This window comes from Lactuca sativa, chromosome 5 (assembly GCF_002870075.4).
Source record: "Lactuca sativa cultivar Salinas chromosome 5, Lsat_Salinas_v11, whole genome shotgun sequence".
NCBI lineage: Eukaryota > Viridiplantae > Streptophyta > Magnoliopsida > Asterales > Asteraceae > Lactuca > Lactuca sativa.
Window position 1 is genome coordinate 340,835,344 of NC_056627.2, and position 62,884 is coordinate 340,898,227.

General features: G+C 34.2%; 7 protein-coding genes and 1 long non-coding RNA gene across 8 annotated transcripts; 4 read left to right on the plus strand and 4 right to left on the minus strand.

The window, feature by feature from the left end:
• Window positions 1-5,771: 5,771 nt before the first annotated feature.
• LOC111907238 (uncharacterized) lies at window positions 5,772-8,446 on the plus strand. The gene is made up of 2 exons (XM_023903020.3): window positions 5,772-6,415; window positions 8,055-8,446. Exons 1-2 carry the CDS (start codon window positions 5,889-5,891, stop codon window positions 8,287-8,289), a joined length of 762 nt encoding a protein of 253 aa, XP_023758788.1. The 5' UTR covers window positions 5,772-5,888; the 3' UTR covers window positions 8,290-8,446.
• A 263-nt stretch (window positions 8,447-8,709) lies between these two features.
• LOC111907239 (uncharacterized) lies at window positions 8,710-10,256 on the minus strand. The gene is made up of 4 exons (XM_023903021.3): window positions 10,103-10,256; window positions 9,236-9,351; window positions 9,047-9,123; window positions 8,710-8,947 (listed from the first exon to the last, which is right to left on the minus strand). Exons 2-4 carry the CDS (start codon window positions 9,334-9,336, stop codon window positions 8,820-8,822), a joined length of 306 nt encoding a protein of 101 aa, XP_023758789.1. The 5' UTR covers window positions 9,337-9,351; window positions 10,103-10,256; the 3' UTR covers window positions 8,710-8,819.
• Window positions 10,257-11,243: 987 nt separating this feature from the next.
• LOC111907240 (uncharacterized) lies at window positions 11,244-14,867 on the minus strand. The gene is made up of 3 exons (XM_023903022.3): window positions 14,521-14,867; window positions 11,770-13,489; window positions 11,244-11,692 (listed from the first exon to the last, which is right to left on the minus strand). The coding sequence occupies exons 2-3, from the start codon at window positions 13,417-13,419 to the stop codon at window positions 11,450-11,452; spliced, it is 1,893 nt and encodes a 630-aa protein (XP_023758790.1). The 5' UTR covers window positions 13,420-13,489; window positions 14,521-14,867; the 3' UTR covers window positions 11,244-11,449.
• Window positions 14,868-33,609: 18,742 nt separating this feature from the next.
• On the plus strand, window positions 33,610-34,579 carry LOC111907241 (17.3 kDa class I heat shock protein). Its single transcript, XM_023903023.3, has one exon. The coding sequence runs from the start codon at window positions 33,959-33,961 to the stop codon at window positions 34,427-34,429; it is 471 nt and encodes a 156-aa protein (XP_023758791.1). The 5' UTR covers window positions 33,610-33,958; the 3' UTR covers window positions 34,430-34,579.
• A 6,622-nt stretch (window positions 34,580-41,201) lies between these two features.
• LOC111907242 (17.3 kDa class I heat shock protein) lies at window positions 41,202-42,104 on the plus strand. Its single transcript, XM_023903024.3, has one exon. It carries the CDS (start codon window positions 41,412-41,414, stop codon window positions 41,880-41,882), a length of 471 nt encoding a protein of 156 aa, XP_023758792.1. The 5' UTR covers window positions 41,202-41,411; the 3' UTR covers window positions 41,883-42,104.
• Window positions 42,105-49,947: 7,843 nt separating this feature from the next.
• Window positions 49,948-51,535, minus strand: LOC111907243 (UDP-glycosyltransferase 76H1). The gene is made up of 2 exons (XM_023903025.3): window positions 50,991-51,535; window positions 49,948-50,879 (listed from the first exon to the last, which is right to left on the minus strand). Exons 1-2 carry the CDS (start codon window positions 51,472-51,474, stop codon window positions 50,014-50,016), a joined length of 1,350 nt encoding a protein of 449 aa, XP_023758793.1. The 5' UTR covers window positions 51,475-51,535; the 3' UTR covers window positions 49,948-50,013.
• Window positions 51,536-57,726: 6,191 nt separating this feature from the next.
• LOC111907244 (UDP-glycosyltransferase 76H1) lies at window positions 57,727-59,288 on the minus strand. The gene is made up of 2 exons (XM_023903026.2): window positions 58,805-59,288; window positions 57,727-58,700 (listed from the first exon to the last, which is right to left on the minus strand). Exons 1-2 carry the CDS (start codon window positions 59,286-59,288, stop codon window positions 57,835-57,837), a joined length of 1,350 nt encoding a protein of 449 aa, XP_023758794.1. The 3' UTR covers window positions 57,727-57,834.
• On the plus strand, window positions 58,504-59,451 carry LOC122194527 (uncharacterized). Its single transcript, XR_006183550.2, has 2 exons — window positions 58,504-58,643; window positions 58,801-59,451. It is a non-coding gene; the product is annotated as an uncharacterized LOC122194527 (long non-coding RNA).
• The last annotated feature ends 3,433 nt before the right edge of the window (window positions 59,452-62,884 follow it).

Below are 62,884 nucleotides of genomic sequence, written 5' to 3' on the forward strand. Positions count from 1 at the left end.
AAAATGACGAATTTCATCTCGACCTAATAATGGGGAAATTTTGTGTTTCCAGTGAAGAAGGATGGTGGTGTAGAGAGTGTTCGATGGATTTGTGAAGAAGGAAGTTTTGTGTTTGCATCCCACATCGCTCATGTTTCCAGTGAAGAAGGAAATTTGGTGTTTGTATCCCACATCGCTGGTGGGAAATAGACGAAGGCACATATATCTTATAAAAGGAGAATTAGTTCCTTCAAAAATTCAAACCCAACTAGTTGGGCTAAGAAAACCCAACCCAACTATATTTTGGGCAAGTTTGCTCCTTTGAGCTGGTGGGTTGAAGTCATTTGGTCCGATTTAGGGCGAATTAGTCCGATTTGGACCGTCTTTGACCGATATTGACCAAGGCCGACTAGCTTACCCGATAACAGCTATTCGTAAGCGGTTGGAGCCCACCAAGCGCCTAGGCGCCGATTAATCAGCCGCCTAGACCGATTTTTACAACCATGATATATATATATATATATATATATATATATATATATGTGTGTGTGTGTGTGTGTGTGTGTGTGTGTGGCATAACGTTATATTGTAACTAGGGGTGCAAACGAGCCAAGATACTCGAGATCGGATCGTTAAAAGCTCGACTCGAAATCGATTTTAAACGAGCCCAAGCCGAGCTCGAGCTTAATATTAAGCTCATTTATTAAACGAGCTCGAGCTCAAGCCTATGTCATTAAGCTTGATTAGGCTCGCGAGCCTAAACGAGCCTTTATATAATATAATTTAATATTATTTATATATATTAAAATAAAAACATATTAGGGGAATTATGGATTTAGGGTATTAGTAAACGAGCTTCTTAACGAGCTCGATCCGAGCTTAAACTTATTTAGACACGTCAAATAAAAAACGAGTCGAGCCCGAGCCCGAGCCGAGCTTGTATAATTCTTTACGAGCTTGAGCCGAGCTTAGTACAAGGAAACTCGAATCGAGCCGAGCTCGAGCTCGAGCCTTATATAAATTAAATGAGCCCGATCCGAGCCTGGCCAGGCTCGGGCTCGGCTCGGCTCGTTTGCACCCCTAATTGTAACTGTTATTGAACTCACTAAGCGTCACCGCTTATCCTTCTCAGTGTTTAATTATTGCAGGTGGTAAGCATCCAATATAGTTATGTACTGTTAGAAGATGTAGAATAGATAATATTATAACTTTTGTATTTAGTGTATAAATTTCGGGGAAGTTATGTAATATTTAAAACATTGTAACAACTTCATTAGTCGGTTTGTATCCAGTCTTTTGTAACAAAACCATATATGTAAAATATGTTTATGAATATGCATGTATCGTGTTTGGAGTAATAATGTTAATTATGAAAGGGGTCTTTCAAGGCGGGACCGGGGGCGGGTGCAACAACTGATTTCGGGAGCGGGGGCGGGGGCAACTATTTTCGCTCTCGTTTGGTCTCATTGACATCCCTAGGTATATTTCTGTTGAGACAGAAACATACCATAGGAAGATAGAATTGTAGAGACGTGCAAGAACTAATTCATAGGTCCAACATCTGTCAAGGAAAACTCATGAATAAGTTGTGAGACTATGTACTGAAGCATAGATGTGGATGAAGTGGGGAGAATAATTTCACCACATAAAGTAATAAGTATGTTGTAGCATCAGTGGTCTGAAGAATAAATAAAGATGCATCTGTGCAACTGTACTGGAATCCAATAATAGTAGCGTACTGAGCAAATCTATGAAACCAAGATCTACGAGCCTATTTGAGACCATAGATAGATCTTCGAAGATGGCACACATGATCTCAAAATATGGATCTTGAAAACTTGGAGGCTGATGTATGTATGTAGTCTCCTGAAGATGGATGTGAATAAATGCATTCTTGACATCTAGTTGATGTATAGGCTAGTCCTGAGATACTACAAGGCTAAGAATAGTATGTATGGTGGCCGGTTTAACAGCCGGAATGAAAGTCTCATCACGATCTATACTTTGTTGTTGATTGTAACTGTTAGCTACAAGGAGTCCTTTGTAGCGCGCGCGCGCGAGAGAGAGAGAGAGAGAGAGAGAGAGAGAGAGAGAGAGAGAGCCATTTGCATGGAATTTGTGGCGAAATAGCCACACAAATCGAAAAATGTCGACCCCAGGTGGTTTTGGTACCAAAATCCAGGTCATATTAAAAATAAGAGCATTATACTCATCATGCATATCTTGATGCCAGTTAGGGTCCTAAATAGCCTGTAAGTATGACGGGGGGATAAGGGAGACAAAAGAGATATGAAGATTTAGGTGTTGTGTGGTTTTGACTATCCCACTGCGAGAAGGAGTATTCATGGAATGTGTAACGTCACACCTTATGATCTGATGAGTCAAACACTTTACACGCTGACCACCAGTGTCAGCGCCAACACCAACACAAAATCTTATCAACGTCAGCATGAAGATAATGATCTTTATGATCTTTATATATTAGGCAGGTATACATATATATAGAATAGATATATGATATGTAATCTTTGTGATTATGATCAGAACTTTACTTAGATAGGTATACATCCCTTAATTAGTGGGATTTCAATTATTGTAACCATATATATTCAACATTAGGGTGAAACCCTAATGTAATGTCTTGGTGACCGTCATTGTAATCTTCGTACTCTTAGTGAAAAGCTTCTTTTTTAGTGAAAGCATCTTTGTGATAACTCGTGTTCTTTGGTTTTCTGTTTAATCTTTTCTTTGTTGGTTTTTTATTTGTTATTCATAGACAAATTTCATTCACTCCCATCCCATGAGGTTCTAGAGTTTTCCTGCTTCAACTTGCAATAAACAACCAACCAGTCCCTGCACTTTTAATCAATTCATTTAATTCCAAAATTATTTCAAATTAATTTCTGGTTAATTCCAAATTAAATATTATTATTTCTTATTAATATATTATTCATATAATATATTAATAAACTATTCATTCCAATTTATTAATCATATAATAAATCAGCAATTCGGCCTCTTCCTCTAAAAGTCATTCTATCCAAATACAAGTTTTGAGGCGAATCTAAAAAGAAATTTGCTTCTAATTCCAAAATATACTAATTTGCTTACTGGCTTAGACACATTAATCCAACAAAATCATCTTCATAAAAATGGTTTTCGCCATTGCTTCAGTCGTCGCAGGCTACGATCGATCATCAGATCTCAAAGCTTTCAAACAAACAAAAAACTCACACACACATAAACAAAAAACCCAACTAAACCCTTCATCTCTATCTATCATTGATCTGTATACAAAGGGATTAATGCCGACACGACCTTTACCGGTAACCGGCGATGAAGGGCTAGATGTTTTTGAGACTATAATTTAAACCCGAACATGAACAAAAACCAATTTTAACTTTTCTTTCCAGCATTGAATTTGAATTGGAAGCTAACCAATAATTTCACCACTCTCGATAAACAACAAAACTAGTAATCCAATCGATTTTTCAAATCAAACATTCAATTTCAACAATATTTATCTCTTATGGCAGTCGACAAACACCAAATCGACATGATCAATCATAAATTTTCAGATAAAAAACATTTATTCATCACCGTTCTTCATCAGAATTTCAATCATATAGTCAATATTCAATAAATCAATCAATTTTCGGTTGTCATTTCAAGAGTTTTGGCGAAAACTCAAATCGAAACACATTAAGATAAAGCAAATGACATTAGAAGGCAACATCAATCGATTAGATGAAACAATAAAACAAGATCTAGGCAAGAAAATCATATAAGATCGAGAAATTAGAAGGCTGGTACACAAAGGTAGACAGAAGTATATGTGTTCGAAGATGCATGATTTGGGTTTTGGGTGGCATTAAACATAGGGATTGGATTTGTCGTCGATTAAAACTTCACATAGTGCAAAGGGATGGAAACAAGATGGGTTGGGAAAGAAAGAAGATGAAGATAAGGGGTTTGACTTTTTCTTTACCGGAGAGAGACTGATGATTAGTCAAGGGTGCTACTATATGTACCCCTTCCCCCCACTCACATAAATCGTCACATCATAGGGGTACACAAAACACTATTACACTCATATGGAGGGTACACGTAGCAATTGGGATACATATAGAATTTCCCTTAGTCAAGGTCTATGTGGCAAATGGATAACCGGGTCACCCATTCATTTTCTCCAAAATGACCAAATCAACCTGCTAAAAACCAATTTGTTCCCTTAAAAAATGCACGAAAAAAAAAACTTTAAGAACTTAATGGGCAAAATCGTAACACATAGAGGGTGTTTGGGATTGTTTTTCAAATGACTTTTTGGCTTTTGGCTTTCCCAAAAAGTTAAAATAACTTTTTGTTAAGAAGAAAATGTTAGTTTTTCAAAAGTCAGGAAATCCTATGTTTTGTGACTTTTAGCCCCTTTAAAGATAAATTACATTCAAAAGTCAAGAAAGTTGACAAACACTTTTTTTTAAAACAACTTTTGACTTTTGTTTTTCAAAAGCTAAAGTCAAAAAGGATTTTTACAAAAGACCTTTGAGGATTAAAAAGTAATCTCAAACATCCCCCATGATATGGTCGTTACGTCATTTTCCCTTTTTCTAATAGTACAATCCTAGTTTTTATTTTTGGATCCGCCATTGCACGCCGAGAGAGAGAGAGAGAGAGAGAGAGAGAGAGAGAGAGAGAGAGAGAGAGAGAGAGAGAGAGAGAGAGAGAGATCATCTTCTCATTCGCTTGTAACGTCTCGTGTCACGCACCACGAGAGAGAGAGAGATTAGGATTATCTTCTTATTCGTGTGTAACATTTTGCGTCACACACCATAAAACGCCACGGCCATGAAGATAAGAATAAGGCCTTCTAGTATACCGACTACGAGAGGCTTCGTTGTTGATGTGACAACGAGAGTGGTTCGTGCACACCACCCCTAAACACCATTATCCTTCGTTTTCGTTATCGGTTGTGGTGGGCAGGACGAAGGAGAACGCCCAATCATTCTCTTCTTCTCTCTCAGACTTCTTCTTCTCTACTCTTCTTTCTTTCTTTTCGTGGTCGTGGAGAGTAGTCAGATTGTTTGGGTGGTTCGTGGTTTCTCATGGTGGCTGACTTGGAAGCTATCCACAACCTTTGATCGTAAAGAGTATTACGGATGACCTAATGTACATCGTCTTGGTGGCAATACCAAGGTTCTAAATAACGTAAGGCGTGACTTGGCGGTAATGTCAAGTTTCAAGCTTTTCCGAGCCTTGGCGAGTCACGACGTTTGTAAGGCGTGACTTAAGGCGGCAATTTACTATATAATTAATATTTTTATATGCATTTTCAACTATTATTCTTTTATATATATATATATATATATATATATATATATATATATATATATATATATATATATATATATATATATATATATATATATATATATATATATGAGTTAAGGCGGCATTTTGGCAAAGCTTAACGGCAGATGCAAGCCTTGAAGTCGTGACGCGCTTTTTAGATAGTTGGGCAATACCATATAGCCACAAACAGGCTTCATGTCTGTAATCTGTATAGTATAACCAAAAACCTGTGAAACATAAATTCAGCTTAATCAAAGCCATTTTTTATTTTATTTTTAATGGAAGGTTTAAATTTGTCCTTTATTGTTATTTTCTGAATTTTTAGGGATCTTATAATGTTATTTATAAATTAAATAAATATATATAGAGTGAGAGATAAAGGAAATGTGTGGCCCACAGGTCTTCTTTATCTGACAGAAGTCTGGAGAAAAGAAAGAAAACTGTAGTAAGAGAGTCCTTTTCTTTGCGTTTCATTTTCAACACTGACACCCACCTCCAGCACCACCTCCTTCACACACACCGATATACCATTTTTACACTCCACAGATTTCCCCACAAATATGTCTTCTATCGATAATTTTGCTGACGTTGAAGTACCAGCTGTTGGAATGGGAGCGCTTCCTGCCCGACGCCGCCGCCGTCGTGGCCGTTCCAGCCGTCGGCGCCGACCTTCTCATGCTTTTAGCAGCGAAGCTGCCACCACTGACGGCGGTAGCAGCTTTGGATTATCTGACTCCGATGCGCAGTCCTCCGCGCGTCTCGATTCATCCGTCGCCGGTGACGAATGTGGGTCTTCTGGAATCTTCTCCTACAATCACAGCCGCATGGAGTCATCATCAGATGAGATTGATTTGGAGAGTGGGGAATTGGAGATGAAGGTGCATTCTTCTATTAAAAACGAGAAACAATGTCGAATTTGCCATCTGAATTTTGAGGTTAGTGACGTTGATCAGGCGGAGGATGAGGATGATGGTGGTGGTGGTTGCGGTGGTGGTGATCCAATTGAGTTGGGGTGTAATTGCAAGGGGGATCTGGGTGCTGCTCACAAACAATGTGCAGAAACTTGGTTCAAAATCAAGGGAAACATGTGAGTTTCACTTATTCTCTCTTACGTACTTCATAAATTCAAGCTTTATACGAAGTTCGTTGTCGATTAAGCATTTTTCTCATCTTTATCTTCATGCATTTCACTTCGAATTTCTTTGTAAATTGCTGTTCCTATGAGATTTGTTGGTTGTCAAAATTTGGGCAAAAAGTGTGTTAATAAGAGTTGTTCAGTTCAACTACCCATTTCTGTTTCCTGGTAAAATCTCAACAAAAATCACACTTCAATTTTGCATTTTGAATTTGAAATTCCCTCTCCTTGTTCCTGAACTTGATGGTAAAAAACGTTGACTTCTTTGGTCAAAATTAATGTTGATGCATTTCATTAGGTTTCAAGATTAATAAATTTGTATTTGGTTTCTCTTTTATGAACATAGGATGCTAAAATCGAATATTTTTACCACAAAAGTCAAAAAGCATCTCTAAATTCGGTATAATGCACAAAATTTATAATCTCTTTTTTGAAATTTTGACTTCAGTTAGAAATTTATAGGGGTGAAATAGCATAGAAATCTTAATTTTCAAAAAGAAATTCACAAAAGTTTTAAGTTTATAAGTTTTGATCATAATGTGCGATCTATATCTAAAGTACAAAGTTCTACCTCAAGATTTCAAGAAATATCGATAAAATTTTGATAAGTAGTTTGGTTTAGCAGGACATCTATGTGTTGGGCATTTAAGTCATTTACATAGACGAGGGGTTGCAATTTTTGTCTCATCCTCCAATGTATGTCATTCACAGTACAAGACTGCAATGTTTTGTTATATCTTGAGAGTGTAACAATTGGGCCTTAAGGTCAAGTTTAATAATGCATAAGAAACCAACATTAAAATAACTAAAACCAACTTTTGGCTTTTAAAACTATTATAATTTGCTCATGCTAATTGCATCGTGTTTGGTAAGATGTGAGATAACCTAACCTCAAACAAACATATTTTTATCAATTTTTCAAGAGTCATATTGACCTACATGTTTTGGTTTTGTTTTCTTTTGTTTTGTTTGTATTTCCAACTTCATATTTCAAGATTCAATAATATAATTTGCATACAAATTTTGTAACTTAGTTGATGGCAAGATATGACTTATCGCTATGTATCGTTTCCTTGCCAATTGGCAACTTTTTGGTGGTATGTAAGTAAGGCTCGGGTCATTTTCATTGTTTCTTTTTTTAATTAAAGGGATTAATAAAGCAAAGACTTAAGTGCTTTTTCCCTTTTCACTTAATAGGCTTAATGGGTTCAGTACTTAAGTACTTAATCTGAACATCAATACATGGATATTTCTTTTTCACTAAAAACATGGATCTAATGTATTAAGACACTAACCCTTTACATATTTGCATTTCTTCTTTTCTCCCCCAACTCCTCTTACGTTAAAATCAATGAGCATTGTAAAAATTGTTTTTCGGGATGCAAGGGCAAAATGGTCATTTAGTCTTAGCTCAAACAGTTTGGTTTATTCAATCTTATGAAAGGAAACAGACCTTATGTATACAACACTTTTCCCATTCATCCACTTTCCATGTACACAACTTATTGGGGACAAGACTTAATTCTTTCAACTTTATGCTTCTAAAAATATTTATGATGAATGTATTATGATGATGATGGTGATGATGCAGGACTTGTGAGATTTGTGGAGCGATTGCACAAAATGTTGGTGGGGATCAGACAAATGAGGCGAGCAATGCAACCGTTGAAACAGAGGTGGTTGAACGATCAGCCACCGGCCCCATGGTGGTGGCTACCGAGCCACGTAACTTCTGGCAGGGTCGCAGAATCATGAATATCTTGTTGGGTTGCATGGTTTTTGCATTTATCATTTCTTGGCTTTTTCACTTTAATGTATTGCCTTAATTCAGATTATTTTATTTAAAAAAAAAAAAAAAAAAAAGTAACAATTGATGTTTCTTAGTGTATGTGTGTATGGAATGAACGTTGGATTACAAAAGTGTACATATACTTGTAAGTTGTAAGCCTGGAATTATATGTTTCATGATCTTTTCGAGTTCAATTATTCTTTATCATATATGTAAAAAATCATTACAAATATCACGTATGCCATAACATTATTGGCTCTGCCGTGGTATTTTTACAAAAAAACAAAATAAATAAATAAATAAACAAGTTGGGCAACACAACAGACAGTTATTTAACTGATTTATATCTCGTATGATGTAATTAATATGTTAGTTAAGGTCTTTCTTGAACAATAATAAAATGCTCCGAGTTTTCTCAAATGCAATAAAGTAAAAGGAAACAGAGAAACATGTATAGTTGTTCAAATTAAGTTCTTAACCCATTAAGATCATTAAATCAAAAATTAACAACCCCTTAAGACTATGATCAATGTTAAATCAAACAGAGGGCAGTAATAAGATCTTCGTTTACTGGCTTTCAGAGCCTTCATTGTTCTTAAAATCAGCAACTGCTTGCTCAAAAGTGCTCCTAACATGCTGACATATCATCATGAGATCTTGGCATGAATCTTTCAATACTTCCTTTGCTGGATCACCTGCAATAGTGGAATAACTATGTAAATAGTGTTCATGATTAAAACTTGGTGAAAGATGCATGTTTTCTGGAAAAGGGTTATAATTGTAATTATATGTACCTGTTGTCTGGACTCTTATGTTTACTTTAGCTTCTGAAGGATGAGGAATACTGTATCCACAGAGTGCAACTCTTGGACTAAAAAACACAAGGCAATAACAACAGTAAATTACACTAAGGCCCTGTTTCTTTTTTTTTTTCCTTTAAGTAATATCTGAATAACTGCAGGTATTTGAGAGCATGTACTTACTCTTGGTTAAGAGTGAATCTAAGAGAGTTTGCTAGTGTATGATCTTCATCATTCAGGGTATGTGTTGAAGCTGATAGATCCTGATATGATCCGTGTTCCATTTTTGGACTAAAAATCTGGAAAGGTTTCAACAAAATTTATGCAAGTGAGAAACAACAATCAGAAATATTTGAAACTTCAGACTTTTTTTCAGGTTTCATACATAGAATGTCATTTTGAACTATAATGGGAAGTTGGAAACGATTGTATTCCATTATTCATATAAAAAATCATGTTCAGTTGTTCAACAATTAGTGAAAACAATCAAGGCAACTTTGGGAACTTTGATTCCATGGGGTTGGAATTGTGTTTGTAACTTCAGTTAAAAGATGGAATTAAAAGAGCCTCAATGAAACACTAAACAACATCAATCCAGGAAATAATCACACAAAATTTGATACGAGTGTATCCAAAGGGAAATGCCCAAATTAGTTGAAACATTATATCGAAGTATCTAACAGTTTGAAAGCATGGTAAAGTAAATATAGATGATAGCGTAGGTTAATGCAAAACACTCCAATTGATCTGGGAAACAGGCTTATCTAGAGATAAGTAGGCAAAATTTGGAGTTGGTGTGCAAAAATAATTACCGATTGATTGAGACATTATATCAAACAGTTTGAAGGCATGGCCAAAGAAAAACGAACAACATATCATGTATAAAATCCTCCGATTGATTTGAGAAGTAGGTAAAGAACATATTACACTTCCAGTCGAAAACTATGCTTACATAATAATCCGTATATGACTTTCTTCTTGAATTCTAGACTAATTGAGATTCTACAACGCCATTAAATTAGGGCAAGAATAACAGAGAAGCGGAATTACCTGAGATTTTCGAAAGTCTGCACACTCTGATAAACCCTAAGTCAGAATTACTAGTAATGAAATTAAAATTTTAAAAGCGTGTAAAGAGGAAGATACATAAAAAGTTCAAAACTGGTCTCCACTTACCATAAAGAAAAAGTAATTCTACTTCCGCCACTAAAGTTTCGTATTTCTAATTTCCATTATGAACTTTCTAACAATTTCAAATTGATCCTATTATTCCCACGACTTTCTACCAAAAATGACGTGAATGGGTGCATAGAGCCATAGATATACGAAATGGATTTGATATGTTAAATACACAAAACAAATCATATAGGATCCTTTTCGCACAAATATAGGTAGGTATAAAAAATCTAATTTAAAAAAGATTCTATTAAAAAACAAAACAAATGTAAAAATGAAAGATATGATTCAAACATGATTCAAACGCTAGCGGTTTGGATTCAAACATACCTGAAACATATCTTTATTTTTACTTTTGTTTTGGTTTTTAATAGATTTTATTTTAGAAAAAATAAATACCATCATATATTTTGTTCTTATTTATATTTTTACTCCTATAAAACATTGATATATGTAATTCATTAATCATCTCTCTTAATTTATTTTTTTGATTTTGATATTTGGCTTAATTAGTAAGAAGATTAAAAAATAAAAATAAAAAAGGATATTTGATTTTTTTTTCCAAGTTATATTTTCTATCCCTATGTCCATACCATATCCTAATTTTTTACCAAATCAACTTTTAGAAGTTATATATTTAACTCTTAATATTTTATAAAGTTGCATTTGTCCTTTTCTTTTAATTTAATTTGCTTTGAAGTTTTTTCTTTGTATATATTTAGTTCCTTACATATTCCAATTCATTCAATTTCTAAGTCCTTTGCCAAATTCTTTTTCTTCCAAAAACATTTGCGAAACAAAACGCCCCCTAAACGTTTTGTAGATTTGCTCATATATATATATATATATATATATATATATATATATATATATATATATATATATATATATATATATATATATATATATATATATATATATATTCTCTTATTTCTCCAACATAGCATTCATTTTCTCAAATATTTTAAACAATAGTTAATAGGAAAAGAAAAACAAGTAGGATCTAACAACATACTTAACACAAAAGATAGCACCTACTATTCAAGAGTTATGGACTAAATAAATACCACCTACCAAAATATTAAGCTAACAAAAATACCATATGTTATCACATTACTTATACACAAGTAAATGCAACACTTTGTGAGCCATTGTTATCTTAATACACATCAAACCACCTACACTATTTAACTACATTATAACAAAGAACATAACCCCATTCTAAACCCTTCCAACAGGTGAAAGAGGTGGAAATGAAGCAAAACTTAATGGATTCAGATCATCTACTTGTTTAGCAATGTATGTTCTTGACTCTGTATCCTGAGTTGATTTCCTGCACTCCACAACCGATATACAGATAGAAAATGCTTGTAAAACAGAAAGAGATGAATTGTATTCAACCGAATATATCCCTTCCTTTAATGGACAAAGACTGAAGAAGCTTCTCTCATTTAAGTTATCTCCCTGTGAAAAAGATGAGAAAAAAAAAATATATGAACACATTGGCATCTAGAAATGAAGGTGGTGTTGATGAAATGTACCTGAAAGAAAAGCTCAAATTGACCACTTTTTGCATTTGATCTTCTCCTAGATTCCACCTGGTTTGTGAGTGTTCTTAATCTGCAACCCAAATCCCAACCACCACAGTCACATGCACCACCAGTGATCCACCGCTCAATTAGCGGTGTAGGCCTTCCTTTACTTGAAACACCATGATTGCCGCCAGGTAGCACCACCGTTGTGTTAAATCCTTCTGATTTCTCTTCTTTATCATCAACCTTTGAAAACTTCACAACAATGGCTGCCAGCTCATCACGTGGTTGGACATTTGATATTTGACCATTTGGTTGACTTTTGTCTACAGGAAACAAAACAAACTCCCGAGTGTTTGAATTTGAATTAGAAACCACACGATTTGAAACCTTCATTCGAGCTATTACATTAGGGACATAATCTTTGTCCTTTTTGCTCTGAGATAACCAACTTCCATTCTTTTTCTTGACCTCATCAATGGTGAAGAATGTATAAATCCAAGTGTTGTTATTTTTACTTAAATCCCTAACTGTTGCTGCAAGGGCGTTGCTATTTTCAACTGCAAATGTGAACATAGGACGCCCATTCTTGATAGCTGTTTGAAAAAGACCTTGCTTTGAATCAGTTATAACTTCGCGACAGTTTCCCGATACTTTCGCGACAGTTTCCCGATGAGTGTTAGTTGCTTTTGATGGAAATAGGGGCTCCAATAACCTTCTTAAAGGACTTGAAGAAGATCGATTTGAGACACATGTATTACCCGTTGTTGATTTTTGAGAAATTGGTGACTTAGAGCTCATTGTAAAGCTAAATCGACGAAGTGGAGACATGCTTCTTTGTTTCCTAGTATCAAGATTTGAAATCTTGGAAGAAAAAGATGATCTTTTTTCTTCAAGAACATGACTTGTTGAAGTACTACTTTGATTTCTTGAAGATTCAGGTTCCATTTGTAAAGTCTTGATGACAACTGAATCTTTTGCACAATTTGTAGGCCTTTCATCACTTCCCACCTCATTTTTTATCTTCATTTTTCCCTTCAAAGATGACAAATTTGTTTGACGATTTCCCATATTCATGGATGATTTAGATTCTGGAATCTTGGGTGGACAAGAATTGTATGTTTTGTGATCTTTTCGCTTGGTTTCTAACGTTTTCTTTTCAGAATCTTTAAAATCTTGAAGCTTTTCAAGATTCCCAGAATTTGATATGTTAAAATGAGATTGTAAAGTTACACGTGGAGCAGGAGAACAGCTTTGACCTATGGTGGATTGGGGAGATGAAGCATCAGTTGAAAATAAAGAAGAAGATACACTACTAGTGGTTGAACATTTGCTACTTTTAATTGTCCCATGTTTAAGATTCTGATATTGCCATTTTTCTAATCTCCCATAATCCAAGACTCCAAAACTTAAAGCTCTATCAGGGGTAGCTTTACCTGACTCAAGGTAACTTGGTAAACTTGATATGTTTCTAACTATTTCATCTTTTGTTCTAAAAGATTGCTTTTGGGTATGAATAGAAGGTGATGATACCAAATTTGATCGGGTCTTCATGGCTTCAGAATGATAGTTGTCATAAGAAAGGCGACGTTTTTCTAATTCAAATCTGTTTCTCAATGTTGTGTCATGACTTTTTCGGGCTGAAATTGGGTCACCCATTTTCTGTGTTAATGTCCACAAAACTTCAAATGGAAGTCAAATCATTTCTGCCATGTCAAAGTCAAACTTTCTGCACCAGATAAAAGATGACAATAAACAAGTTAATCATTTTCAAAATGATATTTGTTTGTTAAACTAGTCAACATTTTCATGATCATTAACCACCTCTAGGTAGCTTTTCTGATGTATTGCTTATAAACTAAGAATAAGGTGATAAAAATATTTTGTTCAACATCTCGTTAGTTGAGTCCAATAGTACAAGTGAAACAAGATTTACTAGAGTGTATCCATTGGTTGTTCTAGATCTCCAAGTTTCATAAAAGAAGCATAGAAACAAAATCTGGAGTATATGGACAAGAAAGGAACTGGAAGTGTGAATATGTGGTCCCAGTTTATATACTACGTTGAAGACAAGGCAATAAAAGTTGCAGAATGTCACATGAAACACATAAACAAGATTCCCTGATGAGTAAAATAAGGGTGATATAAACAGATCAAAATATTTTGAATATATTAACCCTGATTGGGCCAGATAAAAAGGAAACAGTACATGATGAAAGATAAAAAAATAACCTAAAGCACATTCTCTCTTTGCCTTCGGTTTTTTTTTTTTTGTTCTATTGTTTGCTTTCCCTTTTGTAATGATTAAAAACTGCGAGAGACTAGGAGACCTCTCTCTATCTCATACACAAAAATAGTTAAATAGACCTAGATTCAAGATGTGATTCAGAGGCATAAAAAGTGCTCTATAGCAATGATAAAAAGAAAAGGGGGAAAATAAAAAATTGAGAAAATAGTAAACTTTTTTCTTTGCAAAACATGTACTCTCATACACTATTACTTTCTAATGCTCCTGATTAACAGAAAAAAGATCCTCAACTTGTGTTGATTTGGCGACTACAGGTTAAAATGTGGAAATTTTCTTTTTGCTTCAAATCATATTTTCAAGATTTCTCTAGATGCAATCAGAGACCCAGCAAGTAAATCACTTCCGACTAGCTAGAGTGAACAAGAATCATTCATTCATTCATTCATAAAATCAAAAAGCTTCTACGCTGTAAAGAGATTGATACTCAGTGGGGCAATTTGTCGAACACTTACCCGACGTGAGTTGAAAATAGCAATGAATTCTTCCAAGACGAAGAAAATGTATCTGTCGGGGAACCACGCACCACAACACAAAGCTTGACACAGCAACTGAAGAAACCGAGTCAGAAAACTCAAAGAACGCGGATAAAGATTTGACTTTTTGTTGTTCTTTCTTCCAGAACCCAACGGTCCAAAGAAAGAATTTACAGTGAAAAGTAGTGTGGTTGTGTGTGAAAGGTGGAGAGAGTAATTTATGGGGGGGTGAAAGTTGTTGGGGTCACTTGTTTTCTGCAGTATGTCAGATGACCGAATTAGTAGAGAGAGGTGGGGAGACAAGACGCGTTCGATTGGACGGCTGATGGCGGATTAAATATCCAGGCTTATTATTTTCGATTAAAAATGAATCCTTGATTAATAATTACCTTTTCTAGTTTTAGGGGTCTACTTGCTGCACAATGGGCCTAGGCTTTCGAGCAAAGTCACATCCAGCAATGGGCTAAGGTTATGTGTGATTTACATTTTATTGTGTCCGATAAGAATTATCTTTTATTTGGTCCGATAATAGCTATGATAATTCATACAACACTTTTAGCCTTTTATCGAGTTCTAAACCTTTCTTCAATCCATCAAATTTCCACCTCATCATCCTATAATACATATTATTTTCTATTTCCTTTTTTATTTATTTTTTTATGTTTTTAATTTCTATTATTCTAATTTGTTTTATTTTTTTATTTATTTCATATATTTCTAATTCGTTTTATTTTTAATATATGTCATATATTTATAAAAAAAATATATAAATTAATAAAACATAATTTCATTAACTAGAAAATTAAAAATACCATACAAACTTAAAAAAAACATTACAAACTAAAAAAAAAAACATTGAAAAAAAACACACGATAGTTATAATAATTTAAAAAAAACACCGACAAACTATTCTTCGCCCAAATATTTTTTTCTCTATTTGTGTCTTCATCCTCCGTATCACTTCAGCTCGTTTCGATGGTAAATTTTGTTCGTTTGTCGTAAGAATTGTCAAATCCTTCGATATGCGATCTTCTTGGGCTTTTTGACGAAGGAAATCCAAATGATCCCGTTGCAATTAGTATCTTTTATTTGCGATTTCCGTGTGGGCGTCGAATTTTTTTTCATTTCCTCGTGCTCTCGAAGCCGACTTTCATTCTTCTCCGCATGTCGTTGAGCGCGTTTCGCTTTTGTCGCGCCCAATGGGTCGTCGTGGCGGAGAGATTTCCTCGATGTCGTCAAACGCGTCCGGGATCTCATCGGTGTCCGCGTTGAGGTCGATGTTCGTGTGTCCTTCAGAAACGTCAACCGAACCCGAACCACGAGACCTTTTGGATTGTTGTTCCGATGATGGTGGCGTTTTCATCCATTTTGGATCTTTCCTCACTAACTCTCATACTTTTTCATACTCAAATACGTGCCCCATTTGCACGTGATATTCCTCCCTCGCGGCTCTAAACACATCGAAATCATTGGCACCACTTTGACGTTGCGAAGAAAGTTTGTTGTATATGGAATTGAATTTGGTGCACTTCGGGCTAATTTGAGTCCATTTGCCACTAAGCATATCATTATTGCGATACATGTCACCCTTGTTCAAAATTATGCGGAATTTGACGATTACGGCATCCCAAAAAGCAATTCTCTTCATATCGTTCCCCATAGTTGGTTGTTTTGAAGTACCGCACCAAGCCGTCATCAACGCATGCTCTTCCTCTGGTGTCCACCATGTTGGAGGTGCTTCCGTTTCGTCCGTCCCGACAACAACCTCTTTCCCTTTCTTTTTTGGTCTCCCTTTTTTCCCGATGCTCTCTGACTACCACCAGCTTGCGTCTCGACAACGAGTTCTTGTGTGGGTGTGGGTTGTGTGACTTTTTGGCACATGGGACCGAATGTGGTAAAAAGGTTTTGTTGAATGTTTGCATTTTGTTGCATAAATGGCGAGGTAGGGAATTGTAGTGGGGGTGAGGCGGGATTGAAAAATTTGTCGGAATATGGAAATTGTGGTGAGTTTTGGGAGGTTAGAAGGTTCATGTGTCCCTCATATCCCGTAAAACCTAATTGAGTGGATGTGTTGGTCTTTGGAGGAGGGGTATTCGGGTTTTGATCCATAGTGGTTTTTTTTGTTTTGAATGAAATAGAGATAGATATAGAGAAATAGAGATAGATATAGAGGAATAGAAGTGAAATCAAATGAGATATATATATTGATACAGTGAAATTAAATTAAGCAGTAAATTTTTTTTAATTAATTTCACGACCGTAATATTACCATTTTCAACGGATCAAAATTCACAATGGTTAAATTTTATTGCGTTACGACTCGTTACCACGATCACGCCTAATGGCGTAACACGCTTTAACGGGTACCTGGGGCGGTGTTCCCCGTTATGGCGCCGTTAAAGGTGCTTGCCACGTAAGATAACGCGCTTTGCACGTTGCCCACACCCGGCCCTCTAACCTTGAGAAAAAACCCACGCCTCCTTCAACATCTCTTTGCCTCTACCGCTTGTCATTGCTCAAAGAATACCATATCGGGCAACAATCTTCTTCCTCCACCCTTTGGTAGCTATTCTTCCACCTCGTCCACCAGTGTCGGCTCCAACCTCTGCAACTCCGGTAAGTTGCTGCTTCATTTTTTTGCAATTGAAAATTTTGCTTCATTTATGAAATCAGAAAAATTGTTTGAGCCTCCTAAACAAGATTACATATATATGTGAGTAAGACATTAAGCCACTGGTCATAGTATGTCACAAAGGTGAAATTGGTTATGATGTTTTCCTTCAAATTGTGTTTATTTTCTTACCAAAGAGTTACAAGGATCATAAATGATGTGTGTGACATCCCCAAAATCTCGGCCAGAAAAGACCGATTTTCATTTATGTTTTTAAAATAATTTCAGAGTAAATCATTTTGATTTGAAAGAGTTGCGGAATTTGTTCTCAAAAACAAAGTATGATAAAATAAGATTTACCAAAGCATTTCTTAAAGAAATGTATTTTTCATTATATTACAATACTCGGGATGTCATGTTCCGATAAATAGACCAAAAGCATAAACATTTAAATATAGACCTTACAACAGTTATTTACAACAACAGGTCTATAATCCAAAAATAACTTGACAAGTCATCCAACTTATGCTCTGGCGCCACTACCTGTAATACAAAGAAACTGAGTGGATCAGGCTTGGGAGCCTGGTGAGCATATAGGGTTTTCAACCCACAATAAATAATTATATTTAATTCCACCGACCAACGATAACCCAATTACATCCCTAAGACAACTAACATAAGGGACCTAGTCTAAGAATATTTCATCGGGGCGACAACACATGCTTCGGGGGTTCCTCAGCAATATAAGTCAAATAAGGCAACCATGAGGGTGATGGAGTACAACGAATGAACACCCAAGTTCATTAACACCTACAGGTGGCGAGCCTGCTAGTGTTCCACATGACTGTCTAGAAAAGTCTGTGGTCGTCAGCTAAACTCCGCTAGATGACTGAATCAAAACAACAACGAGGCCTCTCATCTGTTTATTACACACCGACTATCTACCCATGTTCTACCCAACATATTAGTAGATAAAAATATACATTTTTATACATAGTTTAAAAACCTGTATAACATGCTTTAATCAATACATATTCCACATAACAGATGAGGCACACACACATAACACGTATTTCATAGAAAATAAATCAGATCCATAAAATAGAAGATAGTGAATATACATTCACACATATAACACAAAATATACACATAACACGTATTTCATATAAAATACTTTATAATTATGCGTTAGAAGAAAGTAACCACACACTCACTTGATCAGAAGATGATCAGACAGCACTACGGCTTGTAGAAGTAGTATTCTTCGGTAGATCTGGAAGATCTTCACAAAAACCGGACTCCTCGCGGGCAGAGCTTCGGCTTGGGAATTGCACTTCTTGGGATCTTCAGGGCTTCGGGAATTGTTTCGGGATATTTCTTGCACGTAAATCGAGGTAAAACGGGATAGAGAGGAGAGAAAATAGCAACCCTAAACGGCTGGCCCTTCAAATCTATTTATAGGGCAAATTTGGCCCTTGCCACGTCGTGGCACCCTTTTTCCACGTCGTAGGCTTGGTCGTCACTGCATATGTCATCGCAAGTTGCATCTGGGGGACTCCCGGAGGTGTCAGAAGACTTTCCACGTCGTGGCACTGCTTGCCACGTCGTGGTCTCTGACACAACTTTGGGGTTCGCGCCCCGAACTTCAGAAATTCATAACTTTCGCATACGAACTCCGTTTTCGACGTTCTTTATATCGACGCGAAGGTGAGATTATGCTCTACAACTCTCGTTTATACTCCATTGGCTAATTTTGAATTGATTTTAAATATATTATAAGTATATTACTTATATAGTATTTTTAGTAGGCCGGTACAGGAAAACTCTGTTCGAAATTCATAACTCCTTCATCTGAACTCCGTTTTCGTCTGTCTTTTTATCGTTGGACTACTATCAATGAGATCTTCAATTCTCATTTAGAAAATTTTGGCTAAATATCACTCGATCTCTATTTCGAGTATTCGGGCTAAATACCGCTAAGTCGAAACTTCGAAAAATCATAACTTCCTCATACGAAGTCAGATTTGGGCGTTCTTTTCATGCACGCTCTCGGTTTAACTAACCCTACAAATTTCATTTAGATCACTAAGGCTAGATATCGCTCTACCTTAAATTCATATTTTTACGTCATTCGACATCGTGCCGGTTCTGTCGCGAAACTTCGACAGGTCATAACTTCTTCGTTATAACTCGGATTTCGGCATTCCTTATATCTCCGGAATCCTTGTTTCGACCACTAAAACTTTATGTAAAGATATTGGGCTTATCTCACACTTTAATTTTGACGCTTATTTTTATCCTTTATTAAATATATCTTTATAATTAAGTAATAAGCACACAAATACACATAATTCACATAATACTCAAATATTTCATCATTAATACTTCAAAAAGAGTTACAAGGGTTAACCTAGACTATTACATCAACGAAAATGCCTAGCCTGGAAACGCGGGCGTTACAATGTGTGAGATGATGCAAGAAGTGATCGAGAAGAATAACGCCAAGTATCCGATGCTTGATTACACTTTACAGCAAATCAAACCGTGTGTTTAATTATTGATATCTCAAAGATTACGATTACATATTTACATATGAACCTAATATATATGTTAGATAAATACAATTAGGTACCCTGTAATTTAAGTAAAGTACAATGCAATACATAAACTTAGTCTAACATTCCCCCGCAAGCTAAGGGCGGGGAACGACCTGTAGCTTGGATCTTAAAAAGAGAAATCTTTGAGAAGACAACAGTTTGGTAAAAACATCAACGATCTGATCAGTAGTAGAAATGAACTGAACACATAATTGACTAGAAGCTACACGTTCACGAACAAAGTGAAAATTCACTTCAACATGTTTGGTGCGTGCATGAAAAAACGGATTAGCAGCGAGATACGTAGCACCAAGAATGTCATACAAAGAGTGGGAAGTTGAACTGAAACTCCCAGTTCATTGATAAGAACTTTCAACCAAACTAATTCAGCCACCGTAAGTGCAAGGGCTTTGTACTCCGACTCAATTGAAGATCTTGAGACAGTACGTTATTTTCGGGCAGTCCATGAGATCAAGTTCGATCCCAAGTATATAGAAAATCCTCATGTGGAACGTCGATCATCAGGGCATCCTGTCGTGCCTCGTGTTGCCATAGTGTTGCCAATAAACATCCGTAAAGGCTTGTAAAGAGGAACTCGAATCATGCCTAATGAGAAGTCCAAAATCAGTCGTGCCCCGTAAGTACCACAAGATGCGTTTGACAACAGACCAATGGTTTTCGGTGGGAGCATGCATGAATTGACACACTTTTTTGACGGCGTAAGCAATGTCATGACGAGAGATACTAGCATACTAAAGAGCTCTAACGAGTTATCTATAGATAGTCGGATCCGACAAAAGAGGATTATCACCAATAGATAATACCTGAGTGATAGTCATTGGAGATTGGACCGGTTTACAATCCTTGAGACTCGAACAATGAAGAATATCCAAAATATACTTCCGTTGAGACAATATGAGGTAAGAATTACGAGAAGAAACTTCAATACCCAAGAAGTAATGCAATTGAACAAGGTATTTAATGGAAAAAGTGGAACCCAACTGATGAATAATGTAAGCAATCATTGCATCGTCATTACACGTAATAATGATATAATCTACATAGACAAGGATGTAAATCAAAGTCCGACCAGTTTTTAGAATAAATAAAGATGGGTCTGTACGAGATCCCAAAAAACCAAAACGATGCAACGCAGTGGAAAAGTGTTGAAACCAAGCTTGTGGATCTTACTTGAGACCATATAAAGACTTGTGAAGGAGGCACACGTGACCAGGTTTAGAAGGATCAAAAAATCCTTGTGGTTGCCGAATATAAAAAGTTTCTTTTAAGTCACCATGCAAAAATGCATTCTGAACATCTAATTGTCTGATAGACCATTTGTTAGTTACAGCAAGAGAGAGAACAACCCGAATGGTGGTGGATTTAATCACAAGATTGAAAGTTTCATGATAGTCGACACCCACTTGTTGTTTGAAACCCTTTGCTACAAGTCTTGCTTTTTAGCAAGAAATATTACCCTCGGGGCCTCGCTTAAGTTTATAAACATATTTCCAATCTATGATGTTGGCATGAGGAACCGGAGGGACAAGAGTCCACATACCATTTTTAGTGTATTCTTCTGCCATGACATTCCGCCATTCTTGAGATTTTGCTCGCAACCAAAAATGAGGTGAGTTCGGTAATAGAAGCAGTACCATGATAGGCCAAGGGGTTATAAGGGGTAGTACATTTTGGGTTGGATGTAAATATGGGTGTAACGCTTGTTTCATGTATCAATTTCTTTTCAGAATTTTAGGGCTTTAGACTAGAATTCGACGAGTTGGTGAGCTCCAACTCGTCGAATAGAGATCACTTGTGGGACACGAGATTTAGGACCTACTCGACGAGTTGGAAGGCCCAACTCGACGAGTAGGCACCATAAAGGAAAACCCTAAATTTTAGGGTTTGCACCCTATATAATCTCCTTAAAACCTTGAGGTTGACCTTCCATCAGCCTCCAAACCATAAGAACGTCAATGCTAAACCCTAATCTCCATTTTCTCTCATATTGGGAGCTAGAGTGACTTGTGGAGCTTAAGAAAAAGAAGATAGTGAAAAGAAGGAGAAGATCCAGCAAACAAAGCCCTAACTATTGAGCTTGACCATCTTGTGAACTATTATAAGCATTCAAGATTCGATTTTTATCTTAGAGTATGGCTAGATCTTAAGTTTACTCTTCATTTCCTATCATTCTTGTTGATTGCATGCATGGGGTTCATAAAGTTTGCAAATTTATGAATCTCCAGGGCAAAATGGTCCTATAGTGGGCTAGATCTAGATTTTGGTCATGCATGGATTTTAGAGCATATTTTCCCTTTTTGGCCATTTTGACTTCAAGACATGCATTGGAAATGCATATCCATAAAGTCTCCATCTTTGGGACGTTTTGAGGACTAGAACCTCTTCTAGAAAGAAGGCATTCCAGATCTCTAGAGTCTTGAACCATATGGCTAAGCTTTTGAGCCTTCCAACCTTTGTTAAGGGTTTTAGAGCATACAAAGTGGTTCTAGTGGATAAAGTTGGAAACTTTATCCTCCTAGAAACCTTTAGAATTCAGATCTAATCCCTAGAGTTCCTACAATCGATGTATCGTCTGAATAAGCAAACAGGGGGAAACTCGACGAGTTTCTCTGGCAACTAGACGAGTCGGATCGGGTTTGCTTGTCTACTGGATATGAGTGAACTCGACGAGTTGATGAGACAACTCGGCGAGTTGGCTAGGGTTTGTCCCGGTCTTCTAGACTCTGAAGGAACTCGACGAGTTGCTAGATGCACTCGACGAGATGGGGGTCAACATGGAATGTTGACCTTGACTGTTGACATGGACTTTGACCAGGTCTGACCATAAGGGTATTTATGGTATTTCGGGATTTTGACAAGCTAGTCACATGATGATTGTAGGCGGTTGAGTTGGAGCTACGTGTTGGGAATTATCTGATCTTATTTCATCAGTTCAACATTTTTTAGAGGCGAGTCTCCTCACCATACCAATGGGTCGAAGGCACCAAGGCTGGACCATTTTATGATATGTGGTACACTAGTTGAAGTAGTGTTATGTGGCATGTTAGCTGGTTATGTGCTAGGAGGTATGCTAGTTGTATATGTGGTATACCTTTATGGAAGACTATGGGAGAGCCCATGGCACTTGGATGTAAAACCATGTGGAGAGCCTATGGCTTTCCTATTCAAGACCATGGGAGGGCCCATGATACTTGGGTGTAAGACCATGTGGAGAGCTCGTGCCTTTTCTATTAAAGACCATAGGGGAACCCATGGCACTTAGGTGTAAGACCATATGGGAAAACCACGACATCCTGGAGTAAGACCCTGGGGGGATCCCACGACATCCCTATATGTTGTATGCATGGCTTATATGGTTTAGGAAGCTTTTATAGCTAACATGGATTATGTGATTATGTGGATTGTGTGTGGTATGTTCTGTGGAAATCATTAAGCATTAGCTTACAGCTTGTTGATTTTTTTCAGGTACTTCTGAGCCCAAGGGCAAGGGCAAGACTTGATGGCACGACATGCACTCTCCGACATTTGATTTGATGGGACACTCTGATGTTGAAATAAAATGTTAATGTTATGAATTTAAAAACAGTTGATCTTGATATTTTATGGTTTATTGGAAATGATTTGATTACTTAAAAATGAAAAAAAAAATTGAAAATTGGGTCGTTACAATGGGGGCAGGTACGTGGAGCAGGAGGTAGCGTGGCAACAGGAGAAGTATCAGACGACTCGGTAGGGGTGGTTTCGGTGGTGAGATGTGACATCCCCATTTTCACAGCCAGAAAAGACCGATTTGTTTATGCTTTATTTTGAGAATCATAGTATCTTTTAAGGAAATATGTTGCAGAATTTGTTCCCAGAAAAAACATGATAAATACGTTATCAAAGCATTTCCAAAGAAATGTATTTTATTCATTTTAAAACATTGGGATGTCATCGTCAATACAGAAACATAAGCATAAACAGACCTTACATTCATTTATACTAGTGATCTACATCTTCTTAATCTCTCAGTGTAAAGTGGCTTCATATTGAAACCTGTGATACAAATAGACTTGAGTGGGTCAGGTTGGGAAACCCAGTGAGCACATAGGGCTTTTAACCAACAATAATATAATTATTATGTTTAAACATCAAACAATCAACCCAATTACACATCCACATTATCTTCTTTACTCTTAAGGGTCTACCCTAAGAATCATCTATCCTGCATTCGTTCATTCCGAAGTCTATTGCTTCCAGGGTTTATATGACAGGCACTAAGTCTATAACTGCCAATGCTCGTTTGTAAAGCACTAATTCCATAGTTGCTAAAGTTCATACATTGGGTACTAAATCCATAGCTACCAGTGTTTATCTAATAGGTACTAAGTCCATAGCTACCAACGTTTATCTAACAGGTACTAAGTCCATAACTACCAACGTTTATCCAATAGGCACTAATTCCATAGTTGCCAATGTTATTTGTTAGGCACTAAGTCTATAGTTGCCAATGTTCACTCATATCATCTTTCATCTCTCATCATTCATCTTCTCATGTTTTACCCAACATATTCGTAGATATAAATACATATACAATTTAAATTATTTAAAACATGTATGAAATTGTTCATCCAACATAGATAGCAAGTATACAGGTTATATGCACACATAGCGCGTAATTTATATAAAATACTTCATATCTATGTGTAAGATGAAAGTAACTATGCACTCACTTGTTAAAGTGATGATTCTAAACTCGGGCAACGCTTCACTTTTAACAATTCTATTTTCCTTCGACGAAACCTAGCATTATTATCGCTAAGTTTTAGTCTAATCTTTATTGCGACTAATTATTAGTCTAGATTCGTCATTAACTCAAAGTCTACTTCATGATCTATCAAGTAAGGAACAACCAGGTAGGATCATATCAGAGGTAGGGTCCGTTTGGTATACGAAGTATACTGTTTGAAAATCTCACTTTAAACACCTCACTAAATCACAGCCTATTTAATCAGTATAATGACTTTGAATCAATGATAAATCTTATTTATAGGTTTATAATGACGACATTATATTTAAATATAAGTTATATTTAAAATAGGGTAGGCGAATCTTACCTATGAGGGGGTTCGGCTGGGAGACGGGCTCTGCAGGGGCAGAACTTCCGAGCCAAAAGCTCTTCTTCTCGGAGCCTTCAGGCGCTCCGGGGCTCGCCTTTAACACTTAGGAAGTGTTGGGGAATGGGAGAGAGGGTTTGGGGTAATGGGTGAGAAAGAGTATGAAAGGTGTGAGTTTTGGGGGTGATTTACGCCTTTATTTATAGGTTGTCTGGGCCTTCTTATGTCGTAAGAAAGGGTGCTCACGTCGTGAGCTTTGCGTAGGCTCCAAGGCGAAGTCTGGTGCTGACACGTGGCGCCGGACGCAGGTAAAACAGTTAATCTTTAAAAATTCACAACTTTCACATACGAACTCCGTTTTTAACGTTATATATATCCACGCATAGGTGAAGACAAGATATACAACTTTCCTTTTGACTCTGTCAGCTAGTTCTCGACCGATTTTAAATTTAACAGTATGAGAAGATTATACTGTTAAATGATTGCGTAAAATTCATAACTTCTACATACAGACTTCGTTTTCGTCTGTCTTTTTATTGTTGAGCTCCTATTAATGAGATCATGAATTATCATTTAGGTTGCGTTGGCCAAAAATCTCCGGGTTGTGCACTGTTATGCTAAATCTTAGAAAAATCATAATTTTCTCATACGAAGTCAGATTTGGACGTTCTTTTTATGCACGCTCTTGATTTAAAGTATACTACGAATTTCGTTTAGATTACTAAGGCTAAAAAGTACTCTATCATAAATTCACTATTACGTCACGCAGTGTCGTGCCGGTTTTGTCACGAAACTTCGACGGGCCATAACTTCTTCGTTATAACTCGAATTTCGGTGTTCTTTATATGTATGGAACCCTTGTGGCATATTCTACAACTTGGTTAAGATTATTTATTCTAAATAATATTTTGTCGAAAAGTCGTTTTTCGACACTTATTGTCTCTAAATTGACTAGTCCGGAACTGCGGGCGTTACATGAGAGGTAGTGTGCTTCCAAAGGAGTGGTGATAGGAGATGTAGGAGGAGTGTCTGGTGGTGAGTCATCGGTACTAGTAGTAGTAGTATAAGTAGGATCATGTATACAACATGGGAGAGACGAAACATAGGTAGTGACAAGAGTGGTACTAGGAGGAGGTGGGCGTTTGAACGGAAAAACATTCTCATTGAATCGAACATGGCAATCAATGTAGATTCGATCCGTGGAAGTGTCAAGGCACCGGTAACCATGGTGTAGTGGGCTGTAACCAAGAAATATACAAGGAGTGGAGCGAAAATCCATTTTATGTCTATTGTAGGGGCGAAGATGTGGAAAACATTCACAACTGAAAACCCGAAGAAAGGTGTAGTCAGCTTTTCGATTGAATACATGTTGGTAAGGTGATCTATTGGATGAGGTTCATGATGGTAAGGGATTGATATGGTACACATATGTCTCAAAAACAAACTAATATATAGGTTAGATAAATACAATTACGTACCCTGTAATTTAAGTAAAGTACAATGCAATACATAAACTTAGTCTAACATAGCAACTTAAAAGAAACTACGATTTGCTTTTCAAAGAACCAATAAGGAACAAACATTAAGAAGAATGAACTTGAAGCATAATAAAAAGGGGCTTTGATTGGTCTCTAAACTCGTTTTGGTATGAAGTTGAAATTAGAAAGCTTTTTTCCTCCAAAAAAAGGTTTTCAAAAATCAACTTTGGTCATGCTGAGAAGCTCTATTTTACTATTTTCTCCCTTATTACACATTTCAATTCCATAAACTTGAAAATCATTAATCACAAAATAGGGGTGAGTATGAGTCGATTTGGTTCAGTTTTTGACTAAAACTGAAACCGAACAAATAGTTTTGGTTTTTTATTTTAGAGAAACCAAACCGTTAATTTTTTTCGGTTTTCTATCGGTTTTTCAGTTTTTTATTTCGGTTTTCGGTTTTTTTTTCCGTTAACACATAACATAAATACAACTTGTGGTGAGCATCAACAGATACTCCCCATACATGTTTATGAACTATTCAAAGAACCTTTTTAATTTAATGCGAAACATCTTTTATATTTTAAAATGACTCATTAATATGTAACTAGACAACCTTGCAAGTTGTGTACATTTCTTATACTTTCTTTCTTTTTTACTTTACTTACAACCTCAACAAAAATGAAACGGTTTTATACAAATATTACACAACATACGTTCAATTTATATATGTGTAATGTGCTTATGAATATTTTATTCAAGTATAATATAAAAATAATTTAGATATAAAAAGCCCGAACTGACACTTTACCGATATATGCCTTGGCTCCTAAACACAAACCGAACTCTTGGATCATCTAAATTACATTACCTACATGCAATTGGGTCTAAATATCTTTTCCCCAAAGGCCCTAAGCCTAATGATAACCCATCTTTGGGCCACAGCCCCGAATTAGAAAACGATTCGGAACAGGACGTTAAAATATGTCGAATACAGGACTTGGTCTCAAATTAGTTCATTCGTGGAGAAAAAGAAGATAAATTCTCATGCTTGAGCTCCAACATCATTCAAAATTCCGATCCATGACATATAAGCATCCAGGGACCCTAAGGACCCATAAAGTTGCCAACTTTATGGAGTCCTAACACTTTAACTCTTAAGATCTTGGATAAGTATGCATATAACCTTAGATCTAGCAATAAGGAAACATAAAGCTTGGATCTTGATTACTCACACCAGTCCAAAAGTATGGCTAAAGGTTGCAAATGAAGCTTCCAAGCTGCAACTATGCTTCCATGGTGATCTCTTCTTCTTTAAACCTCCAAAACTCCAACAAAAGATCAAGAAACACAAGAAGAGGCTAGGGTTAGGGTTTTACTGAGTTTAGGGACGAAGGAGGCTGGTTTGGAACCCTAAAATGAAGTTTATGAGGTTTAAACATGATAGAAACCCTAAAAGATCATGTTGGGCTGCAACGTACCTCACACCGTGAACTCTTATTGCTCACATCATGAGCTCAGTTAAATCAGAATCTTTATTAAATCCCTTCTCACATCGTGACCCTTCAATGGTCACATCGTGATCGTTGGTTTTTCCCAAAAACCATGCTTTTGACTCCTTGAAGCCCTAAATCGATCCAATCCAAAAAACCTAGTGTTACAATAACACACAATGTTGGCTGCATAATAACTTTCAAATAAAATTAAAACAATGTAGGCTAGATAGATATTAGTAACCCACTGCCACAAATTTCATGTTATATCTTAGTGTATGATTGTATATGGAGCCGAATGTTGGGCAAGTATATCATACACTATATTTTGAAATTTGATTGTTCCTTGGATCAAGATGGGGACTAATAATTTTTCTCTTAATCACATAGAGAATTATTGCATTTCGTGTTTTCTATGGATTTTGCCACTCTGATTCGTTCTTGCCTTTTCTGCATGATGGATGTCTCTTTGTTAATATCCTTAATAATTTAATCAGTATGGGCTTGATGAAGGGTAAGGGGCTAAAAAAGACAAATTCGTGTGTTGGTAGATGCCAGAAAGCATATTTTATCTGCTTATTGGCTATAATTATTTAAGGTATTTATCCCTTGGAGCGGGATTGGTCAAGAACTGGTTTTGGTATATATTTACTAGTTGAACATGAGACCCCACCCAAGTTGGAGGATGATGTTCTTATAACTGACAAGTCCCAAATACATGCATGACATTAGCTTGCTTATTGTTGTAAAATGCCTCCAAATAACCTTTTTATTTAGTATTGAAATATGACATAATTGAAGATGCTGGAAATTTAAACCTCACCTATCCGCTCATTGGTTGTTCCTAATATCATATTCATATACATACACATTTTTAATGTAAACCACTTCTCTTCTTTTGCTCTAATTTCATCACCATAGTTACTGATTCAGTGACGTTCTTCCATAGAAATTGAAGAAATGAGGAATGAAAAGAGATTTTGATTTCGATGTCATTAAGGAGTATAGAGAATTGTAAGTTTCTTGTATAAAATTGGTCATAGGTTTCAGTTAGGGGTGTAAGTGAGTCGAGCTACTCGGGATGGACTCGTTAAAAGCTCGACTTGAGATCAAATTAAACGAGCCTGAGCCGAGCTCGATCCTAAATATGAGGCTTGTTTATTAAGCAAGCTCGAGTCGAGCCTCAATTAATGGGCTTGCGAGCCTAAACGAGCCTATATATATATATATATATATATATATATATATATATATATATATATATATATATATATATATATATAGAGAGAGAGAGAGAGAGAGAGAGAGAGAAGTAAGTTCAAATAAAAACAGTAAATAGTGTGAGAACGTAAAAACAATATGTTTATGTTGTTATTCTTTAATGAATATTGTATATGTGTATTGTTGAAGTAATTCTAATATGAATATTAATGTTTCAATATTCATATATTCATTGGAATGTTATTATTCTACTATAAATTTATGTATGTGCATTTTTATAGTAAATTCTAATTTTAGTTTTAACCTGTGTGACTATTCTTTCATTCATTGTAGAGTAATGACATAAAGTTGTTCATACAAAATTCATTGCAGAATAATAACATAAAAATAGTGTTTTTACGTTAATATATGTTTTTATTTGAACTATATATATATATATATATATATATATATATATATATATATATATATATATACACATACATATATGCATACATACACACACACACACACACACACATATATATATATATATATATATATATATATATATATATATATACATAGAGACTCGTTTAGGCTCGATTAGGCTCGCGAGCCCACTAAGTTGTTCACGAGCCGAGCTCGAGCTTCATTTTAAGGCTCGAATTGAGCTCGAGCTTCCTCAAAATTAAACGAGTTGTGCTTGAGCTTGGTCAGGCTTAGGCTCGGCTCGGCTCGTTTACACCCCTAGTTTCAGTAACATTTGCCTTCTTTGGTTTCCCGGTTAAATTTCAAACTTCCTTTGATTAACATATTATAGCCTTTTTGGTTAGATGGCTATGGTTTTTTATTAACTTATTTGGGTAAGGTAATACTAATTACAAGAAATTGATATTAAAAAAAATACAGGAAATGTCTCCTGAATCACATGTTATGGTAATACTTGAGATTTTCGTGTTTATGAAATTAACAAAATTACAAGCTTCCAGTGACTACATGTCGATTATACCATATTTTACTTCATCTCTGAGAATGTTTCCTACTAAAAAAAAGTGTGTATATTTAAATTCCTTAAGCCTAATAAGCTAAATTACTAAGTTATTGAATTTAAAGAAATCAGAAGAGCAAAAAAGTTGCACTCATAAAAACGTGCATTTTTATACCATCTGCTTCATCTTATTTGTGCCTACAGGGTGGCTACAACATCTCTGAAGTATGAAGATATTGACATTAGTGAAAAATATAAGGTTATGATCTCAAATTCCCTATTTTTATGGTGTGTGTTTCAATCATGTGTTCGATTCTGACTATGGGTACCCCTACCCCTCCCTTTTTTAGGTCTTGAACGTTTTATGAGAAGCAGAAAATTGGTTAAGAGAGATGAAGCAACTACAGGTAAAACTTAATCCGATTCAGATTTGTATATAGCTCAAACTTCACATGTGTGGTATGGATTTGTATGTAGGCGAAACTATAAAAGGGTAAAATTGTTGGATTTATGTGCAAGAACTGTGACATGGATTGCTGGTGATGCGTGGAGGTGGTAGCAGCTATAATTTTCTTTATTTCAATCATGGTAATATTTAACTACTAAAAGTTTAAATCATTTTGGATTATAAGTTTGAAGTTTATTTCCTATAGAAGAACTACCTATTGAAATATTCTCATTTATATAATAACCATTTAGGTGTATCATTCCCTTAATGGCAATATGACATAGCACAAAATGGCAATATATTCCATGTAAACTAAGGTCTTAGCTTATTAGGTTACATTCTTGATTGCAAATCCTATAACTGTTGTAAATAATCTAGATCTTACTTACTTAATGATCTTAATTTCTCTTTTAAGCATCAATTACTCTTTTTTTTTCATATAAAATTTGCTCTATTAAAAGCATAATTTCCAAGTTTCAGGCACGAAAGTTTGGGCTCAATGCTGTAATTCCTGCTTTCATTGCATGTAAATTATATCCACAGTTGTTCTTTGTGCCTACAGATTTCAAGAAAAGGTAAGAATTCCATTGATTCACTGTAAATAGTTTTCTTTTATCACTTATCTTCTTCCTTGATCATCATTGTTTGTGAATTGTAGGTTCAAAAGGGATTAAAAAAGGACAACAATGTTATGGACTACATAACGGGATGCATCAAAAAAATAGAAATATACTTTATTCTAAGCTTATAAAATAGCAATGTAAAATTCCTATCCATGCCTCTATGCTTTATAAAGTTGTTGTACTTGATGGAATTAGAATTATGCTTTATGACAATTCCCTAAACCGAAGACTTCTTTGACAGAAAAATTAACAGAAAATATTAATTTATTCGTGCATTATAACATCCTATTTTTGTAGATCGATACAAGAAAAATTAAAAGAAAACACAATTGAAAAAAAAAAACAACAACATACCTTCTATCCTACACAGAGCGTTGCCTTTTAATTTGGTGTTGCTAAATAATTACAAATGCAACTATTCAAAATCAAACCTTTTTTACATTGAAACTCTCCTACATTCTTTGAGTTTTCATCCCTTAAACATTAGTTTTTTTTTATTAGGTTTAATATAAGATTAGATTATATATTTTTTTAAGTCGGATATTTTAAGTTTCAAATAATATTATCATGGGCGTGTTCTGTACGGAGCGTTTGGGAGCTTCTAGCTTCTAGCGTTTAACAAAACGCTCCGTTTTGAACAGAAAGGCTCGTTCGGCACTACAAGCTTCTAGCGTTTAGTTTAAACAAAATGCTCCAAATCCAAATGTTACTTCATGTAGCGTTTAACAAAACGCTACAAGCTACAAGCTATCCGCTACCCGCTACCAGCTAATTTTACTGAATACGCCCTATATATTATTATATTTATTAATTTATTAATTTTTACTTATCTTTAGTTTTATTATATAGAAGTATTTTAATTTTTTTTTATCTTTTTTTATTATTTAAATTTTTTTTCTTTTTTTTTATGTTTTTTTTTTTAAAAAATTTAATTTGATTTTAAACATATTTTGAAAGATTATCAACCTAGTTATTAGGTTTTCGAATTAGTTTTGTTTTAGGTAAATTTTTATAGACTTTTTACAATTTTTTTAAACATCTTTTACAAACTTTTTTACAAATTATCTGACAACTTTAAAAAATATACAAATCTTTTATACTTTTTTTTTCATAATTTTTATAACTTTTTTTAAACGTTTTAAACTTATTTTACACCATTTTTACAACATTTTTAAGTTTTCTACTTACACTTTTTAAACTAGTTTACAACCGTCTTAAATTTTTTTACAACCTAAGAATGTTGAAAAATTATAAGTAAAAAAGTTATAAAGTTTTTAAAAATTATAAAAAAAATGTAATTAAATTTAAAAACATATAAGTTATTAAAAACTTTTTTTGAAACTTTTTTTAAATTTTCTAAAAAGTAATCGTAATATTTTAAACACATTTACTGACGTTTCAAACTTTTTAAATATTTTCTTACATTTTTAAACCTTCATAGGTTGTAAAAAATATTTAAAAATATTTGTAAAAGAAATATGTTGTAAAAATACATGCAAAATAAGTTTTAGAAAGGTTATTTAAAAAAATAAAATTAAAAAAAAAAGTTTTAAAAAGTTATAAGAAAACAAATAACGCTATAATAGTGTTAAAAAAATTTGTAAAATAAAATATTAATCATTAGTTAAAAATATTATCACTTAAATTGAAAGGTGTGGTGCCACCCAGTGCACCTCATTTTCCCAACAAGAATACAATGCACAAAGAATGGGATACATCTTTTCAGTAAAAAAATTATATTGAAACTATGAAGTTATACTAACAAATACAAATAGATAAAAATAAGCATGTAAAAAATAGTTTTTTTTAAGTTAACGAATAAAAGTTATTTTATGTGACCCGATTCATATGTATGAAACGTAGACAAAATTAAGCATAAAAAGTAAATAATAATAATACGTCAAAATGTAGACAAACTCGAATATATACGTTCTTTTTAAGCTAACGGACAAATGTTATTATATGTGATCCGACTAATACGTAAGTAACGCACATAAAATTAAGCACAAAAACGTAAACAAAATTACGTCGAAACATAAAAAATTCGAATTTAAACAGACACATGTATAAAAAAAACAAATAAGTACTTTTAAAAAAATAACGATTGAAAGTTTTAAATTCACATCAAAATTTTGATCATCTTGAATTTATACTAAAATATATATAAAAATAAGCATGTAAAAATTAATTTTCTTTTAGGTTGATGAACAAAAGTTATTATAAAAAATTAAATAATATATACTACGAGTTGATAAACATGAAAATTTAATAAATGAGTGAGTAAAAATAAATTTTTTTAAAATACAAAGTGAATGTTTCAAAATGATATTTTAAAAAGTAAAACCATGTAAAAGCTAAAACTCGTAAAAATAAAATAAATAAAATGTAGACAAAATTACATAAATGGTTTCTATTTTACCCAGAGTCACAAATTGGGTCTTTAATGTTTGAAAATACCAAATTATCCTCACCAAGGGACTAAAATTAACTGTATTAACAAAAATAATCATTCATGCAAATTTTGAAACAACATGGACTATATTTGTTAAACGATTTACAAAAGACTGAGTTTTTGTCTTTTTGACTTTTAATAGCAGGACTATTTATATAATTTTGTCGATAGAAGTATTGCAAAGCTTCCCCTTCCTGTTGCAACGGAAGAATGGAGAAGGTTCTAGTTTCTCCAAGCCTGCAAACGATTATCGATCGTAAGGAGCCATCCAGAAAGTTCTCGTCATCTCTTAAGCATATAATATATAATCCCAACCCATTAACAAATGCCAAATCAAAATCAGCAAAAATCCCAACAAATCAAACTAAGCGAATTCTTCTTGCAACAGTTTCAGATAAACATAGAAGATGTCGATCATTCCAAGTTTCTTCGGTGGCCGACGAAGCAGCATCTTCGATCCATTCTCACTCGACATCTGGGACCCTTTCAAAGATTTCCCGATTTCATCTTCGTCTGATCATGTCTCGAGAGAAACCTCCGCGTTGGTAAACACCCGTGTGGATTGGAAGGAAACCCCAGAAGCCCATGTGTTTAAAGCCGATCTTCCTGGGATCAAGAAAGAAGAAATCAAGGTGGAGGTGGAGGACGACAGGATACTTCAAATCAGTGGTGAGAGAAATGTCGAGAAAGAAGATAAAAAGGATACTTGGCATCGTGTGGAACGCAGCAGTGGGAAGTTCACCAGAAGGTTCAGGTTGCCGGAGAATGCTAAGATGGATCAGGTGAAAGCAGCCATGGAAAACGGAGTGCTCACAATTACTATCCCCAAAGAAGAAGTGAAGAAGCCCGATGTGAAGTCCATTGAGATATCTGGTTAAAAAAATCCACAGTCCAGGATGTTCTATATGAATTTGGTGTAATGTGCTTTTGTGTTTGGTTCGTCCCCTATGTATTTGATGAAATGCCTGGAAGAACAATACCTTTTTTGTAATTTCGATAAAGAATAAAATGCGCCTGTTATCTCGTAATTAACTCATTTTTATTGACATACACAGCTACAAATTAACAAAAATTTAACATCGATTTTATCAATATTAGCATAAAAAACTGCTGCATCTTTAAGGATCGGTTTTATCAATATTAGCATGAAAAACTGCTGCATCTTTAAGTTATATCAACCTTATTCTAGTTAAATTTCAGCTGTAATGGTTATTGAAATAAAACACTTATCTAAATAATCACATCATTCGTAAAAACTAACCAACAATAATCAGATCAATAGCTAAGGAAGTATGAAGAAAGTTACGAAAAGGGAATATGACTTAGGAAGGTAATTAACTTTTCGATATGTTCACATCTGGGTAACTATCTTTTTTTTTGTATAAATCTAGGTAACAAACTTGTTGGAAGTGTTCACATATGACCATTATGACCTGCTATAGCAGGTTAAATCCTAAATGTGAACGGTTTCAACAAGTTCGTTACCTAGATGTGTAAAAAAAAAATAGTTACCCAAATATGAACAAAACGAAAAGTAAAAATTAAATTACACGAATGGTCCCTGTGGTTTAGGGGAATTTGTGTTTTTGGTCCCTAACTTATTTTTTTTTTTTAACTTGGATGGTCCCTATTGTTTATTTTTGTTGCGCGTTTGGTTCCTATCTTACCTAATGAGACTAATGTGCCTTATTAATTTATTTTTTAATTAATTTTCTTATTTATGTATTTATTTTTTGTATATTTAAAAAAATTAATAGACCACCCTACTGTTTATTTTTTAATTAATTTATTTTTTTAACTCGAATGGTCCCTACTGTTTATTTTTGTAACGCGTTTGGTTCATGTCTTACCTAAAAAGACTATTTTGCCCTTATTAATTGTTTTTAATTAATTTTCTTATTTATATATTTATTTTTTTATATATTTACAAAAATTAATATACCCCACATATCTGTATCTCCTCACCGTAATCCTGAAACCACATTTGAGAAATTTAATTTGAGTCTTACCGGTCACCATCTCATCTCTCATCCTCCCAAACTTCTATTTCTTTTCCATCTTTAGTAACATCGTTGTCTTCACCATCCTTCTTTTTTTGGTACTTCAACTCTAGCGAACCAACACCATAACCTACAGTTTCTTCATCTTTAGTGGGTTGCGGTATTGATTTGACAGAGTTGAAAGACCGAAAAAAGAAGTGATGATGAAGACGTCGATATCACTAAAAATGGAAAATAAATAGAAGTTGAGAAGGATGAGAGACGGGATGGTGAGGAGATACATATATGTGGGGTCTACTAATTTTTCTTAAATACATAAAGCATAAGTACATAAACAAGAAAATTATTTAAAAAAATAAATTAATAAGGGTACAATAGTCTTTTTAGGTAAGACAGAGACCAAGCTCATAACAAAATTAAACAGTAGGGACCATCCGAGTTAAAAAAATAAATTAATTAAAAAATAAATATTAGGGATCATCCGAGGAGATACAAATATGTGTAGTCTATTAATTTTTTTAAATATGTAAAAAATAAATACGTAAATAAAAAATTAATTAAAAAATAAATTAATAAGGGCACAATAGTCTTTTTAGGTAAGATAGGGACCAAACGCGCAACAAAAATAAACAGTAGGGACCATCCAAGTTAAAAAAATAAGTTAGGGACCAAAAATACAAATTCCCCCAAACCACAGGGACCATTCGTGTAATTTAATTTTTACTTTTCGTTTTGTTCATATTTGGGTAACTAATTTTTTTGTACACATCTAGGTAACGGACTTGTTGAAAGCGTTTACATCTAGGATTTAACCTGCTATAACAGGTCATAATGGTTATATGTAAACACTTCCAACAAGTTTGTTACCTAAATGTGTACAAAAAAAATATAGGTACCCAGATGTAAACATACCGAAAAGTTAGTTACCTTCGTAACTCATATTCCCTTACGAAAAGCAATGATAAATTAGTTTTTAATTTCCCATCGTATATGTTAAATTAACTATTATTAAACAATTGAGTTCATATTAAAACTTCTCAAATTCCTAATTTGTCAAACTAAAATATTTAAATGTTCGTTTTGATTTTAGAAATTAAAGATAGTGTACGAAAGATTTTTATCTTATTGTTTAGCATAAGTTACTATTTTTTTCTCAGTATTTGTTTATATAATATTACTCTTTAAAAAATATAGTTTGTTATTTTAGGTTAATATAATATATATATATATATATATATATATATATATATATATATATATATATATATATATATATATATATATATATATATATATATATATATATATATATATATATATATATATTGGATAAATTTCTCAAAGTTCAATGTTTATAATATAAAATTGAAAGAAACCCTTGAAGCATAAAATATTTAGAGACATATTATCAAATATCGGTGGAACCAATGATGGTTTTGTAAAATACAATAATACCATTTTCATCATGCTGAAGTCGACCACCAAGAATTTTACAACATGTGTTGCTAATCTATAGTAGAAGAATGTGAGGATAATTATGTTGTTGCGCCTAGTAAAATGTGTTGCCAATCTATAGTTGAAGAATGTGAGGATGATTACGTTGTTCATGAAAGATTTTAAACCAGGAGTAAATACATAAAAAAAACTAAAGATTTCAACCACAGTTGATGATATTAGACTCATTTTAGATGTAGACTAAAAAGATTCAATATCATGTTCAAATATTAGACTCAATTATGTTCAAAATATTTCATTTTGGATAAAAATCTTTTACATTTGAGGGTCAAAATGGAAATATTAGAATATTAAGCTAAAATTGAAATGTGTCGAACAGTTTAAAGGTCATTCAAAGCATACTCAGGCATCTAACCTATATATCAATTCACAATAAAGGTACTCCATATAAGCTTCATAGTTTACACATCATCCCTAGTAGTTTGGCTTCTTTTGAATTTTCAACCACAACCACGACCCTTTCGGGCTCTTCATCAATGAGCCGAGACATTTAATCATACAATCAGTAAAAAGTGCAAGAAAACAACAAAATGATTCATCATTGCAAATAAAAGAAAGAAAGTAATGAAAGCAACCTACCTTAAATTCAAAATCATAAAAATCGAATGCTTGTCTGAAAGCAAATAAAAGAATCATGGTAACTGGTATTCTTGTTGTCTTGATAATCCAATGCAGAGCATACCTTTTTTTTTCTTTCGGCTTGATTTGTCAATAACATATTTCCTGATTCTCAAAATCAAGGCCTACGAGTGTATATGCTTTAGTAGAGCATTTGAGCATATCTAAAAAGTTATCAAAGAGGATAGTGGGAGTACAACTGATCTTGAAAAAATCTAGGAGTCAAACGATGAAGGAACCTCTGAAAATGCTAGGGCTCAACCTGAGAAAGAAATTTCAGTTGAACCAATTGACGAGTCATTACCTCTTAGGCGTTCCAGTAGAGTGAGAAAGCCACCTGAGTTTTATGGTTTCCATATTACTTAAGATGGTTATACGTTTATCAGTGATAGTACACTGATAAATTTGTATGAGCCTTCTAACTATAAGGAAGCAATGGCGGGCCCTGAGTGTAACATCCCAAGATTTTTCATTTATAGTCCATGGGGATGGAAGGGTAAAGCCATGAAAAGCCTAAGGGCTAAGTTGCAATTTTGGGACCAGGAGGAGTACACTGCGCGTACATAAGCGTACGCTGAGCGTACTAGGCGCGCCCTAGTACGCTGTACGTACACTTGTGTACGCTGGGCGTACTCATGTAAGAAGGAAGCCCTAATATTTAGGTTTGGGGGCTATATAAACATCATTATGGTTCATTTTCTCTCATCATTCCTAGCCTCTATATTCCAGAAACGTCCTAAACCCTAGTTTTATGTGTGAGTGTGAGTTAGTGTGTGTTTTAAGCTCTTGAAGGTGAAGGCATTGCATCAAATAGTTGGAGGAGGAAGGTAAGCTTGTAGATCTGAAGTTTCCTTGTGCTATAGAAGCTCCAAAGGTAAAAAGGTTCAAACTTTATGCTTTATGATATAGATCTTGCAATGCTAGCTTTATGGAACCATTTCTTGTCCCAAAAGTCCCAAGTTGGTGCAAGTTATGATATGGACGAGATGAGTTGTCCTTTCAGACCTTAGAGAGGGTCCTAAGTGATAAAAATGAGGTTCTAATAGCTTAGGATGTCCCATGCATGTAGTAGAAATGTCTTAATGGATTAAGACCATGTGTTAAGAGCTTTATGGACGTCCAAAGTGTTAAAGTTCGAGACCTTAGAGAGGGTCTTAAGTGCTAAGTTATTAAACACTTATTAGGGTTTTGGCAAAACCCCGCATACGCCCCGCATAAATCCTGTACACCCAGCATACTGGGTCAACCACCCCGATAGTGGTCAACGTTAGGAAGAGTATGCTCAGCGTACCAGAGGAGTACGCCTCACATACGTCCTCTGGTTGGCTTTCGACAAGTTAGGCTTCGGGATTGGGCAGCTTTTGGACTAATTGGACTTGGGCCTTGCTGGGCTTTCTGAATAATAGTGTTTTGGGCCATTTTTGAATTTGGATCTTAGAATAAGGCCCAAATAGGGAGTTGGGCCCAATTTAGAAAATTGGGCCAATAATGGGCCTTGCATATGTGGACTTGTGGATCATGGATTTGGTATTGGGCCTTGGCCCAAATTAGAGGGAAGGCAAAAAGGACTATTATTATAGGTGGGACTCTTGGTAAAATTAGTATTCCCATTTATTGACTTAATATTCGTTATTTTGGATAGTTCGGGATTTTTGGTGAGACAACGATTCGGGAGTTTGATTCTTCAGTTCAGATCGACATTACGAGGTGAGTTATCCTCACTATACTCAAGGGTCTAAGGCGCCAAGGCCGACCCTTTGGATTGTTATCTTAGTTATCTTGTGATTACGTGTTGTGATTTTATGTTAGATCTGTATTCTGGTTTAGGATGATGTTATGATTAGTGATCTGTTAGGTCTGTATGACTATATGTACGTGCTAGCTTACATGGTTTAAAGGATCTTAGACTGAAGGGTTGGGATCTACTTCGCAACTCTCGTCTGAGTCTAACCGTTGTGGAATCAAATCCTTTAGCCTCAGATTGTTTACACTGTGGGGCATGTATGCTTAGTGACATGTAGTTTGGTCTGACTGTTTGTATGCTGGTAGGAGATTACATGTTATATGTGCACATGATTGATTGGTAGTTGATGGTATTCCGTCCCGAGGATGATAGGACCCTAGTATGTTGTCTCTATAGGCTGTTATATGATTATTTGATATAGATGCACATGTTTGACTGGTTATGGGGTATTCCAACCCGATGGTTGATTGGACCCATAATATGTTGGCATTCCAACCCGATGGTTGAGGGGTCTGGGGTATTCCATCCTGATGGATGATTGGACCCATAGTATCTGTTATGTATGTATTGTGTGTGGGCATTCCAACCCGATGGTTGTGGGCCGAGAGTATTCCATCCCGAGGATGATTGGACTCATAGTATGTTGGCATTCCAACCCGATGGTTGAGGGGCCTGAGGTATTCCATCTCGATGGATGATTGAACCCATAGTATGTTGTTTGTTTTTATATGTGTATTGTTGTTAGTATGAGTATTTTGGGGGGTAACTCACTAAGCCTTCGAGCTTACATTTATCGATTATTGTTTCAGGTACAACGGATGACTGCGGGAAGGTGAAGGCGTGACCGTACACTTCCTCGATTTATGATTATGATTTCTAGGAATTCTGATATGAAACTATTTTGAAAACACTTTGTAATAATCAATGGTTTTTTAAATGTTTTTAAAAAGTTTTAAATTTTGCATGATTTCTGTGGATGTTACACTGAGTCTGTGAAGTCGAAAGAGACAATGAACAGCGAGATCAAATCCATGTATGATAACTAAGTTTGAAATTTGTGGGTCGGTTTTTCTCACCTTATCTCTAGGTCTATTTCATAGCTTCAAGTCTAAAATATCAAAACCCAAAAGTCGAGGATTTTAGGACATTAGAACTAGAAATTTATAGATTTCCAAGAAAAAAAAATTATTCATATTTTTTGAACTAAGGAAACAAAAAAGAAAGTTCTAATCTTGTAAACTACAGAACTCTTCCCGAGTTTTATTATGGTTTTTAAAATTTGATCCAATAACATATCAATATCTTGTAAAAAAAAGTAAAAATCCAAATGTTATATTTAACGTCTAAGACCATCCACAATGGGAGTTGTATGAGAGTTTAATAGAATAAATATGAATATAATAAAGAGGAGAGAGAGTGTGGGATTGAATGGGCATGGTTCAATGGATTTGTAATGAAAATTTATCAATTTTTTAAGAATTTAAATGAATGTATACATTCTCTTTCCTACTTAACATTTCATACAACTCTCCATAGGTTTAATCCATTAGAGATGACCTAAGAAATAACCAAGCAGTAAAATCTCAATAAAAATATAATGGTTTTAATAAAAAAAAATATAACAAACACTATTGATATGATTATTTAATAATTAGCACAGGAAAATAAAAACCAAATAAAAAGCATTATTATTTTTTTGGATGTGATTTATGCTAAAAAGTAAATAGCACATACACTATACAAGTATACATCAAATGGACTTTAGACTAAATGAAAAATACAAACTAGAAGTATCGGGAAGTTTCTTCGTGTTTCCATATCCAGAAATTTCTCGGCCATACTCTGAATCATGTATAAATCACAATCCCAGTCGGAAGTGACGAATCAAAATAACCGTTGATAAATTAGCAAAATCGCAGACAGTCAATCAAGCCAAGCAAATTCTCCTTTCAAGTTACATCAGTTTCAAATAAACGTCGGAAGATGTCGATCATTCCAAGTTTCTTCGGTGGCCGACGAAGCAGCATCTTCGATCCATTCTCACTCGACATCTGGGATCCTTTCAAAGATTTCCCAATTTCATCTTCGTCAGATCATGTTTCAAGTGAAACCTCTGCCTTGGTGAACACACGTGTGGATTGGAAGGAAACCCCAGAAGCCCATGTGTTTAAAGCCGATCTTCCTGGGATCAAGAAAGAAGAAATCAAGGTGGAGGTGGAGGACGACAGGATCCTACAAATCAGTGGCGAGAGAAATGTCGAGAAAGAAGATAAAAACGATACTTGGCATCGTGTGGAGCGCAGCAGCGGGAAGTTCACCAGAAGGTTCAGGTTGCCGGAGAATGCTAAGATGGATCAGGTGAAAGCAGCCATGGAAAACGGAGTGCTCACAATTACTGTCCCCAAAGAAGAAGTGAAGAAGCCCGATGTGAAGTCCATTGAGATCTCTGGTTAAAGAAATTCCACCGTCTACAAAGTTATACATAATTATGGGTGTATATTGCTGAGTCTACTTGGTTATGTTTTGTTGTGGGTGTCGATAATTCTGGTGTAATGTTGTTTTCTTTTGCATTTGAATCGTCCACCATGTGTTCGATGAAATGCGTAGCAGGATTGGTATATTGTCTTTGTAATTTCGATGAAGAATAAATATATGTTATTGTTGGTATTGTTGCAATGATGTTTCATTTGTTATTTTTAATAAGTACAAGAAAACCGGTGTTCAATTAAAATGATGTTTAATTGATTCTATTTGTACATTGGTCAACAAATATTCGTATAAAATAATAAAATTTTGCAGGTTTTCAATTAAGAGTTTATTGTTAAGTTAGAAAAGATTGATGATACTACATTGAGTTTGCGATTAAGAATTTTATTGATATACATTAATGAACATGAAATAACTATTGATTTGTTCAATTTACATTTTTAGTGATTTTTATAATCAATATAAATATAATGTTTATCTTTATAGTTTTGGATAAAGTTGTAAGACGGCTGGAAAGCTTGAGCCTTGAGGTATCATTTTTTATGTGAGGGAGTGTCGAAAAAAGAAAATTTGATAGATAAGATGGATTAAAGTTTTGAATTTGAAAGAAAAGGTTGGATTAAAATATTAAAAGTTTGTTCATGTTTAATCGAGATTTATTGCAAAAATAATGATGGAGATATGCTATCAATTCAAGAAAACAATCAAGGTATTGTCCTATATTTGAATATCTAAAAAAAGTAGGTGATAATTCTTTGACTAAATTTTGGGTGGGAGTTGGATTAGTGATATCTCTTTCAAGGATCAATATCCTAGATTTTTCTTGCTTGAAATTGAAAAATATAGTTTGCTTCGTGATTGCTATTCTAGTGGTAACTCTACCGGGTGTAGTAAATATGTCCTTAAAAACTCCATGTTTGATTACGTAGAATTTTGCGTGATTGGGTGTCAACCAAATTATGTATATTAACATGGGTGTATATTTGGATTCATTATGTGTCATTTTGTGTGGTAATCATGTTGAAAATATTGATCTTTTGTTTATGGGGTGTGAGGTGGTGTCGTAGTGAATACAACTTAGGTTGTTGTGTAGCAATGGTGTGATCTCATGTGTCCAGCTGTTGCTTTGATCTGGTTGATCCGTTGATGTGGGTAGATTGTTTGAGCTCGAGTATTATGCAACATTCTTGGAGGGAATGGGGGGTGGATGTCGGGATTGGGCTAGGGTTGGGAGCGAAGGTGTGGGCTTGTGTAAGGTATTTAGAAAACTATAAATGTAAAATTCGGAAAAACAATAATTATCATATGCTATAAGTAGTTTAGAAAACTGGAAAAACTCTCTTCCCTTATTGAACCAAACATGTTTTCTAGCTTTTTATTTTTTTCTATAAAACACGAAAAAAATTTAAACCAAAAACACCCTTTTCCTTTTACTTTTGAAAAGTGAAATTGTCCCGTTTTTCTTTATCCTTTTTATTGGGAAATCGAATTTGTTGAATCGGTCCCTTTATTTTTCCGTTGCTTAATGGGGGCATAAGGTCGGTTTTCACATTCTTATTTGGTCTCTATCATTACTAATTTAATGGCCAGGTGGCTTTTATTTAATTAAAAATGTTAAATTATATCCACCTCACATCTTCACCTCTTGACTCTTGTCCATGTCTCTCTCCCCCTATCTCTCACACACACACACATACACAGATACACACACAAACTTAAAAAAAAGTTTGACCAGTGAGTGTGTGTGATGAGGATGAAGGTAACCAGAGACGAACCAGATAGTAGCGGTTGCAAAAAGCTATGGAAGATGACAATTAAGCGGAGTTTCTAGAAAAGGGAAGATGAGATGTCGATGAAATTGTGTATGTATGGTGGACTGAGTAGCAGTTCCAATATTCGTAGATGCAATCCGCATTTGTCTTTCATGTGATTGAAGATGACGGTGTCAATTATGACAAATGGGTACACATTTGTGGCAAATTGGAGAGACTCAGGTGTTGTTCTCTATCGTAACGCCATGTCCATACCTCTTTCCGACGACCATAAGGTAATTAACATCCCCAAACATTACTACTTTCCATTCATTCCAATTTTAAAAGATGTTTGTTATGAAATTAGATCATATTGTATTCATTTCAGCCTGATCGGGAAGACGAACGAGCAAGAATTGAAAGTTGTGGAGCTCGAATCATGTTTGCAGATAGAAGGAGAAAGGTTGACTGACTGAAGTTGTAAAAGCAACTTAACAACCTCCGATTTCTTGGACGATGGAGATGGGTCTCCGACTACTTCCGAGGAGTGAGAAAGTGGTGGTGAGGCAATGGTCCGTCTTTATGGGAGATTATGGCTTGAATTAGCAATGCCCACTAGTTGCCTTCCATGATATCGTAATCGATTATATGGACTCTTCATTCATGAGTTAATGCTTCAATGATTGCTTTGATCGATTGTTCTTCGTCTTTATGGGTTCACGAGAGATAGATAGATAGATAGAGAGAGAGAGAGAGAGAGAGCTTATTTGATTATTTGAAATATTCAGAATATTGTAAACGAGGCTAAAATGGGGTCCAATTAATTTTTAAAATAAAAGTATACATGACCTAGTTAGCGTCATAGATGAGGTGGCAAAGAAGTCACCAGCTTATCCATTCGTTTATTAAAAGATGACCACTTAGACCTGACAAAAACAATTTTATTCCCTCATAAAATATGCAAATAAGTTAAGAGACTGAAAAGATAAATTCAAAATACATTATTAGGCTAAAGTGTCATTTTCTCTTTTTTATTCGACTATTTTAGAAACAAACTGGAAACAAGAGAGAGAGGTCTTAGACCATCTCCAATCCATCTCTATTTTTCCCCCATAAATGGAGTAAATAGTGTTTCATCTCCAACCCTACTCCATTTTTACCCCATTTTTACCCCAAAAGTATATTTCTATAATATTTCATTTTTATAACTTATATATATTGTCAAATACACCTCTCTACTAATTAAACTATATATTTATGATTAATTAATATAAATTAGTATATAACATGATATTATAAATATTAAATATTACATTTAAATTATAACTAGTCGATAAAATAAACTAAAATGTATAAAATAAAAATCAGAGGGACTAAAATTGACAACCAAACTTCACCTCTATTTTTTGAGATATGAATAGTATTCCCCCATATATGGGGGAATACTATTCATATCTCCAAAAATTGATGTGAAAATGAGGTAGGGTTGGAGAAGAATAGAGGAAGAAATGGGGGAAGAAATGGAGTTTAGGGGTGGGTTGGAGATGCCCTTAGACCATCTCCAACCCATCTCTATTTTTTCCCATAAATGGAGTAAATAGTGTTTCATCTCCAACCCTACTCTATTTTTTACCCCATTTTTTACCCCAAAAAATATATTCCTAGAATATTCTATTTTTACAACTTATATGTATTGTCAAATACACCCCTCTACTAATTAAATTATATATTTATGATTAATTAATATAAGTTAGTATATAACATGATATTATAAATATTAAATATTGCATTTAAATTATAATTAGTAGATAAAATAAACTAGAAATGTATAAAATAAAAATAAGAGGGACTAAAATTGACAACCAAACTTCACCTCAATTTTTGGAGATATGAATAGTATTCCCCCATATATGGGGGAATACTATTCATATTTCCAAAAATGAATGTGAAAATGGTGTAGGGTTAGAGAAGAATGGGGCAAAATGGGGGAAAATGGAGTTTGAGGGTGGGTTGGAGATGCCCTTAGTGATTCAACGCAACCCAATGCAAAATGAACTTTAACCAATGAGTGATAAAAAAGATATATGTGTTTGTTGTTTTCTATCGTTTAATTAAAATCAATTTTGTATATTATTTTGAATTAGTTTATGTATGGATTTGAGGTGGTCTGTAGAAGGATTTTCTTATTTATATATTTACAGGTTTAATAAATTATAGAAATAGGGCGTGTTTGGCACGGAGCGTTTGAGAGCTTCTAGCTTCCAGCGTTTGACAAAACACTCCGTTTTGAACAGAAAGTCTCGTTCGGTACTACAAGCTTCTAGCGTTTAGTTTAAATAAAACGTTCCAAACCCAAATGCTACTTCATGTAACGTTTAACAAAACGCTACAAACTACAAGCTACCCGCTACTTTTGCCGAACACGCCTATAGTAACTAGTTTTTTTATTATTATTATTTTTTTAAATTTGCGGTAAGGGTAAATAACAAGTCAAATGTTACATTTAGTTTCACAACCAATTGTCTGTAACGGACAACGGACTGAAGTTACCTTTAATTTGCCACATTTAGGCATCCATGACCGATCATGAAAATTTATCAAAATTCAAGATTGAGAAACCAAACATGCAAGATTTCAAAATCATAGGAACAATGGTGATCATATAACTAACCATGTAACCGACTAAAGTTACATTTAATTTGCCACTTTTAGACACCTCATGACCAATCATGAAAATTTATCTAAATTTAAGATTAAGAAACCAAACATGCAAGATTTCAAAATCATAAGGCTACCCGGAATGGAAGTAGAAAGACGCGTGGGAGCTGACGTGTTAGCCCCCTTCACGAGTGAAAACCGCCCCACCTTCTGGTGGGTTTCTTGTTCCGTGGAGCTGGAGACGGACGAAGACGAACGATTTGATTGGGGGAAGGCTTTTTTGACCGTTTGAAGCTTTTGACCGTTTGTAAAAAAATTAATTAATTAATTACAATCATTTCTCTATATATATCAACATATTTTCTCATTTCAAACACACAACAAACTTTGAACACAAACATATACACTCATTCAAAAAATACACTTTCCTCCATGGATCCAAACCAAAATAATCCACCCACCCCGAACACCCCAAACACTCCAAATGATCCGTTAGCGAACATTGACTATATGCAATTGTTATCATCACCCGTTCAACAACAATCTCTATTCACCAATCTTTCATACCACTCATACTACTACCAAAAACAACCACCACCACAATTTGTTCAATCCCAATTTCAACCCTTTCAACAACAACCTGCTCCACGATTTCAGTCCCAAACTACCCAACATCCACAACCAAGTTCACAACCATCTCAAGTTCCATTATCTCAATCTCAACTCGTAAACCTCGACATTGAAGACGACGACGAATGGGTTCAAGAAACACAACCAAGTCGTAGAAGGCAAAAAAAAATCAAAAGATTCAACAAAAAAGAAAAATACCCAATGGACCGAGGAGGAGGAGGCAACTTTAGCTAAAGCTTGGATTGCGATATCACAAGATGGGGGTGTCGGCAACGCGCAATCGGGACAAAGCTTTTGGAATCGTGTTTTAGACCACTTTCACGCGTTATTAGGAAGGCAAACAAGTCGGACATATGATGTAGTCAATGCTAAATGGCTTGACCTTAGAGCGACATGTACCAAATTTAATGGCGTATTTGACAATCTAAAAAATATGCATCGAAGTGGTAGCAACAATTTCAACATTTTGTCAACGGTGTTGCACCAATACAAAATTACCAACAATGGTAAACCTTTTGGCAAACAACAAGCATGGGAAGTTTGTCGCAATGGCCCAAAATGGGTCATTTATTCGGAAACGGCGCATTTGGGATCTACCACCGGTTCCAACAAAAGGCCGAGAACGTCTGAGTCGGACATCGGTGCTAACCTCGACCTCAATGATGAGTTCGATGCCACCGAGGGGGAGGGTCCATTGGACGTCCATCTTCGTCGACCACCGGGAAGGGACAAAGCGAGAAAAGGGGCTTCGTCTAGCGGGAAATCAACCAACGAGGACGTATTAGCAGAGAAAATTGAAAAAACTCTACATTTTTTTAGAAAAAAAGTTTGATTCTGTAACATCCGGGATTTCAGGTATATTATTTATTCTTTTTATTTTGAGTTTTGTGGAAGAACTCGGCGAGTTGGAGCGTAGACTCGCCGAGTAGAGACGCGATTTCTCACCCGAATTAATGCCCGAACTCGGCGAGTCTGCGCTGTTTAATGAAACCCTAATTTCTCAGGTTTGGGGACTATTTAAAGGGCCTTATGGCCGTCATTTGCGCTCATCAGTCCCCAGAGTGAGACCCTAGAGCATTTGAGCGATTCAAGTGAGGGAATGAGCCATTGTTGATCTTGGAGTTATTGCCTAGCAAGGAAAGAGGAGATCTAGCCAAGAGGAAGCAAGAGAGGGGTGGATTCCTGAAGAACTGAGGTCCAGAACATCACAACTGAGGTAACTTTCCGAATCATTCTCCGTTATTGTGATGTTCATGTAGATTTAGGGCTTTTGAACCCATTTGTGGTTAGATCTAGTATCCTCATGGTCCCTTAGCGAGTTAAGGTTCTGGATCTTGACCCATAGAGGTCTAGAGCACCTCTTTGCCCAAGTTTTATATGCATCCATGGACGTTTTGGTTTGGGATCAATGTATTTGAGGCTAAAACACCATTAATGAGCTATTCGATGCTTAATGAGCACCAAGACTTGGACTTTACGTGGTCAGTAAGCTTAAGGAGACTGGATCTAAGGGTTGGCAAAGCAGATCTGACCTCAGAAGGTCGTTTGGAGTTGTGCATGGAATGCACTCACCGAGTCCATTGAGAGACTCGACGAGTTGGGGCGGGTGTCCCGCGCCTTCGAACCAGGGAGTGAGTATTCGAGTTGGGTGAGTGAATCGGTGAGTCGGAAGAGACTCAGAGGGATCGGGTTCCCGTAGGGACTCGGCGAGTCCACGCCAGACTCGGCGAGTCGGGTTGACCATTGACTGGTTTGACTTCATGGTATTAGTCGGCCAGAGTCGAGGTAGTATTAATTAGAAACATGCTTGTGTTATAGGAGGACAATAGCTCGGGAGATCGAGCACTAGTGATTCCGAGATTTACGAGTTACCGAGATACGCGAGGTGAGTCTTCTCACTATACGTTACCTTGAGTGGTATTTCGAGTTGACCAGAGGCTCTTATGTGCTATGTATGAGATTAAGTGTTATATTAGAGATTTCGTGCTATGTGTTATTTGTATGATGTATGATTGACCGGGCCGGAGGGTCCAACGATTCAGACCGGGCCAGAGGGCCCAATAAGCTATGACTGGACCGGAGGGTCCGACGAGCTGCGGGACTGGAGGGTCCCGCTGAGACATCTTGACCGGAGGGTTGAGATTAGCCTTGAGTGACGTATTTGTGGGAAGGCGACGACTTGACTTGTACACACCCACACCGATGGAGTTCATGTTAGAGAGATCTTGGGATTTGTTTTGAAAACACTGTTGTCATGGATTTGAGATTATGATATGATATACATTTTGTGGTTTAAAAATGAAAAATTAAATTAGAAATTTTACGTTGTTACAGATTCAACGGAGGAGCAACACCGGCGACAATTGACACTCACCAATCTTCAAATCGTAAACACAGTGCCGCAACCAAATCTCGACCCGGAAAATTTAAGGGTGTTTTTGAAAATTCAACAAGAAGTTCTCGACCAATATCACAACTAGATTTAATGTTTTTTAGTAATTTAGGTTTAATTTTCTAAGTATGGATTATGTTTTTTTTAGTATTTTAATTTTAATTTTCTATGTTTTAAATTATGTAACGTGGTTTTAATTAATATAAAATATGTTATTTATTTAATTTAATGTTAAAAAAATAAAAAATATATAAAAGTAAATATTGTTAGTGGTGACCATTTCCATAGGGGAGTGGGTTGGTTGTGAAGGTGACGTGAAGCAGAGGTGACACCATTTTTCCGGTGAGTTGGTGGTGACCGCTCCACTCAGCCTAAGGAGGTGATCATTAGGTTGCTATTTTTTTTACAAGGACTATTTGCGAGATTGTCTTAAATTAATAAAGCATATTACTATTTACTTATATAACTCAATACTAAAAAATGTATGTAATTACTTTATTATTATTTTTGTAAATTACATTTAAAGAGTAAAACTTAATACTATAATAATACCTAATTACTCTGATTATGTAAGTTCGAAATTTCATTTTAATTTAACTAATTCGATAATAATGCCCTCTATTCTTTAGGTGAACCTTTAAAAACATTAATGTGGACGGTTAATCAATTACAATGACAAAATGAATTTTACCAAATCATCCATGGAGTTTTGTGAAGAACCTCCATGGCTGACTGCAACTTTAATCTGTTCTTGAATCTCCATAGCCCTACACCTCATCTCTTCCCCTTCTTTGCTCATGAAAACTCTTTTGATTGCACTCTCGATTTCCCCTCTCTCCTCAACGATTTCCAAACCCATCTTCCACACATGACTCAAATACCTCGCATTCAAAAACTGATCATTATTAAACGGTTGACACAGCATCGGAACCCCTTCGCATACACTTTCCAAGGTCGAATTCCAACCACAATGGCTCCAAAATCCTCCAACTGCAGAATGTGCCAATACGTCCTTCTGGGGTGCCCATTTTACAATTAAACCTTTCACCTTCATCTCACTTACCAAATCCTCCGGCAAAAACTCGATCCAATCACACCCGTGAACCGAGCCCGGTCGAACCACCCATATGAAGGGCTGGTTACTGTTGGCTAGGCCCCATGCCATTTCAGTTGCCACTTTTGCATCCATGGTTGCTAAGCTTCCTACACTTGCGTAAATTACTGATTTGGGTGATTGTTTATCTAGCCATGAAATGCAACTGGTATCTTCTTCAAGAAAACTATTGGAAGGGGTTGGGGATGTTTTGTGTAATGGGCCGATGGTAAAAACTGGAACTTTGTAGCGATGGCGGATCTGGGTCAGTGCCGATTGTTCAAGAAATTCGATGGTGTTCCATATGAAAGCAACCGGGGGTGTTTTTGAGGTGAACAATGTTGTCAATTTCAGGCTTTGTTGTGTTGTGAGGCTAATAAATGGTATATCTTTGTATCTGAGTGGATCGAGTCCCGGAACCATTTCCTGCAACAAAGAATCTTTAAAACAGAATTTTATTATCTGGATTTATAAATTATAATCCATTAATCTGTGATCAGATTTCCTTTTAGATTGTGTTTTGTTTGTGTGGGTTTTTGATCTGCAATTACCTTCTACAGGGAATCGAACTTCTTTATGAAGCTGAGGGATGATTCTGTAAGCAGGAACACAGGCTGCACTGCTGCTGCGCACGATGATGGAGGGTAGACCCAGATCGCCGGCGATGGATCCAGCACAAAACATGAGATTATCATGGATGATAACGATTGATTCCTTTTGAGTTGAGGCCTTTTGTTCATCTATGATCTGGATAAGGTGTTTCTGAAGATGGGGTTTGCAGTTATTGTTTAGAGCTTGCAAGAACTGAATGAAGCCGGAAGAGCCGCCGGTGTCGGATAATTTGTCCGGCAGAGGGAGGAAGATGAAGTCAGGGTGATTAGAAGGGTCTGGTGGGTTGAGCTCAGAGTGAGCAAAGGTTATGGAGAACCCTTTGGAATGAAGGTATGAGCCAAGCTGGAGCATGGGGGTCATGTGGCCTTGAAGTGGACTTGCTATCAACACCAACCTCCTTCTTTTCTCGCCTTGCTCCGCCATCTCTGTCTCTCTCTCTCTCTCTCTCTCTCTCAGAGTGGATGCCTAATCTTTATGGGTTCCTCCTTTAACACGTGGTGTTTTGTGTTTGATTTTTTATTTTATTTTATCAACTTAATTTTGAGACAAAATTGCAAAAATGGTTACTGTGGTTTCTTATTTTATGTGGTTATGGTCCAAACGTTTGAAAAGTTGCAGATTTGGTCCTTTTCAACAAGTTTTATTGTGGTTTTGGTCCCTCATCCGTTAAGTTTAACTGGTTGGCTGTTAACTTTTTTAAAATGACAATTTTACCCTCAGGGACCATTTTCGCAGTTTTGTCTTTTATCATACCATAAGGATCATTTTTGCATAAGTTCTTTTTTATTTTATTGAAGTATTATATATTAATAAATATTATTTTTAATATATAATATTATATATTAATAAATAATTTTTTATGGGATTATTAGTTTATTATAGTTGTTTTTTTTGGGGGAACGACTATAGTTGATTTTTTTTTTAATTTTTTTTGTTTGAGTAATTCTTTTTATTGAGCTATTATATACAAATACATATAGGTTTTAATATATATAATTTATATCATAATAAATATTATATTATTGGATTATTAATTTCTTTTAGTTAATATTTTTAATTCTTTTTTAATTATTTTTATTGAATTATTTCTTTTATTTCTTTTAATTTATTATTTTCTTCATATACTGAATATTGTTTTATTGGATTATTAATTTATTTTAGTTAATTCTTTTTAAAAAAAATCGACGTAATTATTTTTTATTGAATTATTGTATATCAATACATATAGTTTTTAATATATAATATTTATATTATAATAAATATTATATTATTGTATTATTATTATCTTCTAGTTAATTTTTGTAATTTTTTTTGAACTACTTTTTGTTGGATTATTACTCTTAATTTATTATTTTCTTCATATACTAAATATTATTTTATCGGATTATAATAGTAGTTCTTGTAAATTTTATTGGTTCCACCACAAAGTCATGAGATACGCAAAATCGTGGTCTCTCATCATCGAAATCGTTAGGATCGTTGCCAAACACTTTCATTTCATCTATCTTATGATGAGAAACCATTGGGAAAATACCACCACCATCACTCGGTCACCACCACCACCATCACTCGGTCACCACCACCACTTATAAATGTTATCGGGGTTGGTTGCGCATTATGTGGGATATGAAGGATTCCATTAGATTATGAAGAGGTTGTCGTAGGTGGCTACCAACAACGCTGGGTGGAATAGGGTATAATATCTATGGAACCTCCGATGAGGGTGTTTGGAGGTGATCCTGCTAATTTTTGACGATGATAATCGACACTTTTACGTATTTCGGCGACTTTGTGGTGAAACTAATAAATTTAAAAACAGTTAATAGTATACATTCAAAATAAAATAATAATCCAATAAGATAATATTTATTATATTAAAAAAATAATAAATTAAAAGTAATATTTCAATAAATTAATAATTCAAAAAAAAATTACAATAATTAATAATCCAATAATGTATTATTTACTATGATGTAAATATTATATATTAAAAATAATATTTGTTGATATATAATAATCTAATAAAAAAGAATTGCTCCAACTAAATGAAATTATAAAAAGAGTCAACTAAAAGAAATTAATAATCCAATAAAATATTGTTTCGTAATATGTAATAATCCCATAATATAATATTTATTATGATATAAATATTATATATTAAAAACTATATGTACCGATACATAATAATTCAATAAAAAAGAATTACTTCGACAAAAAAAAAAATTTAAAAATAATTAGCTAAAATAAATTAATAATCCAATAAAACAATATTTAGTATATGAAGAAAATAATAAATTAAACGTAATAATACAATGAAAAATGTTTAAAAATTATAAAAATTAACTAAAAAAAATTAATAATCCAATGATATAATATTTATTACGATATAAATATTATATATTAAAAACTATATGTATTGATATATAATAATTTAATAAAAAAGAATTACTCCAACAATTTTTTTTTAAAAAAAATCAACTAAAATAAATTAATAATCCAATAAAAAATATTTATTAATATATAATATTATATATTAAAAATAATATCTATTAATATATAATACTTTATTAAAGACAAAACTGTAAAAATGGTCCTTGTGGTTTCTTATTTTATGTGGTTATGGTCCAAACGTTTGAAAAGTTGCAGATTTGGTCCTTTTCAACACGTTTTGTTGTGGTTTTGGTCTCTCATCCGTTAAGTTCCTTAAAATGACAATTTTACCCCCAGGGACCATTTTCACAGTTTTGTCTTTTACTATACTATAAGGACCATTTTTGCATATATTCTTTTTTATTTTAATAAAGTATTATAAATTAATAGATATTATTTTTAATATATAATATTATATATTAATAAATATTTTTTATTGGATTATTAATTTATTTTAGTTGATTTTTTTTTTAAAAAATTGTTGGAGTAATTCTTTTTTATTAAATTATTATATATCAATACATATAGTTTTTAATATATAATATTTATATCGTAATAAATATTATATCATTGGATTATTAATTTTTTTAGTTAATTTTTATAATTTTTAAACATTTTTCATTGTATTATTACGTTTAATTTATTATTTTCTTCATATACTAAATGTTGTTTTATTGGATTATTAATTTATTTTAGCTAATTATTTTTAAATTTTTTTTTTGTCGAAGTAATTCTTTTTTATTGAATTATTATGTATCGGTACATATAGTTTTTAATATATAATATTTATATCATAATAAATATTATATTATGGGATTATTACATATTACGAAACAGTATTTTATTGGATTATTAATTTCTTTTAGTTGACTCTTTTTATAATTTCATTTAGTTGGAGCAATTCTTTTTTATTAGATTATTATATATCAACAAATACTATTTTTAATATATAATATTTACATCATAGTAAATAATACATTATTGGATTATTAATTATTGTAATTTTTTTTGAATTATTAATTTATTGAAATATTACTTTTAATTTTTTATTTTTTTAATATAATAAATATTATCTTATTGGATTATTATTTTATTTTGAATGTATACTATTAACTGTTTTTAAATTTATTAGTTTCACCACAAAGTCGCCGAAATACGTAAAAGTGTCGATTATCATCGTCAAAAATTAGCAGGATCACCTCCAAACACCCTCATCGGAGGTTCCATAGATATTATACCCTATTCCACCCAACGTTGTTGGTAGCCACCTACGACAACCTCTTCATAATCTAATGGAATCCTTCATATCCCACATAATGCGCAACCAACCCCGATAACATTTATAAGTGGTGGTGGTGACCGAGTGATGGTGGTGGTGGTGACCGAGTGATGGTGGTGGTATTTTCCCAATGGTTTCTCATCATAAGATAGATGAAATGAAAGTGTTTGGCAACGATCCTAACGATTTCGATGATGAGAGACCACGATTTTGCGTATCTCATGACTTTGTGGTGGAACCAATAAAATTTACAAGAACTACTATTATAATCCGATAAAATAATATTTAGTATATGAAGAAAATAATAAATTAAGAGTAATAATCCAACAAAAAGTAGTTCAAAAAAAAATTACAAAAATTAACTAGGAGATAATAATAATACAATAATATAATATTTATTATAATATAAATATTATATATTAAAAACTATATGTATTGATATACAATAATTCAATAAAAAATAATTACGTCGATTTTTTTTAAAAAGAATTAACTAAAATAAATTAATAATCCAATAAAACAATATTCAGTATATGAAGAAAATAATAAATTAAAAGAAATAAAAGAAATAATTCAATAAAAATAATTAAAAAAGAATTAAAAATATTAACTAAAAGAAATTAATAATCCAATAATATAATATTTATTATGATATAAATTATATATATTAAAAACTATATGTATTTATATATAATAGTTCAATAAAAAGAATTACTCAAACAAAAAAAATTTAAAAAAAATCAACTATAGTCGTTCCCCCAAAAAAAACAACTATAATAAACTAATAATCCCATAAAAAATTATTTATTAATATATAATATTATATATTAAAAATAATATTTATTAATATATAATACTTCAATAAAATAAAAAAGAACTTATGCAAAAATGATCCTTATGGTATGGTAAAAGACAAAACTGCGAAAATGGTCCCTGAGGGTAAAATTGTCATTTTAAAAAAGTTAACAGCCAACCAGTTAAACTTAACGGATGAGGGACCAAAACCACAATAAAACTTGTTGAAAAGGACCAAATCTGCAACTTTTCAAACGTTTGGACCACAACCACATAAAATAAGAAACCACAGGGACCATTTTTGCAATTTTGTCTTTATTAAAATAAAAAAGAATATATGCAAAAATGGTCCTTATAGTATAGTAAAAGACAAAACTGTGAAAATAGTCCCTGGGGGTAAAATTGTCATTTTAAGGAACTTAACGGATGAGAGACAAAAACCACAACAAAACTTGTTGAAAAGGACCAAATCTGCAACTTTTCAAACGTTTGGACCATAACCACATAAAATAAGAAACCACAAGGACCATTTTTACAGTTTTGTCTAATTTTGAAGCAACCCACCAAAAATGATCGAATATTCCTTTCATCCCTTCAAAAGAAAATGCCCCAAGTATTTAATTTCTCTTAATTCATATACGCTTGACTAATTAGTCTTCTACCATTAATTTCGACTTTTGCCCATGACTCCATGTTGTGAACTCAAAGTTTAATAATTACTTTGCCTTGGTAATTTATCACATATTAAGCATAAAATAACATTGTTTTAGTATAAGAGAAACTTACAGTTTATTTTATATACTAGTTGTGAAACTCATACATTATATGATTTAATTTAAAAAAAAATTAAATATAAAGGTCTAAATAATTGAGAGGTTTGAATTTATATGAAAAGAAGAAAAATAATGATTTATTAAAATTGAAATGTTTTATATCTTTTAAATTTAAACAAATAATTTAAATAGATAAACAAAAAGAAACTAATAAACTTTAATTTAAATTTTTTGAAAATAGATGGTAAGCTCATTTAATGAAATTGATATCCATTTATTACTATATTTATTGCAAGTATTACATTAAAATATTATACGAAATTTAATAAAATAGAAAACCCCATAAAATGACATGTGAGAAAAAAAATTAATTCAAAATTACCACAAATTGATATTTATCAAATTGAAGGAGAACATATCATGTGGCAAAAACAGTTCTTTATTTATTAAGGATGATATATTTCTCAAACCTTACCTTAGAATCCTTAATATCTACACAACATATTCTATTATTATTATTATTATTATTATTATTATTATTATTATTATTATTATTATTATTATTAAATAATAGTTATCTTAAATTTGAAATTTTAATAAAAGTCATATATTATTTTAACTAATTGAATATATTTTCTTCACTTCTTGCTAAATGTTTTTTTTTCAAGTTCAAGTAGATTATGAGACTTCTTAGTTAGGTATTTTGTAAATTTAAATGCTTCTAATTAGTTTGACGGGTATTTTTATATAAATAAAATATACAACCTGCAACTTGGCAGTTCCAGCAACCAACTTCTAATTTTCGGTGAATAACTAGTTATATCAAATACATCCATAATATTATAATAACAAACTCTTATGCAAACTTTTATAACATAAAATCAAGAAAAATATAAAACCGAGTTTCGTGGAAATAAATTAGCCTATAAATTAACTTATTTTAATTTATGTGTTTCTTAAAATCACAAAAGCAGTTTATAATAGCTCATATTTAATAATCTTATTGATAAACTAGTTTGATATAATTTATTAATAAATTATTTTTTCATGGCCTAAATTTATGTTTGTGCTAACAATTTAAGGCTGTAGTTTTTATGATAATTATAAATAAAAAATACAAGTTGTTTTTTATATGCAAGAGAAAAACACAAAATTATTACTAAAATATAAAGTTTTAAATAAGAACGAGGTAGTGATTTCGAACTCACCAAGCTCCACATCAACCAAACCCCTTTGTTCCTCTTTGCCGAACGTCAGAAACATACAGAGAAAAGACCAAATTTTGGCATGCATATACATAAAGACGACTGAGACCACCTCGGCTCCGACTCCAATAAACGCCTCCCCCCCCCCCCCCCCCCCCCCCCCCCCCCCCCCCCCTTCTTCAGCCCAATAAAATACATTATCTAATTTTCTAATTTTGTATATAACCATAATAACAACCCCACAAAAAATTGACCATTTCTAGCAACTTCCTATGATACGTTGATACTTTCTAAACATTAATTACAATGACAAAATGAAGTCTACCAAATCATTCATAGAGTTCCGTGAAGAACCGCCAGGGCTAATTGCAATTCTAACCTGGTCTTCAATCTCCATAGCCCTACGCCTCATCTCTTCTCCTTCTTTGCTCACCAAAACTCTTCTAATTGCACTCTCGATCTCTCCCCTCTCCACAGCGATTTCCAAACCCATCTTCCACACATAACTCAAATACCTAGCATTCAACATTTGATCCACATTAAACGGCTGACACAGCATCGGAACCCCTTCACATACACTTTCCAAGGTCGAATTCCAACCACAATGGCTCCAAAATCCTCCAACTGCAGAATGTGCCAATACATCCTTCTGGGGTGCCCATTTTACAATCAAACCTCTCACCTTCATCTCACTTACCAAATCCTCCGGCAAAAATTCGATCCAATCACATCCATGAACCGAACCCGGTCGAACCACCCATAGGAACGGCTGGTGACTGCTAGCTAGACCCCATGCCATTTCAGTTGATACTTTCGCATCCATGGTTGCTAAGCTTCCTAAGCTTACGTATATTACCGATTTGGGTGATTGTTTATCTAGCCATGACATGCAACTGGTATCTTCTTCAAGAAAGCTAGTGGAAAGGGTTGGAGATGTTTTGTGTAATGAGCCAATGGTAAAAATAGGAACTTGGTATTGATGGTGGATCTGGGTCAGTGCCCATTGTTCAAGAAACTCGATGGTGTTCCAAATGAAAGCAACAGGGGGTGTTTTGGGGGTTATCATGGTTACCATTTGAAGGATTTGTTGGATTGGGAGGCCATTAAAAGGTAGATCTTTGTATCTGAATGGATGGAGTTCTGGAATTATTTCCTGTAACAAAGAATCTTGAAAACAGAGTATTAGTATCTAACTATCTATAATCCGTAATTTTATAATATTTAGTTTTAGATCTATAGTTTATTTCTATGGGTTTTGGATTTGCAGTTACCTTGAATAGGAAATCGACCTTCCTGATGAAGCTGAGGGATGATCTTGTAAGCAGGAAGGAAGGCTGCACAGCTGCTGCGCAAGATGATGGAGGGTAGACGCAGATCGGCGGCGAGGGATCCGGCAAAAAACATGAGGTTATCATAGATGATAACGATAGATTCCTTTTCAGATGTTGCCTTTTGTGTATTTATGATCTGAATCAGGTGTTTCTCGAGATGGGGTCTGCAGTTATCATTGAGAGCTTGCAAGAACTGAATGACGCCGGAAGAGACGCCTGTGCCGGATAAGTTGTTCGGCAGAGGGAAGAAGACGAAGTTGGGGTGATTAGAAGGATCTGGACGATTTAACTCAGAGTGAACAATGGTTATGGGGAACCCTCTGGAATGAAGGTATGAGCCAAGCTGAAGCATGGGGGTCATGTGGCCTTGAAGTGGACTGGATATCAGCACCAATCGCCACCGACTTCCGCCGTGCTCCGTCATGTCTCGAGAGATTGGATGTCTAATTTCTGTAGTGGGTGGCCATTTTTTTATATCCTGGGTTCGTCTTTGATTGTTCTGCCCACAATGTTTGACTTAATTTTTCTTAAACATGAAATACTATTTTATTGGTGAATAAAATGAAATCGAAGATTCAGTTAAATAAGTTCTGTAATTAATCACAATCTTGAGTATCCATAAGTAGATGGTTTAACTCTAGGCTACGAGGTAACACAAGCCTCTTTCCAAAGAGGCGTCGCCACAATTCTTCCATCAAAAAGAGAGAAAGAGAGTAGAGAAAAAGAGAATATGAATACCTTCTGTTACCATACTACAAAGATAAGATAAGGTCCATGACACGATTATATTACTCCACATACATCCAAACTGGAAAGACGAACATGGTCCAATGCGAACACATCATCAACAATGAAACTCAAACTTGGGATCTCACTAATTTTATCTACGAGGTTTAAGTATACGTGTTGCAACCAAGGTTTAAACAATAATTTTATAAGGTTATTCACATAAAAACATACGAAAGTTTCACATTTAGATTTAGCTATCCATTTAAATTTTTTTTGGACCTATTAGAATTAGACCATTAAACTTGAAATATATCAGACTAAAATGTACTTATACTCAAAATTATCAAGTTTCTGGTTACAGTACTGATGTGTACTTTGACTCCACCAAACTATTGCATTGACAACATCACTCTCAATATTATCAATCTTGTTCATGCCGATCTCCATTTAAACTCGATTAAAAGGAATCTCATTTCCACTTTATTTTATGTAACGTTAGTGATTTTCACCATTTTATATATATATATATATATATATATATATATATATATATATATATATATATATATATATATATATATATATATATATATTATCTTTTTCTTTAAAACATTATTTAGCAGAAATCAGCAATGAAAGACTTTAAACATTTATTTTCAAATCAATCACCTACCAATGTTACCTTTAAAACCAAAACAACCCAAATCAAAAAACGTTAAAGTGTGTTTAATCAAACTACAATGATGACTAACAAAACATGTTCAAATAGTATCAATATAATAAAAACACAACAAGACTATAACATCCCAAAAATCATATAAAAATTTCATTTTTAATTCCCAAACCAGCAAAGATTCATTTCAAAACATCCAAAAGTAAGTCATACTAAAATAGTCATCAGAGTACAATTCTCAAAATCATAAAAGTGCAGAAAACATAGGTGGATGCGAGACGATAATGTCGAACATTTTCCTTTCGAGCTGGAAGTACCTGAAATCATAACATAAAATTATAAGCATAAAGCTTAGTGGGTTTCCCCAAAATACCTCATACCATACATAAATAACAGTAAAAAAATAATTGGGTATATTTCACCCCCTTTTGTCTCTTTTAACGGGTACTAGGTCTATTTCACCCCTTTCGGTCTCTTTCAACCGGTACTGAGTCTATTTCACCACCATTGGTCTATATCAACCGGTACTGAGTCTATTTCACCCCCTTCGGTCTCTTTCAACCGGTAGCATGTCTATTTCACCCGTATAGCTAAGCATACAATCATATCAGCAAGAGTCACAAAGACAACAAGCACATACATGCTTAATAGTAAGTGTTATAAGGACAAATATCATCCTACATACATAATCCAGTGGACCGACATTGGTGTCTTAGACCCATGAGTATAGTGAAGGTACTCACCTCGATCTACTGATAAACAAATAACACTCGGGTTACTGAACCAGAAAAATCCCCGCACTAAATCACAAATAATAAAACCCTAATTAACAATTAAGCCATAATCCAAAACAAGAGTCTAAATCCTTAATCCTGAATCCTAGGATAAAATACCATTTTACCCTTCCCTTATTGGGCCTAACTAATCACGACCCAACCCAAAATAGCCCAAGGCCAAGAATGACCCAAATCCATAAAGACCTAAGGCATGATAATGACCTAAACCCATAAGGACTTATCGCCAAACAACGGCCCAAATAGATCAAGTCCTAAAAGCCCAACTGGTGAGTATGCTGTGCGTATCACCAAATTATGCCCAACGTACAAGTCCAACAACGAGGAAGAAACGGGGCTCAAACCTAGTACGTGCAGCGTACTAAGAAGTATGCCTAGCGTACTAGTCATCGACTCATTCTCATTCTCATGGCTTAATCCCTTAAGACCTTAATGTCCAAACCTCATATCTACTTCTAAATAAGGTCTTAATCCATAAAGTCGGAAGCTTTGACCTTTGCATGGCTCCAAGAGGTCCAAATACTAGATATATCATTCTTTCTTAATAAAATGACCATAAAGTCTTGCATGGTTAGATGACCATATTTTTTGAGTTGTTGCTTAGGAGTTATGATAGAATGCTTGGGAATATTTAGAAATATAGTTTTCATATGTATTTGCGTTGTAAGGAAAAATTTTCCGCACATTATTAATAAAATTGTTTTTTATTTACTTTATGTTTCCTTGCAAAGCCATTTATTGAAAATTGGTGTTTGTATTTCTATTGTTAGCAATATTGAAAATGGATTTGATTCTTAGTTGTATCATTTGTGGTAGTGTCATAATTTACCAAATGAGGAAGGATTCTTATCACCCAAGTTTTAATTGGACATAAACTTGGAATCATGAGATATGAATTGTGTGATGTATGAGAACCTTGATCCTTGAGAAATTGGGACTGATTCCTTGTTCACATATGTATGTGAGTCAAGTGAAAGACCAAAGGATCTAGTACACATTGATGTGCACTAGTCATATGCACCACAAAGGACGATAAAATCTATTCGTCATGATTTAATGTTGGTTCAGTAAATATGATTATGCTTACAAGTTTAAGTGTAATTTTGATACATTGAAAAGTTTCAATGTATAGCAGAATGAATAACAAGAATCGAATTGGGTAGAAAGATAAAAGTTTCTTTAATCTGAAAGGAAAGGAGAGTACTTTAGTATTGTGTTTTATGATAATCCTAGTGATTATGGAACCATGTCACAATTGATCATCTAAGGACACCTTAGTACATTTACATGACTAATAAGAGGTATCGGGAATTTTTGGAATGGTTAAATCAAAAGGATAAATCATACTTTGTTCCAAAATCAAGTGTTAGAGTTATACTCTAGTTACTCCATGTTGTACCTGTTGGGTTTTGGTATAATACAACATCATATGGTGCACATACAACCCTAAATACCTTGGATCTATGTTTTCACTAATTATACATGCAAATGGTTTCCAAGGCATTAAACCTATAACTAGTATGCATTTGACATAAACCATATAATATACTAGTTAGGGAAACATACCTTTTATGTGGCTTGAAGTCTTGATGTATTTGGCCTTAAGAGCTTTGCACCAATAGTATGAAATGCCTCAAATGGAATCACAACACACCTAGGACAAAGGTGGCTCTTGAGAGAGAATTCCATGCACCAAAACACCTCCATATTTCTCTAAGAAAAGATGTGGTGATTTTGGCTATGGAGTAACCTATTTATATGTAGGATTCCAAGGGTCAAGGGTATAACCCATAATCCATACCCATGAGTTTTATGATCCATGGT

What these genes read in the sequence shown, in the direction of transcription:
- LOC111907243 (XM_023903025.3), bottom strand. Translation starts at nt 51,474, where the DNA reads ATGGCGGAGCAAGGCGAGAAAAGAAGGAGGTTGGTGTTGATAGCAAGT. An exon ending in AGTTCGATTCCCTGTAGAAG is followed by an intron (nt 50,880 to 50,990) that starts GTAATTGCAGAT and finishes TCTGTTTTAAAG; the next exon opens with ATTCTTTGTTGCAGGAAATG.
- LOC111907241 (XM_023903023.3), top strand. Translation starts at nt 33,959, where the DNA reads ATGTCGATCATTCCAAGTTTCTTCGGTGGCCGACGAAGCAGCATCTTC.
- LOC111907242 (XM_023903024.3), top strand. Translation starts at nt 41,412, where the DNA reads ATGTCGATCATTCCAAGTTTCTTCGGTGGCCGACGAAGCAGCATCTTC.
- LOC111907244 (XM_023903026.2), bottom strand. Translation starts at nt 59,288, where the DNA reads ATGACGGAGCACGGCGGAAGTCGGTGGCGATTGGTGCTGATATCCAGT. An exon ending in AGGTCGATTTCCTATTCAAG is followed by an intron (nt 58,701 to 58,804) that starts GTAACTGCAAAT and finishes TCTGTTTTCAAG; the next exon opens with ATTCTTTGTTACAGGAAATA.
- LOC111907239 (XM_023903021.3), bottom strand. Translation starts at nt 9,336, where the DNA reads ATGGAACACGGATCATATCAGGATCTATCAGCTTCAACACATACCCTG. An exon ending in AGATTCACTCTTAACCAAGA is followed by an intron (nt 9,124 to 9,235) that starts GTAAGTACATGC and finishes TGTGTTTTTTAG; the next exon opens with TCCAAGAGTTGCACTCTGTG. An exon ending in CATAAGAGTCCAGACAACAG is followed by an intron (nt 8,948 to 9,046) that starts GTACATATAATT and finishes CCACTATTGCAG; the next exon opens with GTGATCCAGCAAAGGAAGTA.
- LOC111907238 (XM_023903020.3), top strand. Translation starts at nt 5,889, where the DNA reads ATGTCTTCTATCGATAATTTTGCTGACGTTGAAGTACCAGCTGTTGGA. An exon ending in TTCAAAATCAAGGGAAACAT is followed by an intron (nt 6,416 to 8,054) that starts GTGAGTTTCACT and finishes GTGATGATGCAG; the next exon opens with GACTTGTGAGATTTGTGGAG.
- LOC111907240 (XM_023903022.3), bottom strand. Translation starts at nt 13,419, where the DNA reads ATGGGTGACCCAATTTCAGCCCGAAAAAGTCATGACACAACATTGAGA. An exon ending in AATTTGAGCTTTTCTTTCAG is followed by an intron (nt 11,693 to 11,769) that starts GTACATTTCATC and finishes TCTTTTTCACAG; the next exon opens with GGAGATAACTTAAATGAGAG.